At 37.7% G+C, this 71,331-nt stretch overlaps 5 protein-coding genes and 1 long non-coding RNA gene across 12 annotated transcripts in view; 4 read left to right on the top strand and 2 right to left on the bottom strand.

Moving 5' to 3' along the window:
* The window catches only part of apobb.1 (apolipoprotein Bb, tandem duplicate 1), a 15,665-nt gene extending 4,075 nt beyond the window's left edge, over positions 1 to 11,590 (top strand). Inside the window, exons 15-28 of the mRNA XM_060866361.1 lie at positions 1 to 201; positions 656 to 823; positions 918 to 1,123; positions 1,343 to 1,522; positions 1,651 to 1,760; positions 1,874 to 2,081; positions 2,180 to 2,352; positions 2,600 to 2,763; positions 3,348 to 3,451; positions 3,597 to 3,970; positions 4,095 to 9,815; positions 9,993 to 10,098; positions 10,188 to 10,374; positions 10,463 to 11,590. The exon at positions 1 to 201 is cut by the window's left edge and continues 3 nt beyond it. Coding sequence (XP_060722344.1) covers positions 1 to 201; positions 656 to 823; positions 918 to 1,123; positions 1,343 to 1,522; positions 1,651 to 1,760; positions 1,874 to 2,081; positions 2,180 to 2,352; positions 2,600 to 2,763; positions 3,348 to 3,451; positions 3,597 to 3,970; positions 4,095 to 9,815; positions 9,993 to 10,098; positions 10,188 to 10,374; positions 10,463 to 11,407 — 8,847 coding nt within the window. The 3' untranslated portion in view covers positions 11,408 to 11,590. The remainder of the gene's footprint in view (positions 202 to 655; positions 824 to 917; positions 1,124 to 1,342; positions 1,523 to 1,650; positions 1,761 to 1,873; positions 2,082 to 2,179; positions 2,353 to 2,599; positions 2,764 to 3,347; positions 3,452 to 3,596; positions 3,971 to 4,094; positions 9,816 to 9,992; positions 10,099 to 10,187; positions 10,375 to 10,462) is intronic.
* Positions 11,591 to 20,570: 8,980 nt separating this feature from the next.
* Positions 20,571 to 31,657, top strand: bub1ba (BUB1 mitotic checkpoint serine/threonine kinase Ba). Its single transcript, XM_060866360.1, has 16 exons — positions 20,571 to 20,825; positions 22,154 to 22,338; positions 22,993 to 23,087; positions 23,920 to 24,041; positions 24,119 to 24,153; positions 24,859 to 24,961; positions 25,267 to 25,354; positions 25,487 to 25,737; positions 26,595 to 26,749; positions 28,900 to 29,031; positions 29,115 to 29,200; positions 30,044 to 30,202; positions 30,308 to 30,444; positions 30,850 to 30,994; positions 31,095 to 31,231; positions 31,359 to 31,657. Exons 1-16 carry the CDS (start codon positions 20,788 to 20,790, stop codon positions 31,501 to 31,503), a joined length of 2,013 nt encoding a protein of 670 aa, XP_060722343.1. The 5' UTR covers positions 20,571 to 20,787; the 3' UTR covers positions 31,504 to 31,657.
* On the bottom strand, positions 26,257 to 28,082 carry LOC132843201 (uncharacterized). The gene is made up of 3 exons (XR_009648105.1): positions 27,954 to 28,082; positions 27,800 to 27,844; positions 26,257 to 26,760 (listed from the first exon to the last, which is right to left on the bottom strand). It is a non-coding gene; the product is annotated as an uncharacterized LOC132843201 (long non-coding RNA).
* A 641-nt stretch (positions 31,658 to 32,298) lies between the features above and the next one.
* pak6b (p21 protein (Cdc42/Rac)-activated kinase 6b) lies at positions 32,299 to 43,804 on the top strand. Of its 7 annotated transcripts, none has more exons than XM_060866358.1 (12): positions 32,309 to 32,418; positions 32,686 to 32,802; positions 33,137 to 33,237; positions 35,689 to 35,790; positions 37,041 to 37,256; positions 38,834 to 39,466; positions 39,610 to 40,077; positions 40,264 to 40,397; positions 41,291 to 41,417; positions 41,570 to 41,695; positions 42,174 to 42,308; positions 42,672 to 43,804. In XM_060866358.1, exons 5-12 carry the CDS (start codon positions 37,050 to 37,052, stop codon positions 42,837 to 42,839), a joined length of 1,998 nt encoding a protein of 665 aa, XP_060722341.1. In that variant the 5' UTR covers positions 32,309 to 32,418; positions 32,686 to 32,802; positions 33,137 to 33,237; positions 35,689 to 35,790; positions 37,041 to 37,049; the 3' UTR covers positions 42,840 to 43,804. The 7 variants fall into 7 exon arrangements, with proteins under 7 accessions (XP_060722337.1, XP_060722341.1, XP_060722340.1 ...); XM_060866357.1 differs by having other exon boundaries at positions 33,137 to 33,300; XM_060866355.1 differs by lacking the exon at positions 35,689 to 35,790 and having other exon boundaries at positions 33,137 to 33,300.
* A 911-nt stretch (positions 43,805 to 44,715) lies between these two features.
* On the top strand, positions 44,716 to 50,845 carry myh6 (myosin, heavy chain 6, cardiac muscle, alpha). Its single transcript, XM_060866351.1, has one exon. The coding sequence runs from the start codon at positions 44,716 to 44,718 to the stop codon at positions 50,518 to 50,520; it is 5,805 nt and encodes a 1,934-aa protein (XP_060722334.1). The 3' UTR covers positions 50,521 to 50,845.
* slc25a29 (solute carrier family 25 member 29) lies at positions 50,793 to 62,328 on the bottom strand. Its single transcript, XM_060866352.1, has 4 exons — positions 61,981 to 62,328; positions 57,468 to 57,511; positions 54,250 to 54,333; positions 50,793 to 53,910 (listed from the first exon to the last, which is right to left on the bottom strand). The coding sequence occupies exons 1-4, from the start codon at positions 62,009 to 62,011 to the stop codon at positions 53,218 to 53,220; spliced, it is 852 nt and encodes a 283-aa protein (XP_060722335.1). The 5' UTR covers positions 62,012 to 62,328; the 3' UTR covers positions 50,793 to 53,217.
* Between the last annotated feature and the right edge of the window lie 9,003 nt (positions 62,329 to 71,331).

Raw genomic sequence — 71,331 nt, 5'->3', positions numbered from 1 at the left:
CCAAAAAATATTATCAGAGAAATCGGTAAAAATGTTGACAAGCTAATCAAGAACCTGAAGTCCCAAGATGGCCCTGAAGCCATGCTCTACCTAAGGTTGCTGGGTGCTGAGCTTGGCTATCTTAAAACCAATGATTTGGAGGAAATGGCCTCCAGTGTGACTAAAGTGGCTGAAAATCTCTTGAAGATGTTCCCTAAAGATGTGAGTACTGTTTTCAGACTATGATTTTGTAAATGGGTGAAGTAACTAGAGAACATAAATACAAAATAATGTGAATATGGAAAATGCAATTATCTAAGAAGAAAGGTAATAGTTTCCATAAAAACAGCTATTGAATTACTAAATGACCGCAAATCACAAAAAGAATGGTCATGTAACTCACATTATGAATATATAGATATCCAATGAATTTTATCTACCAAGCTTATTTACACTGCATCACCTGTGAACCTGTGAGGTGTGTAATGGTTTATCACAGTAGCTAGGGGATAGACAGCAAGACCATGTCAAATATAAACACTAGAAGATTAATGTACCCATTAAATAATATCAGCATTCAACTTGATTAAAAGATAGTTTTCTTTATTGACAGATATATTTATGTAACAGAATTAATGACTGAAAAAAACCAAGTACTCTTTTTCTTGTGATTTAGTTTGTCAAGAGCTTGTTCTCAAGTACAGACAATGAGCTTTTCCTTCATTACATCTTCATGGACAATGAGTTCTACCTGCCTACTGGTCCTGGTCTTCCACTGAGGGTGGCCTTGTCTGGTACCTTTACATCTGGTGTTAAAGGAGGACTCAGAATTGCTCCAGATATGGTATCTATTACATTTTGTGAGGCATATAAATAATGTTTTATCAATGTTGTAACATTTAGTAAACGTTTTGCCATTTATATTTTATAATCCACAGAGTGAGATTGAATTCATGCCATCTGCTGGTGTTGAGTTTGTGACTGAAATTGGAGCTCACTTCCCAGACTATGTTCACGCTGGCCTGGAGATGCACACCAACATCTACCATGAGAGTGGTATGAGAGCTAAAGTTGCAATGACTCGCAAACAGATCAAGCTGACCATCCCTATTCCTGAAAATCCAGTGAAGGTTCTCAGTGTGAGGTAAAACTTTCTTTATAACACTTTCTCTCTCCACCGGGACTTCTATGAAGCTCTTTGGTGACCATGTCTATGTAATGTATTTGAAATTAATCATAAGCAAAAAGATAAAACCTGAATAGTGGGGTAATTATAGTATTATAAGTACAGTATAATATATATGCAGAATTATATGATTATATTATTTATGAAGTATTTTGTCTTGTTTTGCAATCTATACAGCAACTCTATGGTGTCTGTCACTGGTGATAAAACTACAACCATTCCTGCTATGATGGATCAAATTGATGTGAACAAATGCACACCTTTCTTCCCTGGTGTGAAATATTGCAGTGCCCTTCAGTACTCAGATGCTATGTTCAATGATGCCTCCCCATACTTCCCACTTTCTGGTGACAGCAAGTAAGCAACTCACTTGCTCTCTCATGCTCCCATTTTCTCTTTCTCACTCTCTCTGCCTGTATTTAGATTTGCTATTGAGCCTCTCGAAGTGTATATGTGAATCCTGAAATAGTTCTTCCTGTATTTAGATTTGCTATTGAGCTGTACCCCACAGCTGATGTCTCTGAGTACACAGCCACTATTAATTATGATTATGAGGAGAACACTGACAAAGTCACATTTGATATAAAAGCTGAAGGTATGATACATGAACAACATATATTTTAAAGATGCAGAAATCTTAAAAAAAAAAAAAAAAGCCTAAATCTCTAAAAATAAAAAAAAATGAATGTTTACCTCCACTAATCACAGGTACAGCCTTTGAGGCCACCTCCAAGTTCATGTTCAACAGAAAGGAATATACTGTTTCTGCTGAACTCCAAATCCCTGACTATGACATTGAGGCTGGAATTCGAATTGGCACTGCTGACCCAAACACTAAGGTCAAAGGCACACATTCCATCCAGATTGACCTCATCAACAAGAACATCCCTAAGGCATCTCTGACTGGCCTGGCAAAGTATGTATTTATACAAGTGTATATGTGTAAGCAATTTATATTTCGTCATCCTTAAGACATATTTACACTGTGGAACACTTACATATTCTGTCTTCTAGGATTGAAGCGATGAAAGAGGCAATGTTGCAGGTTCAATTGCTTGTCCCAGATCTTGAGGTTGACGGAAAACTAACTGCCAGTCTGAAGCGTGATGAGGAATTAGAAGTTGAGCTTAAAAGTGACCTCAAATTAACTGACACATCCTTTGTGCAGAAACTCGTCCTAAAATATGGTAAATTTCCACAAACTATTATTATTATTATTATTATTATTATTATTATTATTATTATTATTATTATTATTATTATTATTATTATTATAAGAAGAATAGATCAATGCTATGCTTGACTGAATAGATCAATCATTTAATACAGTATATACTATTATATATTAAATTTCCACTGTGGAACCAGGATATGTTCTGATTATATATGTATGTGTGTATAGAAGAATATAGTGTTATGTTTGTTATGTTTTAGACCACGAGAGAATTGAAGCTCAGATGAAGTCAGATGTCAACTATAAAACAGAGAACATTGTTGTTGAACTTGACATATTCAAGGCGTACATCAATGACCTGTTGGATCAGACTTTTGGACAGGATAGGACAAAGGTCTGTGATATTTTAGCCTCGTCAATTGAGGTAAGATAAAAAAGCATTGCTTCTCATTAATAACCAAAGAGTTGTGAAACATTATTTTGTGAGGTTTGTGTGGTACTCTTTGATAATTAGTAAACTACTACAAGAAAACGATTTGGTTAAAACAGTCAATTTGTGATGCCATTATTCAATACTCATACAGAGCATATTATTTTTTTTTAATCCAAGCACCAGTTTAATTTAATTAAAAAGCTTTTATCAAAATTTGAAGAAGGGGAACAGGGCATTTATTAAGTAACTAAAGCTCATGGATTCATAGATTATGGGTTCAGGTATCAAATTATAGTTAATAAAATTGTGCCCCAGTTTGTCAGGTGTCTCCCATTTACATTTTATTTCTTAAAAATATACTCCAATCTGATAGAACAGTAATCACATTTAATGTGAAAATGTGACAAACTTGTTGAAATCTCATAAGTTTGAACTAATTCTGTTTGTGAAGTGTCAATTATGTGATAAGGGGATTTTATTTATAAAACTTGAATTAAATAAATTCATAAATTGAGGAAATAATTTATGTGTAAAATATAAATTGTACAGCCCAGTCACATACTGTTATTTTGCAGGCCACAAATTCCTATATTGAAGCTTCAAAGATCCCATATGTGGAAAACCTAAGGGTTCCTTCCCTACATGAACTTGAGTTGCCTGAGATGCTGTTTTTAAATACGTGAGTGAACCCCATTTAAACTTTGTCCTACAAAACTAACAAATATCAATAGTAAATAAGTTTAAAAAAATTAAAAATTATTAATATTACATGCTTATATTTGTGAGGGCCTATTGTACTAGTAACATGGGTTTTCTATTAACAGTGAGGCAGATGCAAAGTACCACTTTGGGAAACATTACTACACCATCACCCTGCCAATGCCTCTTGGTGGCAAATCATTCAAGGATCTAAACTTCCCTCATGCTCTTACCACACCAAAGTTGGATGTGCCTCAACTTGGCCTAAATATTGGTCCTGTTGCAGTCCATTTGCCTGAGGTTTTTGTTCCTAAGACCATTACTTTGTCTCTACCCACCTTTGGAAAGGCAGAACTGGCTGGGAAGCTACACAGCAACCTCTACGATCTGGAGGCAACTCTGTCTGCTGGCAAAGATTCTGATGAAAATCAAAGCTACTCTGCTAAAGTTGGTGTAACTGGTTCTGGCCCTGTGGATCTCCTCTCCGTTAGAATTGAAGGTAGGTACCACTATATAGTTGTTATTTTCTAGATAGCAGTATGAGTTATGTGTTATTTAATGAGCTGGAAACATTTATACGAAAAACAGAACATAACTAATAAAGAAATATGGCTTTTGCATAGGATCAGCCTTGATCACTGGAATGATGACTGATACTCTAAGGGCAGAGCTGAACACTGCTCTCAATCACAAGCTCATGGATGCTAGATTCAACATTTCTGAAGAAATACAACTGATGGAGAAAATCAGCATAAAATCAAGCACCAAACTAGACGTCAACAGCCCCTTCAATGTAAAGTTTTCTCTGGAACATGCAGGACAAATGGGAGTCGATATAGAAGAGATCTCTGGAGATAACCACTTAAAAGGATCCTTTGTGACTGGTCCTATTGTCGGCGATGTCACCCTCACACAGTCAGTTGCTCTCTTCCCATTTAAGCCAGAGGCAAGAATTGATTCAACAATAGAAGTTAGTTCAACTAATTTCCAGGTGCAGAACAAAATTGTAGCAAGCTTTGTTAATGGAGAGCTATCAGTTGTATCAAACTCAGCTGCATTTGAGGATATGCTAACACACAATGCTGAAGTTACTCTCATGAGATCAAAGTGTGCTATTAAATCAGATACTAAGGCATCAGCTCTGGGGCTGAATATCCACAATGTTGCTGAAGCAAACATTGGGGTTGAAGAAATCAGCATTAGGATTGAAACAACCAGCAGTCATTCTGAAGACCATATTAACTCCATAATGGTTGCAGCTCTGAATAGTAATGGTCTGGTTATTAACAGTGATGCTTCTGCGAAGCTAGATAAACACACAGCTACTCACAAAGCCAGTGTGACTCTGGACAAAAATGGCCTAACAACCAGTGGCACCACCTCAGTGAACAGCCTGTTTACTCTTCAGAATACTTTCAGTGGCATCCTTCATTCTTCTAAATTTTCTCTATCAGCTGAGACAAAAGGAACATTTAAAAGCATGTCTATTGATAATATCAACTCCATATCTGTATCAATGCCTTTTGTAGCTTTATCTTCTAAGTCTCGAGTTGGCCTTTCCCCGGACATATGGTACATATATGATATGTCATTACAGGCAGAAACGTACACTGTAACTGCTAGTGTGACAAGTCATTCGAAGCTTGCCTCAGAGGCAGAGCTGAAAAACACCTGTGAAATCAAGCTTGCAGATCTGACTGGAAATGCTAAATGCAGTACCTCTGGAAAACTCATGGGAGCTCACATGAACCATGACATTGAAATGGAGATTGTTGGACTTGGTGTAAGAATAAACAACAATGCCCACTTTACATCCCATCTTGGTCAATTCTCCACTAATCTTCAGGCCACTCTTGCTCCATTCACATTAAATGTGCATGCTATTGCTAATGGTGATGGAGAATTGCATCTTTTTGGAAAACATAGTGCCCAGATGTACACCAAATTCCTTCTCAAAGCAGAGCCACTTGCTTTTGCCCATTCCCATGAATGTAGGTTCTCAACTACACATGAGTTGTACAATGAAGTCATTTTCGAGGCCAACTTTGATAAGAAGGTTGACACCCAACTGTCATTTTTGGAGCAATCAGCAAAAATAACAGTAAAATCTAATATAAACAACATTGTATTCAACCAAGAATTTAGTGCTTATAACAACCATGAGAAGATTGGACTGGAAGTGTCTGGCGGAGCCACATTTAGAGAAAGCCAAGATGTCTCTATCTCAGCTTTAATCCAGTATGATAAGAACTCAGAGAATCATGTTATTAACTTGCCGATTCTGGAAAGTCTGCCTGCAATCCTGGAGAACCTCAAAATCACATCTGTGACTCTTGCTGAGGCATTACAGGATTACATAAAAAGAGAGGAGTTTATTGTCAAGATTCAGATCCTTCTACAGCACTTGACTGATACTGTAACTGAGTTTAATCTTGAAAAAAGGGTTGAGCAGTTTAAATGGAGTCTGGTTAGTTTTCTGGAGAATTGTCCAATTTCTACAGTGGAGCTTGAGGCTGCTGTGCATAATCTGAAAATTACCACATTGTTGGTCCTGGCTGAGGTAGGCAGTCGTGTCCATGAAGTACAGGAACAAATTTTGAGTGGTGCTCTGTCTGACACAGTTATGCAGAAGATAACTTTACTCAATGAAGAATATGACATCAAAGGTATGCTCCTTGTTATTATAGGAGCCATTGAAAATGTGATTAAACAGATTGATATGACTAAACTGAAGGACAGCAGCATTCCTCTAGTCTATGATGCTGAAAAACTAAATGTCATTAAATTGCATCTACAACAGTATCTGGCAGACCTGAAGTCTGTGATCACAGATTTTGATAAGGATCGCTTTGTGGACCAAATGCAAAACATCATTAAAACAACTGAAATGTACACAGAGAATCTAATTGCCAAATTTCCCAGAAAAGATATCATCAAGATTGTTGATATGCTAAAGGAGATAATCAACCAACTGGACATCTTTGGCAAGTGTAAAGTTATCTACAACAACTTTAGAGAAGTTGTCATGAAATATGAGCTTCACAAAAGGACTGAAAAATTTTTGGACAAGCTTCTGGAACTCATCAAACAGTTCAAAATTGATAAAACAATTAACGAAATTGAAAAAACTCTTAAATCAATTCAGATTCCTTTCCCACAAATGCTGCATGGTGCCCTCACCTACCTGAAGTCAACTGACATAAAGCAGATTATTGATGATTTGAACAAATTAATTGAGGCTTGGGTTCATTCAGTGAAGTCGTTTGAATATAATACATTTGTAGATGAGGTTAATCAAAAACTTAGTGAGCTTACAGCGGATCTTAACAAAATCATTATGTCACTTGAGCTTCCCCAGAAACTTGAGGCAACCACAGAATTCATTAACTATGCCCTGTCATCTATGTCTGCTTTCTTTGAACAGCTAGGATCATCCACTGTCTCAGATGTCATAAAAATAGTGACAAATCTCATTGACACTCTCGTCCTGAATGACATTAAAACAATTGCGAAGAATTTCAAGCAGAACATTATTAATCTGGACATCAGAGGAGAATTGCACCAGGCTTTGCAGCAAGTGAGTGATATCTATAGCAAGGTTTGGTCTGTCCTCACTAATGCATTTAATTACTATGTTGAGTTGGTCACAAATGTCCTTGGTGATCAGCAAATTGTCACTGAGCTGAAGCAAATCATTGACAATGTTGTCAAGGCCCTACAGAACTCTGAAGTTGAGATACCCTCCTTCACTTTCCCATTGACTGACCTGGTCCTTCCATCAAGGAAATTCAGTTTGCAGCAACTCCAAAAGGCCGAGCTACCAGTACAGTTTAACCTTCCAGAATTCACTATTCTGGGATCCTACACTGTCCCAGCAATCACCATCACATATGATGATATCAAGCAATTACTCCTAGAACTTGCTGAGTTCATAATCAATGTTAATACTGAGACAATATTTAATAATGTTTACATTGAAAAACTCACAGTAAACTTCCCTGACCTCTCTACTGTCACACTGCCAGTGGTTACTTTACCACACATTTCCTTGCCTGCCATTCCTAAATTAAATAGCAAGCACATTCTTGACATTCCTTTTCAGATTCCTGAGATCAAGCTGCCAAAAATCCCAAATTCACTGATTTTGCCTGCACTTGGAAAGCTCCATGGCAAGATCAGGGTCAACAGCCCCATTTACACCCTAAACACCATTGTTGAATTTAAAAATTCCACAGACAATGAACAAAAGCAGCACTTTATTGCACTTATTAATTCTGTAGGGGAATCCTCAATTTTTAAGATTCTAGACTATAATCTAGATGCCACATTGCGTTTTGCTCTACCAAAAATGCGCCGTTTGATTATTGCAGATACTTTAAAGTTAATACATAGTGCCCTTACTGTTGAACATAAGGGCTCAGTAACATTATATGGCCTCTCTGCCCAGGCCACTGCCCAAACAAATGTGAGGGTAACAACCACACCCTACACAGCAGATATCATTAACAGTGCATCCTTTGCAGTGGAAGGTGGAATGTCAGCATATATTGAAACAAGCTACAAGCACCAAGTGAACATGCCCCTCTTATCACTGACCAGTGAGGCTACCCTGACCCAGTCAGCATTTGTTTCGCAGAAGGGTGCCACCATTCAACTGAGAGCTGAAAATTTAGGCAAGGGCACATTTGCTCTTTCTGGCTACTCTGATGAGGGGACCCACAAGAGTGACCTGGTCTGCAATATTGCTCCAACAAGTGTTAAATTGACCTTTACTGGTGACACAAGGCTTAAGGGAATTGTAAGTGGTACTCTAATCAATGCTGTTAACATCATGGTCCAACCTTTTGAAATCGCTGTTGATATCAAGAACAAGGGCAATGGCAAAGTTAGTCTTCAAGAGTCACTTTCCACCAAATTTGACATTCAGAATGAATATGCCTTAATTTTTAACCGCTTGAAACAGCATATTAACAATGCAGCACTTTTGCGCTTTGCCCAGAACAAATACAGCTATAACTTCACACTTCACAACAACATTGCTGAAACAGGGATTTATGCTGCCATAAATGGTGAGACTGATCTGGAGTTTCTAACTGTTCCTTTTAGCATTCCAGAAACTGTTATACCTGTCATTGATGTAACAATCACAGGTATCAGTGATGTCAACTTGCATGACATTTTTGGCCTTAAGTACCTTTCGACCAAGCCAGCCTTTGATGTAAATGCAAAAATTGTCTTCCAAAAGAACAAATCGTTGGGACAAATCATCAATCTTGGTTTTACCAGTGTTCCTGCTGTAGGCAACTTAATATCTGAGATGTCTTTCAAGTCTTCTGTTTTCAACCTAATTACAAATGCTGGATTATATGGAGATAATGACCTTGTCATTCGCATTGGTGCTATTTCTACCTCTGTGTTTGAAGAACTGAATGCCAAACTTGAGGGTACAAGCAGTCTCACCCTAAAGAGAGGTCTGAAACTGGCTAATGCTTTATCTCTGAAGTATCCTTACTTTGAAGGAAGTCACAACAGCACCTTCACAGTAAACACAGAACATTTGGAAGCTGCAGTAGCAATGACTACAGTTGCAAACCTGAATCTGCCTGTCCTTACCATCGAAGTTTACCACAAGCTCCTTGCAGACACCAAAACCCATCCAAATGCAGCATCTACACTAACAATCAAAGAAAAATGTGATCTTCCTATTATCATGGCTGTTGGCAGTGGTGAAGCTGAGCATATTTTGAAGGTAGATGCAACTGCTTCCTATATTTCTGTGGAGTCCACCACAAAGGGGATGATTGATGGATCTTTCCTGGAAACTGGCATTGTTAAGGGAGCTTTGGATAATGAGGCAACCATGCACATGACTGTTGAAGTAGTACGTTCCAAATTGAAGACTACTGGTAATGTAAATGTTAATTATCAAGATCTCAAAGTAGAGTTTGATGTCAATGCAAACTCTGACATGGAGTCAACACTTAATCGTGTGTACACTGTGATGGATATTGTTTCTAATAATGAAGTTAACATTGCTCCCTTCAACACCAAGGGTAAGCATGTTGCCAAAGCCACTCTTGACTTGGCTCCAGTGAGATCGCTTGTTGCCAATGTAGAATTTGACATGTCTCAGCCAACCACTTTTGGTGATTTTACCATCTATGAGAAGACAGCTGTTGACTTGACTCTCTTCAAGCAGAAGATTTCCTATATTACAAAAATGGCTTCTCCAGTATATACCACAACTATTATTGCTGAGATGGAAGGTGATGCCCCAATCCTCAAAGTTGTTTTCAAGTCTTCAGCCAAATCTCCAGTTGTACTCCTGGAATATGAGCTTGACAGTGAGTATTTACTATCTATTAATGATAACAATGCACCTTCAATTTCAAAGTATTTTCAAAATAAAAGTATTTCCTGTTCCTTTTTGAGAAGAGGAAACAATGTTTTCTAAAAATATTTGCAAGTTGAAAGAAATTTTATTATCTATAATCTATAATTTGTGCTTTGATCTACAATAGGTTATCTCAATACTATTGTGGAAAATAAAGTCCTGAATTCAAGAGCTAAGGCTTTTCTTGAACATAGAGATTTCACCATAGACTTCAACAGTAGTTTTACATCAAGGTACAGTATTGTTTAACTGCATTTTTCATAGGTACACAATAAGTAATATTTATAAGGAATTTTACCATATATTATCAATTGTATTTCAGTGATCCCAGGCATACCATGAATATTGACATCATCAGCCCAACTTTATCTCATGCAAACCTTCGTTATACTGCTCAGAGAGAAGGAGTGACTGCCTCAATTTCCTCACCATTGGTTGGCTTTCTTGGTTTTGAGCTTCAGGGCAAGCTTCCATCTCAGCTGACTTCACGCGTCTATAGCCATTATGCAGTTAGTACCTTTTTAAAGTCTCCCTACAGTTTATTTCATAGTGCATATTTTATTTTTTAATAATTGTTGATTTTTTTTTTTTTTACAGTCTGCACCTGAAAATGACATTGACATCCTGAAAGTAAACATTGCTGCAGGTGGAGATAAAAAAATACATTTCCATGCTGACTTGAATCTGCAAACTCCCAAAGAGATGGTACTGGGGCTGAAGAGGAGATTGCATGCCATCTCTTCTGCTATTTCCAATTTTGCTGAAAAATATGACATTACTGGTACCTTCAACAGTCTGAAGACAGCTCTTGTCAATGCTCTAAATGATGCCTACACTATTTCATACAATCATGCTCCTGATCTCAGCCAGCTTTCTATTTTATTTAGAAATGTTATTGTTCAGTACCATAAGGTCATTCAGCAATTACTTAATGCTGCCGTCACCTTCCTGAGGGAGACCCAGATTAAGCTGCCGGGTATGGAGGAAACTACACTGCCTGAGATCTGTCATAAAATCAGAAGCAGCATTGCTGCAGTGTTTGAAAAAGTTATTAATGCAATCATTGACAACTTAAAACCTCACCTCTCTACTGTTAAGACCTTCAGGATAGTTCTGCCCAATGGAAATTACTTAACTAAAGATGAGATCTTTAGTAATATGGAAAATGCCCTGACCTACAGTGTGGATATGATAAATCAGATAGAGTGCCTTGATGGGATTCTTGAGAAGCTGGGTCAAGCCCTCCAAGAGGTTGTTGATATGGCCCAGTTTTCTGTTGACATGATCCAATCTGATTTTCTTGATAATGTTGCTGCAGAAATCAACACATTCTACACTAAAGAGATTCAATTAGTTAGGGACTATTTGATTGATATCATTAATAATTTGAACATTAATGTATTGACTGGCTTTGTTGGTGTGTGCATGGACTTGGTCTTAATCATTCTGAACGAGATAAAACATAATGTTTCTACAGTGTTTTCAACAGATTTTGACAATGGAAGGCTAAAAATGGACATTTATTTTCCCTTCTATCAGTAAACAGTCAGAACTGAATAAACTTTTGAAACATATGAAATACTACCAACTGCTATAGAGACTGAATTAAATCCAGTATGTATTTCTAGCAGCCAGAACTCTAATACACATTATTATTATTCCTTTGCGTTATTATTTTTATGCAAACAAGCAATTCTATCAAATAAACAAAAAGCAATAAAACTATGCAATGTGCTGTTTTTTTGATGTGTTACAGTTACCATAATGTGAGCAACATACAAATCATGTAAAATACTTAAAAAAATTTTAAAAATTAAAAAAATTAAAAATAAATAACAATTATGGAACTATATACATGTAACATAAAACATGAAAGCGGCACAACTGTTAAGTATTACCATCACTTTACATCTGGGCTATTCAATTGTCATTTCAATTGGCAAGGTATTTTGTTCTGGCCCTTCAAGTAGCCTCGTGTGAAAAAAAACATCTCTATAATAAATTTAGTTCAGTCGGGCAACAGACCATGCAGTTTTGAAGTGACGTGCGTCTGTTCCTTTGACTGTTCCATTGTTCCGTTGAACAAAAACTAAAACTAGAGCATGGACTTTTCTGAATTTTTCTGCACAACACCCATTACCTCAGACAGAATTTTCACAGCCACAGAACATATCACATATATTGCACAAAAAATGCACACCATTGTACACATCTGCACTTCTTGCATAATATATTTTTTCCTTTGCTACTGTTTAGGTCATTCTATTTCTATTTTTCTAATAATTCTACTCTTTTGACACAGACAGCATATAGCATTTCACTACATGTTGTAATGTGTATGTTTGTGAAGGTGACAGATAAAATTTAAATGCTGAAAATAATTCATTTTGACTAATACATATATACTATATGACCTTTGCATTCATTCTTAAAAGACCTTTAGCCCCAGAAAATAAAGAACTCTCTAAATGATTATAATTATTAATCATAATAAGTAATTGGATTTTTACTGACATATTATTTCATTGGTTTGACAGCACTATGTAGCAGCTGTGGTTAAAAAGTAAGTATTCTTCGTCGGGTCACGGGGAGCCTGTGCCTATCTCAGGCGTCATTGGGCATCAAGGCAGGATACACCCTGGACGGAGTGCCAACCTATCGCAGGGCACACACACTCTCATTCACTCACGCAATCACACACTACGGACAATTTTCCAGAGATGCCAATCAACCTACCATGCATGTCTTTGGACCAGGGGAGGAAACCGGAGTACCCGGAGGAAACCCCCGAGGCACGGGGAGAACATGCAAACTCCACACACACAAGGCAGAGGCGGGAATCGAACCCCCAAAGCCCTTTGGTAAGTGAGGTTAGCACAGATTAGCTGATTTCCTCATTTTGTCAATGGTAGTTTTTCATAAGGATAGTGAGACAAAAACATAAACATGTATAGAAAGAAATTAAGAACATTCTTCCTCTTATGATTATTTATATTACCATTTTGTTATTTTTATTTTTTGCTTTTTTTATTTCATAATGTTATTTAACTTTAAATAATTTAACTTATTGTTATACAAATTGTGTAAAATAATGTACTATCCTTAACAGTAATAAATAACAGTATTATATAATAACAGTATAAATAGCACTTGATTTTATTCCTCTTGATAAACAATTATATTAAACATTCAAACTATTAATTGCACATCTGTATGTGTCCTAGGTTTGTGGGATATAAAGTACATTCTGTCAAATTTCAACAATGTTGCTTATCGCCCTCTAGTGGCTAAAAGGTACAAGAGATTTCACTAGTATGAGTACCTCTATGAATCCTAAATGGAGCTATCAATGGACCCAAAATCAGCTGCACGGTACAAAAAAACTCATTGTTTAGACCAGATTCATCCAAAATTCACTTTTCACAAGATTGAGGTTAATGGCACATGCCACTTTTTTAGACTTTGATCTTTATTAGAAGAGGCCAACATGAGTCAAGTCACATCAAGTCAAGTCAAGAAGCCTTTATTGTCATTTCAACCATATATAGCTGTTGCAGTACACAGTGAAATGAGTACCCTGGTATTACATACAGTACAAAACAGACAGAGCTGAGGACTTACTGTAAGTAAGTTAGTCCTAGCCAAATAAAGTGCATCTGTGCAGCCTGGTGCAATTTCAAGACAAGACAAAAAGACAGTGCAGGACAAAAGACAGTGCAAACAAAAAACACTAGACATTACACAAAAGACAATACACAGAAGACAATACACAAAAACAGTACCGATCAGTGAAAATACTGTATGTCCAATCAATATTGCGTGTGCAGAAATACTGGAATGAAAACATTAGATATTATAGCAGCAGTTGCATGAGGTATTGTAAAGTATTGTGCAAAACAGCATTCAACTGAAATGTGAGACAGCATGTGCAAAGAGCAAAAACAGTGTGCAAAACAGCATGTAAACTTGTATATTTTAAGAGTGTGTATTTGGTGTAGGTCTGTGCAGTCCATACAGTTGATGTGCGTTTGTGTTGTGCTCAGTACAGTTCAGTTCAGTTATTAAGGAGTCTGATGGCTTCTGGAAAGAAACTGTTACACAGTCTCGTCCTGAGGGATCATCCACAATGCTATCAGCTTTGTGATGCAGATGCTCAGAATGCTCTCAATGGTCCGTCTGTAAAAAGTAGTCAGGATGGGGGAGGGAGATGGGCTTTTCAAAGCCTTCGTAAGAAGTAGAGACACTGCTGGGCTTTCTTAGTGTTGGAGCTGGTGTTGAGTGACCAGGTGAAATTCTCTGCTAGATGAAAAAAAAATCTCAAATATTATAAAATTTAACTTGTCAAATTTTCAACATATAAGGCCTTTTCTTACTGTTGAGTCAGCAAAGGCTTATACAGTATGCATGCAATGATATTTACTCACATAACTTACTGTTATACAACATGGTCTCATACAACCGAGAGCATCTTAAAACCCCTCAAGTCTCTCTTCAAGAAAACATTGAAAATTCTAGACAGGAAGCCTATACATTTTCATCACTATAATATTCTAAGCAAATATAATTTTTAGATCTTGACAGTTATCAGATGTTTTTGGATGTCTGTCTCATTTTTAAAGTTTTGAATGGGCTTGCCCTGTCACCATTAAGAGACTTTATACAAAAAAAACTAACATTAAAGTAAACAATAGAGCATTAACCAGAGGAGACTCTAATGTACAATTACACAGAACTAAATTTAGCCTCATGGTGGTGTCTATCAGAGGCACACAGTCATGGAATACCAGCTCAAGTTAGGAATTGTGACAATTACTTAACCTTTAAAAAAAAAACCTTAAACAATGGCTGAAATCAAACCAGCGATGTACCCATATGTAAATCATTTTCTCATTGGATGTCTGTTCATTTTCTGTCTTGTTATTTTCTATGTGACTGCTGTTTACTGTACTTAGTCTTTGTTGTTCTGTGTAATTTGTCTGTATGCATGTTGTTATGTTTGTAAGTAATTTGTGTTTTATGTTTTATGATACCTGCCTTAGGACAACGGATGAAATTTAGCTATTGTGCTAATTCTGGCATATTTACACTGATGCTCATTGTTGATTTGTTGATCAATGTGCACTGTCCTAATTCAAATAAAAAACAAAATAAAATAAATAAATAAATGAACATCAAGAAATTTGGCACAAAACAATTTATACACAACATTTGCAGATGAGGCTAAGTTTACAGCAGATCTTAACAAAATGTACACTGACACTCTTGTCCTGAATAGCATTAAAACAATTGCTGAGAATATCATGCAGAACATTATTAATCTTCTAGAGGAAGTCTGTTCCAGGCTTTGCTGCAACTGAGTGATATCTATAGCAAGGTTTCATCTGTCCTTACTAATGCATTTAATTACTATGTTGAGTTGGCCACAAATTTGTTGATCAGAAAATTGTCACTGAGCTGCAGCAAATCATTGTTTTCAAGGCCCTGAAGTTGAGATAACCTCCTTCAATGTCCCACTAACTAACCTGGTACTTCCAGGAAATTCAGTTTGCAGCAACTTCAGGAGGCTTACAGGAGTACAGTTAAACCTTTTACAATTAACTATTCTGGAATAGAACTGTTGCAGCAATCCGCTTTACTTATGATTTGCAAAGATCATGCTGAGTTTATCATCAGCTATAATGTTGAGATGAATGTTCACAATGAACTATTTGTGACCTCTTTATCATCACACTGACAGAGATTATTTTACCACATATATCCTTCCCTCCCTTCCAAAATCAAATGATAAGCACATTCTTGACATCCCACTTCAGATTCCTGAGATCAAGCTGCCAAAAGTTGAGATGCCTGCATTTGGAAAGTTCTACAGTGGGATAAAGTTCAATAGCTACACACACCCTAAGCACCTTTGTCCACAGACAGTAAACAAATGCATAATTTTATAAACCGTTTTACATCCATGGGTGAATCTTTGACTATGTTATTAAACTATCATCTAAATGCCACTGAAGGGATTGTTGTTCCACAAATGAGCCGTGTGATTAATACAGGGACCGTAAAGTTTATACATACTGTACTGTTCTAATTGCTGAACATCAGGCCTCTGTACTGTTATATGGCCTCTCTCCCCAGGCCACTGCCTAAATAACTATGAGGGTAACTACCACACTCTACACAGCAGATATCATTAACAAAGCATTCTTTGTAGTGAAAGGTGGAATATCATCATCTTTTGATACAAGCTACAAGCACCAAATGAACATTCTTTTCCCATCACTGACATGCAGCAGATCGACACTGTGGCAATTTTGCGCTTCAGCTAGAACAAATGCACGTATAACTTCACAGTTGACAAAAACATTTTTGACACAGGAATTTATGCAGCTGTAAATTGTGAGACTGATCTGGATTTCCTAACTGTTCCTATTAGCATTACAGAAATTGTTATAACAGAAGCTAATTCATCAATCTCATCCATCAATGACATCAATTTGTATGAGCTTAGTGGCCTTAAATACCTTCATACAAAGAAGCCAACCACTGATGTAAATGCAAAAAATGTCTATCAGAAGAGCCAGTTTGCAACAATCATTGATTTATAAATGTTCCTGCTATAGGCAACTTAATCTCTGAGATGTCTTTCAAGTCTTATTTTCTATAGTGATATATGGAGATAATGACCTTGTCATTTGCATTGTTGCTAATACTACCTCTGTGTTTGAAGAACTTGAGGGTGCTGGCAGCTTCACCTTAAAGAAAGGACTGAAACTAGCTAATGCTTTTTCTCTATAGAATGCTTACATTGAAGAAACCTATAACAGCACCTTTACAGTGAACGCAGAACATTTGGAAGCTGCAGTAGCTGTGAGTACAGTTGTAAACATGAATCTTCCTATCCTTAGCATTGAAGTTAACCACAAGGGGTGGTCCTTGCAGACACCAAAACCCATCCAAATGCAGCCTCTACACTAACAATTATACGAAAATGTGACCCTCCCCATTATCATAGCTGTTGGCAGTGGTGAAGCTGAACACATTTTTAGGTAGATGCAGCTGCTTCCTATATTTCTGTGAAATCCACCACAAAGGGGATGATTAATGGATCTTTTGTGAAAACTAGCATTTTGAAACATGCTTTGGATAATGAGGCATCCATGTAGGTACAGTAGCAGTTAATTGTGTTTACACTGTAATGAATATTGTTTCCAATAATGAAGTCTGCATGGCCCTCTTCAACACAACAGGTAAGCATGCTGTCAAAGCCACTGTCTACATGTCGGAGTGCTGTCAGAGTGCATGGAGTTGATCTCATCTAATATAAATAATTTGGACTCTTCAAGCCCAGGGCCTGACATTCCTTTTCCTTCCATATGTAAGACAATCAATAATAAAAAAAAATGTCAGATAAAAAAGATGTCAACACTGTTCAAATTAATGAAAAGTCACTTGGCTCAAGGAACATCTAAGCATTTATTTAGAGTAGTTAATATACTGTACATTGTTTTAATATCACAGTATTATGTTCTAATAGCACAAACAAGGACTAATATACTGTATAATAAACCAAACACAATAATACATTAATTGTGCAGTGCTTTGACTGTTCCAATCTTAACACATTTCTTCAGCTATACAGACTCAATATAATACCCATGTTCTTGTCAATCACTGCATAACAGTTATCCCCATTTACAGATTAGTCAAATAATTGAAGAAATTGTATAAGCAAATATAATTGGTATATTTACAATTGACATTGTCTCAAAGCAGCTTTACAGAATATAAACATAGAACAAAAGGTTATTATAAAGAATAATATAACGATTAATATAATACAAAAATTCAAGAATTAATATTAGATATATTTAAATGTGTTTGTATTTATCCCCAGTGAGCAAGTCTGAGGTGACTCAGGTGATTGTGGGGAGGAAAAACTCCCTTGAATGGTAAAGGAAGAAACCTTGAGAGGAACCAGACTGAAAGTGGAACCTCATCCTCATATGGGTGACACTGGAGGGTGTGATTATAAATATACAGTCCGACAAATGTTGTATTGATGAGGAGATTGTTGTCAAAGGCCACATGGAGTTGGCATATACTCTTTAGTATAGCAGAGTCTAACTGGAGCTGGTAAATCTCTAGATGCCTTAGGATCCTCACATGGTTGGTCTCATCTCAGTGGAGGTCCAAAATCTTCTTTGCAAGGAAGACAATACTGATACAAAACAATACTGAGTGCTGATACATTCATCTCATCTTCTACCTCTTATCCAAACTACCTCGGGTCACGGGGAGCCTGTGCCTATCTCATGTGTCATTGGGCATCAAGGCAGGATACACCCTGGACGGAGTGCCAACCCATCGCAGGGTACACACACACTCATTCATTCACTCACGCAATCACACACTGGGGACAATTTTCCAGAGATGCCAATCAACCTACCATCCATGCATGTCTTTGGACCAGGGGAGGAAACCGGAGTACACGGAGGAAACCCCCGAGGCACAGGGAGAACATGCAAACTCCACACACAAGGTGGAGGCGGGAATCGAACCCCGACCCTGGAGGTGTGAGGCGAACATGCTCCCGGTGCTGATACAATAATATATAATTTGTAAAACAAGAAAATAAGAACATTAACATACCTGACTAATAAAAATTAAAGTTGAGAATCATAGGAAATACAGGCCCTTTTTTATTGACTGCTTCGGTACACAGGTGTTTCAATATAAATTTATAATTTTTTCCAGGACATTAAAATGGACATAGCATAATTAATCATAAACAAACAAACAAATTAATAAATAAATAAAAACCGTTTTGGTTTAAAAGTAATCAAATATCTACAAAGGAGAACCTGCACCTGTGTCTCTTATTTGTGTATCCGAAAGCTAGATTTTTAACACAAAACAACGTTTTGTGTCTCATGGGATTGTTGTAGATGGAGCTGCCTGGAGACTGTCATGCCTTCTTTGAACCAATGTTGTGTTAGTCAGCTGTATGGTCTGGTCTTTATCAGCAATCGGGTCTGTACTGAACTCAGAGTTTACGATGACCTCGGGTGCACTATTATAAACTGTTGTAGAAAGGACATTATTTACATTTACATTATTTCCTGTCCAGTGTCACCCAAATGAGGATAAGGTTCCCTTCTGAGTCTGGTTCCTCTCAAGGTTTCTTCCTCATATCCTCTCAGGGAGTTTTTCCTTGCCGCCGTTGCCTCTGGCTTGCTCATTAGGGATTTGTCCCCCAAACGTCCCTCTGATGTACTCTTCCTAATCCTAGTATTATAAATTTTAAGTTAATATTCTTTAAATTAATTTTAAACTTTAATTGTATATATTCATTTATTTATTTTTCTTATTATTATTATTATATATATATTTTTTTCTCTCTCTCTCTCTTCCGTTTTGCTTTGAGACAGTTGTTAAAAGCGCTTTACAAATAAATTGAATTGAATTGAACAACCTAGCAGCTCTTAAATCTTGTTTACACCATTGATACACTGGTCCAATCTCTCATGCCCAGTCATAGAAAGTGGCATTGATATAAACACCTAGATGTCGCCTTGGGGTCCTAAAAATGCGTCAAAATTGCCGCCATCTTGGAACAAGGGTGTTGTACTTTGAATTTATGAACGATGCCGGACTTTTGTGCTACATTTGGTTGTTCAAATGAACGAAATCTAAAAACCAAACAGCAAGGGATTACATTTCACAAGTGATAGTGTTTTATGATATTGAATGTTACGAAATTATATTTCTGGTTACGTTGGTTTGTTTCAGTCCTTGGTTAACGACCGCAACTAATCCATGCTAGTTACCCATTAGTTTTGACAGTTAGGAAAACCGACAATGCTTTTTTGCTTAAAGGTGAAGTCCCAACTTTATGTATGTTTTGTAAGATTCCCTAATCTGTCAAACATATTTTATTAGATTGTCCTGGACTTAACACAAGCAGAATCCTCTTTTATGAAGTTACTTCACTTAAAGACTTATTTAATGACATGAAAATGTTTTGGATTTTTTTATCGTATGTTAATTTAAAAAAAATGTTTATATTTGTTTTGTTTTTATTGTATTTATATGATATTTGTGTTTTTGTAATTGAATTTTTGCCATGAAAATAGCTTTGAATGCTGACATGGCATTAAATAAAATAATCTGAAGATTCCCAAGTGATAAACAGAGACGTCAGTCATGGACAATAGCACTCAGGAAAGAGGGCTTCGAGCCAAAACACCGCACCTTAATGTGCAGCTGTCATTTTCGGCCCGAAGATATACTACCACTATGCATTATATTTTGAAAAAGTAGATGATATTAAGATAATCTACTTTTTCAAAATATAATGCATAGTGCTAGAACAAAAAAAAAAAAAAAACTAGAAAATCGCATTCATGACGATTTATGGTGATTTTATTTCCCGTTAGACCTTTGCCTACATTGACGCTGACGCATTAAAGAGGAGGGGCTCCCCTGTTCCAAGATGGCGACGCTATTGACGCATTCGTTCCAAAGAACTGCCGTACCCAAGGCGACATCTAGTGTAGATATCTATGGGTGTAGTAGGTAGTAGTGGGCGTGTAGCAGGAATCAGGAAACGTTCCCGCCGAGGAGTTTCATTGGCCAGTCAGGAAGCGCTCTCCTCATGAATATTAATATCTGTCACGTGTCAACGACGTAGTCACCACGTGACACAGTTCAAAATCAGGCCGGTTGAAAACACCTTTGAATTCTGGGCAGTTGGAAACGTTTCTGTTTGTAGGAGATGTCAGTAAGCTACTCTGAGCGTTATTTAGCGTGTTTTACCTGAATTTCAGCAAATAGATGTAGCTGTTTGTTGTATCTCTGATTATAAAATAGCCAGATTCCTTAAAGTAAGAGAACAGAAAGTTTTTAAAGCACAAAAACAACAGATCATGGAAAAGGCTGTGTTCAGTAAAGAACAAACCAGCATGTGAGTAAATCATCTAATTCTGAATAAATAACAAAACCTTTGTGTAAAGCAAGTGAATTGTGAGTTGTGCTGTTTACTGTGTATTGATTAAACCGGCTGTCTTGCTTTACATGCATGTCTTCAGCTCTCCATAGTAAAGATGTGGACCAGCTGATGTCTCAGGACTACCTGATTTCTTTATTTATTTGTTTATTTATATATTGATTTATTTGCCTTTTCACTATAATGTGTATGATCTTTTAAAACGAGCATCTGGGAAGTTGATTTGTGTGTAAACAAGATGATAATAAGTACCTGGAAATACACTTTTTCTCTTCACCAGAATTTTCTACCCTAGACCACAGTTGAAATAAGTATTTTTGCTATCCATTTGTTTAATGTTTGGTCACTGTTGATTTTGTTATTTTGCTTGTATAAAAATGAACAAGATTAATTAGATGAACTGATGCACTGAAGTTCACAACTGTCATCAAACACGTCTTAGCTAATAAAGGGTGAATGAGAGAAACTGGTGACTGAGAGCAGATCACTATAGCAGGGCTGATATATCACTATATGTACAGTATGTACAGCAATATCCTCTAGAATTAGACCATGTTTTAGGCCAATTTTATTCAGTGTATATGCAACAAAAATAAGGTCATCTTCACCTAAACCTCACACTTTATTTTGAGTCATGCTACAGACTGGGAACACTTTAGTTTGTACATTTGAACCTAGATTCTCCAAAAAAAAAAAGAGGAAAGGATCTCATCTTTGGAGAAACCATGAAACAACATAACTGTATGAAAACAGCAAAATGCATTTTGGGTTTGACCTTTTTATAAAGGTCCTCCAAAAATGACACTCACTAAGACGCACCTGTGCAATAATCATGCTGTGAGTTGTGACCCAGCGCTATAACCAATTGATACTGTTAATATTAATATTTGAGCTGCATCTGAAGTCATAGGAGTAAACTGGACCTGCAATTACAGACTATTTAGTAGCTATACTTTAATTTTTGTTTTTATATTGCTTGTTCATGATTCATATAATGTGGTACATTTATATCTATCTACATAATGTGTTCAGTAAATCTTTCATTTTCTTTATACTGTAATGCAACTAGATTGTATGTGTGTTTTAGAAGAAATTCTTGATATTGTTATGACAAAAGAAAGGTGGAAGCATACAATTATTAATAATAAATGATTTTTTTTTTTTTTTTATCGATATTTAATATCACTGTCCACTAACACAGTACTGGCCTAAGCCTTTTTGATGATTGACATGCCGTCCGTTTGTCTAATTAAAAGTATCTTTGTCTCTGTCATGCTGTGTCACAGTTGTCCCACAGAAGGTGGGATTCCATCTTCATGGAGTGGAACCCAGGAAGAAGACTGTGTTAGCCAGAATAAACTGCAGCCTGACAAAGTACAGATCATGTACTGTAAGGAGCAGGTGCTTAATGGTGACCAAGAGTTTTCATTTGAAGAGCTGCGTGCCCAGCGCTATTATCAAAAGCTCAATGGTATGTCTCAAAAACACTTGGTCTAAACTATACTCTAATTTGAGCTGATAGTTAAGTTGTGAACTTAAAATATGCATAAAAATATACCATAATATTCACATGGTTAACTGATTAATTTTTCCAGTGGTAAGTGACAACGTTTACAAAGTAGGGAGGCCAAAAACTGATATGACAAATTAATGTTCACAAGAAACCATATAAAAAATATCATAACAAAATACCAAACATTTGCTTATCTTTTGAACATTTTCTGCAAGACCAATGTTGACTTGAGAGTGTATTGTTCCTCAAAAGCGAACAAGGCGAGCTTGAGCATTAGGTAAAAAAAACAGTTAAATAGGTAGGACTATAATATTGAAAAAGTTGTGAATGTATTGTTTAACTCCTTGAGCCCACCTCTACATTGACCCATGTTAGAGTTAGCATGCTAACTATAGTTACCTTAAAATGTTAATTGACCTGGCCTACTAGTCAACCTCTTATCTGAATAACAGAATGTGTATTTTTGGTATTAAATCATCTTTAAGTATTTCTCTATCAACTCTAAACTAAATATAGGCCTAGATAATCAGAGCATGTAAAAGTTATCGATACAGTCCAATACATCACTTAATATTAATGATCTTAAAATATGAAAATACATTTTCTTTTCAGAAAAAGTAATGAACTTGCACAAAGTCAAAGAAAAGTTGCAGTTACAGATTGAGCAAAAACAAGAACTTATTAAAGGGAGATCTAATACCATCCAGGTAAGTAATTCAGACCTTATCTAATCTAACATGGGTACATTTGAAAATGCTGTTTTATGTTTTAACATTTTCAGATGGCATTGTCCATGAACATATATCTGCTCTCATGCACACCACAGTGTTTTTTATTAACAATAAAAAAATACTTAATACAGAAAACACCATTCCATTGGATTCTGTCAGATAGCATGATGGTCATTTGTACCATAGAGGAAAGACTTTTATGTAGACTTCAATATAAACTGCTGGTTAGAAAATGCAGTTTTAGTCTGGATGGAAAGGTAAATCAGATTATATAAATTGTACTTTTAAATTGACTTAGGATGGTGTGGACAAGGCCTGCCTTTAAAATGTATATTTACTTTAGTATTATTTTCACACTTATGCAGACGTTCCTGGGTTTTAAGCAGCTAAGCATGTTGCCCTTTTCTGCTACTGTCATGACTACACAGAAAAGAGCATCTCCACAGATGTTTGTGGTGTTTGCTTCACTTTGAGCTGTCTCAATGCAGTGCCCCAGGAGGATAATACATAATGACCAGTTCTACCTGTTGGGTTTTCTTTTTATATCACTATTTGTATTAAGTTGGAGATGGTGCAATCAGGGTACAATTAGGGCCTGGCATAAGATACAGCTTGGCATGTTGTCCCAGAAAAAAAGAGTTTAAGAAAATTCAAAAGTTATTTTTAGGACGCAGTCAACTATTTGCAAAATTAGGACAAGAAAGTAAGAAATTAGAACCCTCTTTAACAGTCTTAATTTTTTGTGATTTCTTTCTAACATTTCCTTTTGCACATTCTCTGTGTCTGTGATGTTCTTTATGATTTACAGCAACTTGATGCACCACAGTGTTCCCACCAGCCTGCTGAGGTGAGCTCTGCTTCTGTTCCCAGTGAGGCTGCTCCATTGAAAATTTATTGTGAGCCAGAAATTTCTAGAAGCTATAACATGAGGTAACGGTTTATACCAAGAATTTACGTTTTTCAATTTACATTTGATTTTAAGATTTCTTTATATATTCCTTAATCAGAAACCGCATAATGAACCATGAAGATATGGGACAAGGTAAGTTGTATTCTTTTTTTTTTTTTTTTTTTTTTTTTGGCGCCACTTGTGCGCTGAACATTACTGCGACTTGTCATCATAATTAAGTGATTGGAAAGTCAGAAAAAAACAAACACATAATAGTCCTGATTTAGATTGCTGAAAGAGAGAATATGGGGTGAATACTTATCAAGTAAATAATGTTAGGATTTTTTTATTTTATTTAATTTAAAAGGAGCAAAACTTCAAATTGCAATACAGCGAAATGTGACATAGTAAGTGTGAGGAGGTTTTCTGTGATATCATTTTCACACTCAATAATCTCCTAGAGCTTATACAGAATGGTGCAAAAAAAAACAAAAAAGTGATCCGGTGAGTGGCAGTTCAGAGGGCTCAGATGAGAAAGGCCAGACTAATTTGAACTGACAGGAAGTCTAGGTTTCTGAAATACACGCTCTTTGCAATTAAATCTTTGCACTGGAAAAGAAGTGCATCTCATTTAAAACAAAGCTACAAATATACTGCCTTCCAGTGCTTTACATTCCATGTACATGACATTTTCTTTAAACATTTGACCTCACAGCACTCCTCTTTTCAATATGCTGGTTAATAATATGTAAAGGTTAACAGAATGAAAGTCCTGCTATTTTAGCAGATATTTTCTCTCTAACTTTTGTAGCTTTTCATTTATTGCAGGACTTTACTCATTTTTTCTTCAATGTACAGGTACAACTGATGTTAAACAGAGGTGTTCACAGGTATTGAAACCTTTCTCTACATATGGTGAGCCTGTTTTCCCTGGGAAGCATATTGAGAAGCCAAATACAAGGTTGGTATTTGTATGTATACATACATCTCAGTGTATCTGTGTGTATGCGAATATGCATGTTATAGACAATATATTTATTTTATTTCTGTAGTTTTTAACTGAAATGAGGTTCATTTCTCCTTGCCATTATTTTGTGTGTTTGTTGTAATCCGGATGTGTGTGATTTATATATTTTTATAACCTTTTCTTAGGTTAGAAGTTAAAATCTTATTTTTTTCTTAATCAGGGTCTTGTTTAATTTTACTTTATTTCTAAAAGAGATTCTACTATGCAAAAAATAGTTTTGTTTTTTTTTTTTTTTTTAGATCATCTGCTGTAAACCATAAATCTTTGAAGCTCCCCACACCCATTTTGAAATCCAGGCAGCCTGCATCAGTGTGTTCCATTGAAAAAGTAATTTTATTTATTTTTTTAATTACTTTTTTTATTATTTACTAGTAGAGGTGTTTACCTTGGGTTTCATTTGTCTCCTTGCTGTATATTGTGGTTTCAGTTTTTAACTTTTTTTTTTTTTCCTCTCTTTAGGATGCCTCTCTTTCACGCTCTGAGGAGGCCATTGTCAATGCGCACTGGAATAAGACACTCTGCCGAAGCCCAGATGACACTTGTGATTTTGTACGTGCTGCTCAGTTGGCCTCCACACCATTCGGGGGACCAGGGAGGCAAAACCCCCCCGAAAGTGAGCAGATGGAAGAGCATGAATCCCTCAACAAAACTGGACCTGTTATTTTCAAAGAGCCAACCTCTGAGTCCAGAGCTGTAACAAATAAACTAAGGTACTTTTTAGATTAATCATATTTTTATTTATAATTGTGTAGAGAATTAGAAGAATAATTAACATGGCATTTACAATTTTTCTAAGTGACTGGACATAAATTCACATTTACAATTCACAATTAAGCATCATAACTAAACCTGAATTTAGAAACGTGCTTTTGCTTAAGACTGCTGTCCATAAAGCAGCACTTCTTTATATATAGATGGCATTGTCTCTTTTCTACACCATAATAGAAAATGTTTCAAGATAAAACGTTTAAGCAATTCATCGTACAAGACGTGTTTGGTGTCTGAAATTTGCTTTTGCTTTCAGGCTAATGCGAGTAACAAATAATGGAAGCTGCAGCTTATACTGTATCATCACATACTTACTTCAGAAGACCTCATTTGTCAAAAGTACATCAGCATAAGCAAATCAGAATCAAACAAACTTTTGGCTACTAGCTTTGGAACCTGAAAGCTATATCTCCTACCTGAGACTCTTGCTTATGTATTGTCATACTAAATTATATGTCGGGAATAATGTATATTGTATTAATGTCTTTAAATATCAGAATAAGGTCCTCTCCTAATCAATGGAACACAATCTTAAGTAAAGTGATTCAGTTGCACGGTAGCTGTAGTCTTTCCTTCAGTTAGCAACATTAGCCTTACTGTTAATTACAGTTTAAAAAAAACAAAAAACACTTAAGTACAATGTAATCTGGAAATTGTGTTAATTTGTTCTCATCTGTTATGCCATATTAAATCAGTTCTCCAGTCACAGTGTTTGAATTTATCCAATAAGATCTGCAATAATTTAGCAAAATTATATGAGTTAAATTAAACGTTTCAAGTGTGTATTTTTCATACGCAGCCCAATCCAGGAGATTAGTCATGAGTGGGGTTATAACTCCTTGGCTTCCACACATCATCTGCAGTCAGAATCACAAAAAAAGGCCACAGCTCAGTCAGGAATTCCAGAGGTCATTCAGCCTACCACGGAACAAACAGTGTGTGCTCCTACACTCGGTGAGTCAATCCTGTGTGAAAGGGTGGAACAAAAACAACTGAACTCTTTAGCTGTAGCAGATGACAATATGGTAGATACCTGTATGGGGGAACCATGTCTGCTTGTGGTAGCAAATAATGTCACATTGACACTTTTTTTTTTTTTTTTGTTCTATTTAATTTCTTTCTGTTCAGTAGGGATTGTGGGCTTGTTATTGCAGTATTACACCATCAGGTGGCCCAAGACACTCATTTTCTGAACCAAAATCTTGCATACTGCTTAGTGGTGTGCTCTAAGTAAGCATGCAGCTTCATTCAGAAACCAAATACATGGGGTCAGTTGGTAATATATAATTGTTAGATAGATTTGTCACCATTTTTACCTAGTTCTGTCATTCTCTCTGTCACTCCTTTCAGTATCAAAATTAATAGCATTGTGGAAGTTATTGGATCGGACATATTCTGCAGCCTTTATGTGGATGATTTGAGCATCTGTTATAGAGGGAGAAATATGAGTATGATCGAAAGACATTTGCAATTATGTATTAACAAACTTAGCCAGTGGACCATTGAAAATGGTTTTAAGTTTTCCAAAAAACCAAAACTGTTTGTATTCATTCCTGCCTTCAGCGAACTCTGCATCATGACCCAGAACTTTTTATCAAGGGAGATCAGATTGAAGTTGTTAAGGAAATTAAGTTTTTAGGTCTTCTTCTTGATAACAAAATGACTTTTATCCCGCATTTAAAATTGTTAAAAATCAAGTGCCTGAAAGCTATGAATATTATCAAAGTCTTGGCCAAAACAAAATGGGGTGCAGATTACATCGTTCTTCTGAGACTGTATAGAGTTCTCAATCGATCTCGTTTGGACTATGGCAGTATAATTTATGACTCTGCCAGGAAGTCATAAAAACAAATAATTGATGCAGTGCATCATCAAGCCAGCATACTCTGCAGTTTTTAACCCCCAGTTTGATCAATTATGAGAGCAAACCAAGATCCATCAAACCTTTTGGCGTTCGTATGAATCCGCACTTACGACATTTGAACGTAAATTTGGACAACTTACCTCAAACACACTTCAGTTCCTTGCCTCCTTGGATATTAAAGAAGCCTGTAATCAACATGGTTTTAGGACATCAGAGAAAAGGTGTGACTCATCCAAATGTTTATAGACAGCAATATATGGACATGAAGTCAATACCCCTTACACTTACACTTACCAATATTCACGGATGGATCAAAGGCGTAAAATGGCGTAGCTGCAGCGATGGTGACTGGACATCAACAGTATGGATCTAGAATTCCAAAAGAATGCTCAATTTTCACAGCTGAAGCCTGTGCTCTGCTCTTAGCTTTGGAACACATTGATAATTTCCAACTGACGAACACTAATTTTTACGGATTCTAAATCGTGCATTTGGAGCATAACCATCCGTTGATTGATACTATTTTAACCAAAGTTGATCATCTGCAGAATCAATCCTATAATGTAAATTTTTGTTGGATTCCAGGACATGTTGCACTTCCAGGAAATGAGCGAGCTGATACACTGCTAAGAAAGCTTTAATGCAGACTGTGACTGGATGCCAAATTCCTCCCTCGGAATATAGACCCATTATCAATGGCTATGTACTAAATAAGTGGCAAGAGGAATGGAATACATGGTCGAATAACAAACTGTTTGAAATACACCCTGAAATTACTAACAGGTCTCTAATACCTATGAAATCAAGACTCGATCAGGTGATCTTAACCAGATGTAAATTCGGGCATACAAGACTGACATATGAATACTTGCTGAAAGAAGACCCCATTCAGTGCATGTACTGCAGCATTCCCCTTACTGTCAAGCATATTTTGTTGGACTGTCCTGCGCATAATGGCCACAGAAGGTTATTTTATGAGGCCAATTCATTTAAAGAGCTATTTTACAAGGTCTCATCAGAAAAAGTTTGAGTTTCTGTCATATATTAATGTCAAAAATTCCATTTAAGTTGTCTATATTTGTCTATATTTATTTCTTTGTGATTTTAGGCTATTTTAGTTCTTATTAACCGTTCTTGCCATGAAGATAGCCTCAGTAGCTGACATGGCAGTAAATTATAGCAACTAACTAACCTAGTTCTGTAATGAGTTGTGCATGTGCCCTGTAAATCTTTGTTTTAGGAGAGATTGAGACAGTGAATCCATGCAGTCTGGATGTCAGAAAAGCACTGCTTGATAATGTGGACCTGGGGTCTATTTCTAACTTCAGCAAGAAAGTTGGACCACTACCTGACCCTGATGATCTGCAGCTTGGTACACTATTACATGTACAGTATATTATCTTTACATTTATTTAATTCAATTGACTTCTGCCTGAATATTATTTATCATTCCAGATGATAAAACACTGTTCTTCCTCAAAAAGATGGGTGATCAGGGAACGTGCCTATATTTTTCGAATGGCGGTTGTGTGCTGGTTAAGGTATGTCTTGCATGATTAACTTGATTAAATTTCAATTGAGATCCTGCACAAAATACATGTGAAAATTGGGTTGGATAATGTTTTTACATGTTGTTGGTGCTGTCTTGTTCCCATCATATTTATATCTCTTACACATGTTTATAAGGAAGTAATAAGGAAATAAAAATATTTAATACTTTAATGATTGAGACAAACAGAATATACAGAACACAACAGCAGCATTTTACACTTCACACAGCAGTTTAGGATGCAGCTTTATAGAATGGTTTCATTCCTAGTCCATACTACCCAGCGGGCAGGAAAATTTCAGCAGGTGCTGCCAGTGTCGTTTAAATCAAATCCCTACTGTCTTATACCAACAAGATAGGACAGGAAATATGATGCAATTTGAAGTTTTTCATGAATTTTCTTTTCTTTCTTTCCTTTTTTTTTTAAATTGGTATACATGATTATTTCCCCAGGCCATGTAACTCTTTAAGGCTCTGTTGTTTAAACTTTAAAGTGAAAATAGTGAAACTAATGAATTATTAGAGAAACTTTCAGTTCGTGTTCATGCAGAGGGGTGGGAACTTTTAGGACCTCTTGTATTGGTGTTCTTGTAGGTTTGCTTTGTTGTTGGAAAGATGTGATGAACAGTTTCGTGTTTTTTCTTGTAAAACAGAATTTTTCTTGTAAAATTGTCACAATTATTTCTTACTTCATTAAGTTTTGCAATCATATCATGAAAGTTATATGATTCTGTTTTCCACATATGTTTGGTTATGTTAAGAGAGAAAATGTTTTTACATGTAAAGTATCTAAGTTGGAAACCAGTCTAGTGTTGTATCTTTCTGGATTGCGCAGATGGATGAATCTACAGTACCTTGGGATTTTTATATTAACTCTCAGCTGAGGGCCAGACTGCCTGCTGATCAACAGCACTGTCATGCTCAGAGCACCTGTTATCTCTATGAAAATGGATCTTTCACCTTGCTCCAGGTTCCTCAAGGGCAAAGTATTCAAGTATGAATCGTGCATTTTTATCTTTTTATTGAAATAATGATGCTGAGTAAAATGTCTACTACTGTGTTTATTATTAACAAAAAAATATTATCCTTCTCTGAATAGGAGTTATTAGAGGACCATGTGGATAGACGACACGTTCCACTTTTGGCCATTCGGTTATTGGAGATGGTGAAACGGATGCACTCATGTCAACTTGTTCACGGGGCTTTACAACCTGAAACACTAATAGTGTGCCACAGGTACAAGGACACTGAATCTTACTGAAACTATTAGTGTGTTGCTTTGCTGTTATAAAATGAAGGGATGCCTCACATCAATATCTGAACTCAAGGAGCTTATGATGTTAACTCTGATTTTAACTCACATTTCTCGCTCTTCAAAACACCTTTTACTGTGGACAATATGTATAGGTCTTATAACCTATTATAGTCTGTTATTGTAGTATTATAGTCTGTTATATAGCCTGTTATCGTAGTCTTTTTCTGTGTGGTATTGTGATACTTGTGATGCCTAGTAGAAGGTTAGCCAGTTATGTTTATTTAAAAAAATTAATGATTTGAATTTCATAATTTGATATTAAAATTTTATGTTAAAAGCCTCACATACTTGTTTGCCTGCATGCTATATAACGATTATTTTCCCAGCTGTAAAGACCAAGTTATCTGTATGGATTTCTCAAATTCATTGGACTTGGAGCTGCAGACTGATGTGAAGACGGTGCAGTATCTTCCTTCAGCTCAGGACTATATTAAGCAAGGCTTATTGTTGCCTTCTGCCTCTCCTTACCAAGTACATCTTATATCCAGATTTCCTATATGACCATATTTTCTGAGATGAAATGTATAGCATAAAACAAAATAACTGGTCTTCTCATCTTGCCTCTTGACAGCTGGACCTCTGTGGCATTGCAGAAATAGTGCACTTGCTACTGTTTGGAAAAAACATGAAGATAATTAAGGAGACATCTTACTGGACATTGGCAGATGACTGTGGGCCACTGGACTGGCAGAGGGCTCTTGACCCCAGGTGAGGGTATATAAAATTAGGTTATTATAACAGCGATTTTTACTTTAATCCTAATAAATTATGATTTGACTGATTGCTGAGTAGACAATGTATTTTGTGTTTAACCTGTTTGGTCTTTCATTTCTAGCAACCTGTCTGATCCATTGTGGCAAGATTTGTTTCACAAACTTTTGAATCCAGAGGACAACTCAACAGAGTTTATATTGACTGACCTAATCAACAACTTAAAGAACACTTTCTTTGAAGACTTGGAGTGTCCAATTTCTCTATAAAGTATTGTCAGTTTTCAGTGTATACTGTCAGTCTTTTTTCTGTGTTTTTGTAAAGGCTTCACTTTCCTGATTGTAGTTATTGTCTGTTCATTTCACACTTTTTTTCTTTTTTTTTATGTTGGTTCAGATAATCGAATAAAGGCTTCATCCATTATCTTATCCTGTACTAGTGCTTTCATCCTCCATTAAACATGTCACATTAAAGATCTTTTTTTATATATATATATATATATATATAATTTTTTATAATATATATATATATATATTATAAAAAATTATATATATAATTTTTTTTTATTTATTTTTTTTTTTTAATTTTTGATTTCTAATAAAACTGAAATGCCTGAAAAACAGTCTAGTTGTAAATCAAAGATTTTTTTTTTTTTTTTTTTAACATTAAAGCGCATTTCAGTATTATTAAACCTAAACAGATTGTTTTATTATTGTCGTTAAATGGAGATTGCACTTAGGTTTTCTTTGTGTTATTTTGTCAAAGCAAGCCTGTAGGCAAACTTTCTACAACAGAAACACCCAAAACCCGAATACTTTGAAGTTTTCTTTACTCACTTAAAGTTATAGGACGAGTGGTCTTTCTCAGTAGCTGATCTGTTTGCATTTGAAGTGCTAGTAGGACGCCACCACCATAATCTACCAACATAAATCATAATCTCTCACCTTTCATTTATTGTGAACCTGGAGGCAGTTGAGTCTGCAGGTGTTGGTTGTTTGTTTGCTGGGGGGGAGTGACTCCTCATTTGCTATTTAAATAGCTGTGCAATGAAGCATTTCCTGGGATATGATCACTGAGTGAGCAAATAGCCATTCCCTCTTACTCTACCTCAATGATCTGGAATGTCTGTCTGAACTCAGGGGATAGGAACACCTATGAATAGAAATGGATTTGGGCTTAGACCTGTAAGTGAAACTCCTCATTATTTAGGTGTTCTGTTCATATAAAGGATATATAATTTATTTATTTTTCTTTGTGAAAATAAAACTAGGCAGGTGGAACTGGATGCTAGGCAGCCTGAGCACCAATACTGCACCTGGTTGTGTTAACTGTATCATGTGTGTACTTGTCTGTACACATAGTTGGCTTAACCAAGTGTGACGTACCTCCAGGGTGTGGCAAGCAAATTATTTTTTCTTAATATACAATGTATTACTGCTGTTTGTTTTAAGGACCAAAAGATGAAAGAAGCTACAGTAATCAGAATTAATGTGTGGATTAAGGAGACACCTCAATCACCACCAATTTGTGCATCATTATAATATTGGCAAATGTAACAACTTCCCAAGGTAGGTTAGGAAATTAAAGAAAATCTTTTGCTGCTTTAACTTGAACATAAACCAACACTTTTCAATTTTTTATGAGTGTATTGTATGTCCTGTTCAGTAACCTGCAGAGGCTTTGCCCTTTTAGGCAGACACAATGCTGTTCAAAATGGCTTTGTCCTTCTATTTAAAGTCCAGCAACCCATAATAATTTTCAGTAAGCATAGCAACTCTTAATACTTCTGGGTTTTTTTTATCGGATCTAGAAGCAATTAAAACAAGCATATGGAAATTCAGTTATGGTAACAAATAAGCCCTAACAGGGACCATTTTAACCAGCCTCACACCTCCTCCACAGAGGAACGCACCCAACTCATCCCAACATGTGCTGGCCTGTGTGCTGCATGTTGACAGGAGCAGCTACCACGGCTGTGTGTGCAGAGACAGACAGTCTGTGAGGTATTGTGTGTGTGTGTCTTGTCGAGTTATCTTGAAGCACATTTTCCGCTTCTAGACAGAAAGGTAAGGCGTTTCTCTTCTTTGCTCTCTTGGATCTATTCTTCTAAGGACAGAGTTAGAAGGCAGAGGGAAAGGGCGGCAAAAAAAAGACCTTGAACAAAAGGTAGTAAGACAAAATATTCAAGTGGGAAGGTCATGTGACTGAACTTAATGGGAAGAACGAGATACAGGAAGGGTAGTGACTCAGCAGGCAATCTTTTCTTTGTTCAACTTTCATTTATGCTTTTATTATTTTGTTGTTTGAAATGCAGACTAGACATGAGGAAAAAAAGGTTTGTGTTTTAATATCAGAAGATGTGCTTGTATTCATTTTGGTCTCACTTACCAGGATTCAGGATGCAGATATGTATGGCACTTTTGGAACTTGGTTAGGTGGGACAGAGACAGAAAGATGTGACTTGAACTGATCCAGTGGAATGTCTGTCCAGGAACGTTCACATAATTGTCCTTGAGCTGTCTTAATGGAGAAGTAACTCTTAATGACAGGTAGTGGTTAGCTCTTCTGCAGGACTTAATTAGATGTGCAGGAATCTTGCCTCTATTAAGATACTACTTTTGAGTCAGTAAGTTAGTGGACAGGATGTGAGCACCAGCTAAGAGACTGTAAATTAGGACATGATGAATGTGTTCAGTGATTCAACATCAGCGACTGCTTTAGGAAAATTGGTCAAGCTTACAGATTTCAGATTACAGCTTTCAGATTTATTTGCATCATTCATAAAAGCTTGTGATTTGAACTATTTGAACATATGGGGAACATTATACATGTGTTTTCAATAAGTGCATACTTTTCTGCAAAAAGCTGGATTTAAAATTGTTGCCACCATCTACTACCAATTACTATTAGTTAAAGCCTCTTTTGGAGAAAATAACATCACTGATCCTTTTCCTTTTTGTCTAAAAGCTTCGAAACAAGACAGCAAATGTGTGTGTCTCCAACCATTCCTTCATGTAGAACATTTCAAGTTTATATGTTGTATTTTGTTCATATGGACTTTTCTCATCAGTTCAGACCAGAGGATTTCAGTAGAGTTCACATCAGGAGAGAGAGACATTGATCTATAAAATCTTTTTGTACATAAAGTGAATCTGAACCAGTTTGTCTGCTGCAGCACAAATTCATCAGGAGTCTCAACGGCTGGGTGATGCGCAATATTCATTTTCTGCCTGAGTGCTCAAACTGACTTATTATAGTAAAACATAGGAGGAACCTGTCAAGTAAACTGGTGAAACTCACAAGTTTAGCGTTATTGCTTTGAAGTGGCATGTGTAAATATTAATGTATGGTTGTAATCTAAAAGAAAAAAAAAAGACTTTACTGTCACATATACATATCAGCACACTGAAATTCTTATTTAAAATATCCATGCTTGTAAGGAAGTAGTGGTCAGAGCATTGGGCAGTCATAATATGGCACCCTAGATCAAAAGATGGCTCAAGGGTCCAGCAATGGCACCTTGGCAGTTATGGGGTTAAACCCCCAATCTTCTGATCTGTAACAACTATGGCTTAATTGTTGTTGACAAGGTGTGAATCTGTATGGAAATGTATGATTATATATGTATCTGTATCTATGTACATAGTGGCCTACAATGGACTGGCAACTTTTTAAAACTCTATTTTGCCTCATGTCCAGTGCATCTAGATGACAGCCATCAGGTCAACAAATGCATAAAAAGTGCACTGGACAGTCCGCTGTAGGAGAAAATGTTTCATCACACTGATCTCTCAGAGCTCTGTTTGTGCATGCATGCAGTGTAATTTAACTCACTAGAGGCGACTCTGAATTCTAGCTGGCTAGCTTTAACTATCTGGCTAAAAGACGATGTGAAGAACAACATTCCCACGCTTGTACAATTCTAATCTGTTGCTTTCTCATGACTATTTGTGAAGCTGTGCTACTTTTCAAAAAGTATGATGTGTCCAAAAAGGCCAATCAAATTTGACTATTCCAGAGGGACTCCTTACACTAACTAATCATTTTTAATGTATTTTGTATTTTTAACAAGAAGGTACTAGATTAGTAGTCCTATCTGCATTTGAGTAGTCCTATCTGCATTTTTTTCTTGCTGGCTAGAAAAAAATTAATAAACAAATGTTACTAGAGTTGCTCAAAGGTTGTATAATTTATTGAGGCATTATCTCAGCTTGTGCACTAGACTTCAAATAAATAAATCATCACATAAATTCTAAAGAAATACTTTATAATAAACCTTATAAATGCATGCATGTATCTTCAACATATGGTCAGAAAAACTTTTGAACATTTAAAAACATTTAAAACTTTAAAATGTCTGCAAATAATCAATCATATAAGTAAATGTCTATTAATCATGCTATTATTTGATGATATTTGTCAATAATTATTCAACATGCACCTTTGCCTTATAGATGACTGTGATCAGTTTGCACCAAGAATAACAGCTTGATTATGTGACCAAAATGAAAGACTTCCATCACTAAAAGTAACCTCTGGCTGACAGGAACATTGAGGTTATAAATGAATATATACCTACTGAATATATGTATATATTATATATTATATATATATATATATATATATATATATAATTAAACATATGAAGAGTTTACAATATATTTGCAATTTTATATATTAGAATTATGTATTAGATGTGGCATTAGAAGTATACAATATATCTCTAGTAGCTCTATTTGGGTCTATTGTTCAGGCTTCTGTAAACTCTTCACTAGTCACTGTGTAGCTTTATTGCATGATCATTCTGCTCTATTTGATGTTCACTTGTGAGTAAATATTGACTGCCCTACTTAAACAAGGATATAGCCTGTAGATATTATTCAGGTATGAACATAGTATATCAACATGTTATACTCCACTGTGAAACGTCTAAAGCACATGACATATCTTTAAATGACATTACATTATATAAATAGGCTTCCCAACCCAAAAGATTTCTCAATATTATTAAACAAAGATGCACTTTAGTGTGCATTCTAACAGCTTATAAACATAGACCTTACAATGTTATTAATTAATTCTATAATCAGTTAATGATAATACCCATAGCTTCATATGTTCAATTTGTTCTCACCCTTATTTGTGTTTATGTGTGCATTTCTGTTGCTTTGTGACAATGTCTGCTGTTAAATATGCCAAGCCTTTATTCTGGGTTGGGATTAGAACACAGAGGCAAGGCACACAAGCAGATGTAACAAATCAGGAATGTAATCAGTCAGGCATTGACACTGTAACTCCTGTAATTCCTGTTGCAGGCATGTGGTTGAGGAATTGATCAATTTTTGAGTGGAAAAATTGAGGACAGCTTCCTTTTTTATTGTTATTCAAGGTCATGGTACACTTAACTCCATTAGTGGTAGTGTTAACAGCGGTGTGGTGAAAGGGAACTGCAAACAAGGAGGCATGTGCTTTGGCCAATATAACCCAGCCCGAAACATAACTCATTGATGCTGTTTATTTTATAGACTACAGACCTTTGCATGGAGGGGAGTGTTTTCTTTTGGGTGTGTAGCAATTTTCTCTCCACCTACTCCTCACTCAAGAGAATTCAAGGACTCACTGCTGACCTGTGACGCATTGTTTGTATTGTGCTCTGATTTTTTTTTTTTTTTTACTCTGACGGAAGTAGATGTGGTGAGGTGTTGTCAGTTGTCGGTGTCAAGCTGATGTGGTTTCCCAGAGTCTTTCTGTGTTGGGGAAGATGAAGAAAACAAGACAAAATAGACTTTACTTTTATTTTCCCCAGGTTTTTAAAATGTTCCAGAGGAAAAAGAAGAAGAGGAAGATAGAGATCTCTGCACCCAAGAACTTTGAGCACCGGGTACACACTTCTTATGATGCTGCTCGGGACTGTTTTTTAGGACTACCACCACAATGGCAAAGTGTAATAGAAACACTAAAGAGACCGAAGCCGTTGGTGGATCCTTCCAACATCACATCTGTGCAGCATAAGAAAGAGAAGGTACACGATTTGTTCTCTATTTGTCATAAAGAAAGAATGCAGAAATGACTGTGTGTGTGTGTGTGTGTGTGTGTGTGTGTGTGTGCAAGAATAGTTGTGGTGTGTAAAATGATTATTCATTTTCTGTGCTTGTTTATGGGAAATATACTATATCAGACAGTGTTACTGTAGGTACTACAAGTTCAACTAAACATTTAAAAAAAATTGTATATAAATATACAGTGTAAAGTGTTTGATACCAAAATACAATAATAGTTACAGTAAATGTTTGACTCTATTCTACTCTGTCACTCACCCACCTGTGAAATTCATTTGTAAGTAGTGCTCATTTTATGAAAACGATTTTCATTCATCCATTTAATGAAAAATGAAGGAAAATGCAAACATGATAGGCAACTTCCCTTGTCTCTATGAGTAAGAACAATCTTAAAACACAAACATGGCTACAAGTCTGCGAGGAAATTAAATAGTTTTGTTGTTTTGACACATGACATAGCTTGTATTTCCTGGACAAGCTTGCCTCCAGGTGTTGTATTAGTTACACTTTTACAAAATGTGCTTTGTATTCTTGTATTTCAGTGAATACGTTTTAGCAGAAATGAGCTTGTAGGCAGAAAATATAAAGCATTCCATGAAGGCACACACACACCAGCCCCCAAACACACACACACACACACACACGCTCTGGGAGACAGTAACAATATAATAGATGATAGCCTTAGCAAATAGCCTATAACTACTGTAAAGCAGAGCTCAACATGAAACGTCTGGCCGTTTCTGCTGTATCTAAATGATCAGCTGGTGAAATATGGAATATAGATGGGGAGTAATGCTACCACTAATCAGCATATATATGTAAACGATTCAACTATTTACAGGTTGTAATTTACATTAAAAATGCATGCAAGCTAGCAGCTACAGTACATGAAGCAGTTAAACAATAATTAGAATCTCTTGCTGCAGCAATTTGTTAATATTGTTTGGCTAGTTGTTACAAGCAAATAAGCTACTCTTCATGCAGAAATTTGTGTAAAGGTTTTAGATCGTTCTGTTCTGTAAAACAGTATAAAACTATACTGTTGTCAGATACTAAGTCTGCCGACGAGGCGGCCTATCTATATGGATGTATCAATGTAGTTTAATAGATATATAATAATGAGAAAAAATATGTTTTTTATAATCTTTGTCTGTATATGGAAGCTTCAACTTGGTCTGAATACAGCAGCCTGCAGCCTTACCTGTTAAGTCCTGCATTTACTTGCTTATGATATGTTATATAAATCCCCAAATGGATTGGATTTTTAATATCTTATGTAAGTTAACTTACAGTAACTGTTACTGTTTAAGTAAAGGAAGTTGCATTATAATGTAAATATTGGCACTGCATTTACATCCCAATTTTAGGTGACATTCCATTAGCACTAGTAATGAAAATAGAACAGTCAATATATACAGAAAGTGAAGTGAGTTTTCTACATGCATACTGAAGTTGTATATTTTTAAAGATCGTTCAATATATTATGTTTACAATTACTCACAATTTTAAAGCTTCTATGCATTGTGCTTTCTTAACCCAGAACATTGTGCGGGGCAGTTTTATAGGACATGGAGACTACATTGCATCAGCAATTGCTGAAATGTCTAGGCTTTCTGTTACCAGCTCCAACTCACTCAGGAGGACTAGTGTGTCTCTTCGAAAACGAGCCAAGTCCTTGGGACGCCTGGGTGACCTGGTTGAGGGGGAAACATATCAGTATCAGGAACTCAATGAAAAGAAACATCAATATAGCCAGTCTGTGTTAGGTTGGCATGATTGGACACGGCAAGTCTATAGTGAAAGCGGAAGCCCACAACCCGGGGCCAAAAAGAGTGCCACTCTCCAACCTAATGGGCTACCCCCAAGAGCCAAGTCTATTATTGAAGTCAGTACGGCATCTACAGCAACACCGCCGCTTATGCCAAGGGACATTTTAGGTTTACAAGGAGCAGGTCATGAAAGCAACTATGCCCACAGTGAGAAACTAGGACTGTATAATCCCAGCATGGTTCAGAGAAGCAGTAAAGCCAACCAAAGGCCTGTGTCCTGCCTCTACAATACTCCCACCTTAAGTCAAGGGTCAAAGGTCACCCCAAGGGTGCCTCCAATCACAGAACCTGCCTTGGTGTCTGTGGAGACCTCAAGGAGGCCATATTCCACTTATGACCTAAAGGTAATATCAAAAATTACAGCCACATGTTAAAAGTAGTAATATGTGAATCACAAGGCATTTATTAGATTTTTTTTTTACTTAATCTTTGTTATAGGTCATTGATAGTTATATCAAGCCGTCACTTATCTTTTGTTCTATTACAGACAAACTCAAGGGGGTTCCCAGCCATCTCAAAACCAAATGGTACCAGCAGTCCAAAACTGGAGTATAGCACCCAATCTCACTCACAGTCCTCCAGCAATGCAACAATCAGATCTCCTAATAATGCCTCAGTACCCCCTATACAGGACAGTCCAACTCAGCCTCGGCCATCGCCTACAGGTTCCCCCTCCACTAACATTTCTGGGGCTTACTCTCCCTGTCTAAGGACTGCTGAGCCAGCCACTACCATATGTGAGCAGCCTGGAGTCACTCATGCACAGTTCAAGGCTGCTCTGCAAATGGTAGTGGACAAAGGGGACCCTCGCACCTATCTAGAAAACTTTGTGAAGATTGGTGAAGGCTCAACAGGAGTTGTCTGTATTGCACGGGAGAAACATAGTGGGAAACAGGTAGCCGTAAAAATGATGGATCTGAGGAAACAGCAAAGAAGAGAGCTGCTCTTTAATGAAGTATGTCGTGTTGTACTCACTTTAATATGAAAGATCTGTAGTTAATATTGATTAGTTGCAAATGAATTCTTCATATTCTTATTTTATTACTGTCTTCACCATCTTTGCTTCTGAATATGTAATTATTATATCACAGATAATAACTGTGAATTTGATTTTAGCGTGTTTAAAAATCGTATTTTTTAGGTGGTTATCATGAGAGACTACAGGCACAAGAATGTGGTTGAGATGTACAAGAGTGCTCTAGTGGAGGAGGAGCTTTGGGTCATAATGGAGTACTTGCAGGGCGGCGCTTTAACCAACATAGTATCCGAAACTAGGTGAGCAACAAATAAAACAATAAATCATGTTTTAAGCCCAGTGGTCCCATATAGACCTACATTCATTGGCCATTTTAACAGAAATACCTACCATATAGAACCATGTGTTTTGGGTTGTGGTCCATTTCTGGCCCAACGGTACAGCTGATGTAAATAGTGAGTTTCTGGTACAGTTCTATCTCGCCCATCAATGTTAATGGTTTTTTTTTTAACCAAACAAAAAATATCCAGCCAGCAGCATCCATGGATCTAAAACTGACACTTCTACATAAATTCACAATTTTTGCATGGACAGCAATTGTTTAGGGAGAAAAGCAAGCTGTGAATTGAACTGAAATAATATCTGGTCAGGGGTGTAGCAGATGGGATACAGTCATCAATTTCACCTGAATGCTAGGTTCACCTCATAAAATATTAAAATGCATCTCCAGTGAGGTAGCTAACATAATAGATGAGTTTTAATCGCCATACTAAAGAGGAGCTTGGTGGAGAATGGAGATAAACACATTTTACTTGGATCTTGATATAGATCAAATCATATTATTGGTTAAAAAGAAGAGGCATAATTGTTTTAAAGGCTGTGTGAAGTATTGTTTTAACTATATGTTATTGGCTTCACAAAGACTGCCACTGAAACCTTTGCTTCTCAAACAGGACTAAGCAGAAAAACAAGATTATGTTTACAGTTGAATACATAGATTAACTCAGCTACTCACACCCATTCATCTTCATATGACTTAAACTCTCCCAAGGCTAAGATCAGGGAAGATTTTTGAATATAATAATTGATTTAGCTGTTGTAGGAAATAAATCTCCTGATCACTATACATTCTCTCTGTGTGTGTCTGTGTGTGTCTGTGTGTGTCTGTGTGTGTGTGTACATGCACAATCAGGTTGACAGAGGAGCAGATAGCTACAGTGTGTGACGCTGTGCTACAGGCTCTAGCCTATCTCCATGCACAAGGTGTCATCCACAGAGACATCAAGAGTGACTCAATATTACTAACGCTGGATGGGAGAGTAAGTGCAGCTTCTAATGGAAGTCACTGTGATGTTTGTATATATCAGTGTTTCAAATATATCAATAACTATTCAATTAACCAGTATTTCTTACATAGTATGCTTAATACACAGGAGAATAAACAAATATGGATATGTTCTCTTTTTTCAAGATAAAGCTGTCAGACTTTGGATTCTGTGCTCAGATCAGCAAAGACATTCCAAAGAGGAAGTCATTAGTTGGAACACCATACTGGATGGCTCCAGAGGTTATCTCCAAAACCCCGTATGGAACAGAGGTAAAGAAATTGTGTGATCCAAAAGTGAAAAAAATGTAAAATGTTTGTTTAGACTGTGTATAATGCTCAGTATCAGCTTTTTGGGTAAATATACTGAACATAAGTTTTTCCTTTTTTCCTTTTTGTTATCATGTCATGTTATCAGTAACATTTCCGTCACTGACTATTATTAAACCACAATCTGGAATCTATATTTTGACACTGACAGTTAATACCTATCTCTTATCACCTGAGTTATTTTCTACTCTTGGATTAAGAGCTGTGGTTTTGAGGGTGTGGATGAAGGGGTTGTGGTCACTGACATTTGCTAGAATCTCTCCCCTTTTCACAGGAATACAATCCTTGACACATTCTAGCTTACAAACTTTCAATTATTTGGAAAACCGCAATTTTCCACAGATCATAGAACGATGATGATCTGAGAGAAATGCATACCTATTAATTCCTACAGATAAGAAGATTTAATTTGTTTGTGTAGGTGGATGTGTGGTCTCTGGGCATTATGGTGGTGGAGATGGTTGATGGAGAGCCTCCATATTTCAGTGAGACACCAGTAGCTGCTATGAAGAGATTGAGAGATGAAGCAGCACCTTCTGTCAGAAATACACACAAGGCAAGACTGTAATTATATAAATGAAACTGGTAAACTGTTGAAATCAGTGATTGTCTGTAGATTTATAATAATTAGCTACACAACCTTGGGCCTGGTGTGCAAAGCACTGGAAAGTTTATTTTCTCTCCATTGCTAGAGTTTCACTTCTGCCATGTACAACATTTTTGAAAATGATTCATCAAAATACTACCTCATATGTGGTTCATGCTGAAATAAATATGAAATATTTTCACATATACACAAATGCTAATTAAAGCATGCGTATAATATATGGTATACATAACACTTCAGTTTGCACAAATAGAAACTAGTATTTCAATTTAATTGCTGGACTTTTTATGAACGTTTTCCCTTCTTCAGCAGATGTCACCAGTGCTGAGGGACTTTTTGGAATCCATGTTGACAAAGGACCCTCTGGAGAGATCGAGTGCTACTGATCTACTCAAGCACCCTTTCCTGCTGCAAAGTGGTTCTCCTCGATGTCTGGTGCCTCTTGTGGAACAGTATCGGAAACGCATGTCTCGCTGTTGAACAGTGCTACAGAACTGTATAAGCCGAATACAGAAACTCTAAAATACAATTCGTGAATGTGAACTACTTATGCCCATCAGTGATCTGACTGCCATCAGTGATCTGACCTCCATGGTCAGTATTTTCAAAAGGAGTACTTTTGAATACATTTACATTTTTTTTTTTATCTACCCTAGATAAATGGCCACTAGCGCTGTTGACTCTCATGAAGTATATAAATTCCACAAGTTCACTTCACTATAGAAAAACTTCACTATAGCAAGTACATCTCAGTATTACTCATTAAATAACAGAAATTTATTAAAAGATTTTGCAAAGTCTAAATTTTTACTTTTATATTAATGTGTAGTATTTCCCTAATTGTCAGTTCCTAAATTTCATTGCATCATTAAAAATACCTAGTGTATTGCTGATAAATTAAATGATAATGGAATGTATTTATTTGATATTGGCACTAATCATCTTGAAAAAATGAATGCATAATTTCCATTATAATGTGTCTTTCGGAAGTGATGGCCCTAATTGAGTAGGTAGGTTAGTCTGCTCAACTAAATCTATTTTATATTAAAGCACTTATTCCTAACATTTGAGCAAACTATTTTTTTAATTCATTATTGTTATATATTGTTAAATCAGTTGCATTTCAAAGTGAAATGTTCCACATGATTTTTCCCCTCAGATTTAAAGAATTTAATTCAGTGTTAATTCCACATACTGTAAATCCATTCTGAATCACTTTACGGTTCTTGTTAACAGCGTTATTCTGGAGTCATGATTCATGGTATACTATTCAAACATATGAAATGATGATTCTGTGCACGCATATGTCAATAATGAGCAGCACACAGGACCGGGATATATAATCCAGAGTTTTTTAGAAGGCAGTTCTGGAGTTAGTATTGTGTGTGCTATTCATTAAATGATTCAATGAAAAAAATGTATTTTTTTTTAACAAACTCAATACTGCAGAGATAAGAAGTTTTTAATAAAATGTTCAAGTTTCTACATTTCAAGCATATCTCATTTACCATCTTGTTATCATAAAGGCATTTGTGTAACTGTGAAAAAAGGTGTTCTACATTATTACATGCATACTTGTTCACACATTTAACACATTCAATCTGCCAATTAAACAACAAACTCACCACCCTTTCTGCATAGCTTGTATATACTGTAGTATCATCAGGAAATTCTTATGCATTGATTTTCACACCAGAGGAACAACAGAGTAAGGAGCATAAGAAATATGGGCTGACATTTATCCATCAGTGCTATTTTGGGGCTGGTGTTAAACAGGGATGGGGCAAGACAGCCTGTTCCATGATAGCTAAAAGAGGTGTCAGTGGAATCTATCAGTGAAACCTTTGATAAAGAAAGTGGTTTGCTGGCATGTGAAGATAAATTGTACTCAAATCTCAGACTCAAGTTGTATTAAAATGCAAAACTGATCTCCTTATTAGGTAAATGCTTTTGCAATGTAAATGGCAAACTACAATTTAATATTTTAGACATACAAACATATATGGTCTATAAAGGCAATCAAACTGCAGTGCAAAAATGAATAGTAATAGAATAACCAGTTGAACTGACAAGTGCCAGACCAGATGAGACTGGAATGGAATAGGTGACAGCTCTCCTAATAAGGACAGTACCACCTAAAGGTCTTTTTCCTGACCCCCCCTCCAACACACCACTTAAAGTCTTGATAAACATGTTCTTTGTTGATGAGGTTTGTCTAAGAAGCCTGCAGGCATATCCATATTTGGAACTTAGTCATCATATATAAAGCGAGTGCAGAACCAGTGTACTACAGTTCCTGATCCCAACCAACACTGTCCACTGATTCCCCAGCACCTGTGGAATTCAAGAGATCACAATGGGTGATGCTATCATGGCAGAATTTGGTAAAGCAGCTCCTTTCCTGAGGAAGTCGGACAAAGAAAGGCTTGAAGCTCAAACTAGACAATTTGACATCAAAACTGAATGTTTTGTAGTGGATGACAAAGTGGAATTTGTTAAAGGACAAATAATCAGCAAGGAAGAAGGGAAGGCAACTGTTAAGACAGAGGATGGAAGGACAGTAACTGTTAAAGACACAGATGTTCATCCCCAGAACCCACCCAAGTTCGATAAAATCGAAGATATGGCAATGTTCACTTTCCTACACGAGCCTGCAGTGCTGTTTAACCTCAAAGATCGCTATGCAGCATGGATGATTTATACCTATTCAGGACTGTTTTGTGTGACAGTCAACCCTTATAAATGGCTGCCTGTGTATGATGCAGAAGTAGTTGCTGCCTACCGAGGTAAGAAAAGATCTGAAGCTCCTCCGCATATCTTTTCCATCTCAGATAATGCTTATCAATACATGCTAACGGACAGAGAAAATCAGTCTATCCTCATCACTGGAGAATCTGGTGCTGGTAAGACTGTTAACACGAAGAGAGTAATCCAGTATTTTGCAAGTATTGCAGCTGCTGGTGGAGCAAGTGGGGGTAAGAAGGACTCTAACAAAGGGACACTTGAAGATCAAATCATTCAGGCCAACCCTGCACTAGAGTCTTTTGGCAATGCCAAAACACTGAGAAATGACAACTCATCTCGCTTTGGAAAGTTCATTCGCATTCATTTTGGAACAAGTGGTAAACTTTCTTCAGCTGACATTGAAACATACCTGCTGGAAAAATCAAGAGTGACCTTTCAGCTAAAGGCAGAAAGGAACTATCACATCTTTTACCAGATATTGACCAATGCAAAGCCTGAGCTGCTGGATATGCTGCTGATTACAAATAATCCATATGATTACTCTTACATCTCCCAAGGAGAAGTAAGTGTTGCATCCATCAATGATAGTGAGGAGTTAATGGCCACTGACAATGCCTTTGATGTGCTTGGCTTCACCCCAGATGAGAAGATGGGGGTCTACAAACTAACAGGGGCCATCATGCATTATGGCAACATGAAATTCAAGCAGAAACAACGAGAAGAACAGGCAGAACCAGATGGTACAGAAGCTGCTGACAAGTCAGCCTATTTAATGGGGCTGAACTCTGCTGATCTCCTTAAAGGACTCTGTCATCCAAGGGTTAAGGTAGGCAATGAATATGTCACAAAAGGCCAAGGTGTTGACCAAGTATACTACTCAATTGGTGCTCTGGCAAAGTCAGTGTATGAAAAGATGTTCAACTGGATGGTTGTAAGAATCAACCAGTCCTTAGACACAAAGCAGCATCGACAACATTTCATTGGTGTGTTGGATATAGCTGGATTTGAAATATTCGATTTTAACACATTCGAGCAGCTCTGCATTAATTTCACAAATGAAAAACTGCAACAGTTTTTTAATCACCACATGTTTGTCTTGGAACAAGAGGAGTACAAAAAAGAAGGAATAGAATGGGAATTCATTGACTTTGGGATGGACTTGCAAGCCTGTATTGATCTAATTGAAAAGCCTCTCGGAATTATGTCTATTCTTGAGGAAGAGTGCATGTTTCCAAAGGCCAGCGACCAGACTTTCAAGGCAAAGCTTTATGATAACCACCTGGGCAAATCAAGCATGTTCCAAAAGCCCAGAGCTGTCAAAGGCAAGCCAGAAGCACACTTTGCATTGGTTCACTATGCTGGCACTGTTGATTACAATATTGCCGGCTGGCTTGTTAAAAACAAAGATCCACTAAATGAAACAGTGGTTGGACTGTATCAAAAATCATCTGTCAAGCTTCTAAGCAATCTTTTTTCCAGCTATGCAGCAGCAGCTGAATCAGGTGGAAAAGGAGGTAAAAAGAAGGGGTCATCATTTCAGACTGTATCGGCCCTCCACAGAGAAAACCTTAACAAACTGATGACAAATCTCAAAACTACTCATCCACATTTTGTTCGTTGTTTGATTCCCAATGAGAACAAGACTCCTGGAGTTATGGACAACTGCCTTGTTATGCACCAGCTTCGCTGCAATGGTGTACTGGAAGGTATCAGAATTTGCAGGAAAGGTTTTCCCAACAGGGTACTCTATGGTGACTTCAAACAGAGGTACAGAATTCTGAATGCATCTGCTATCCCAGAAGGCCAGTTTATTGAAAACAGGAAAAGTGCTGAAAAGCTACTGGGATCACTTGACATTGACCATACACAGTACAAGTTTGGTCACACAAAAGTTTTCTTCAAAGCTGGTCTGCTGGGTTTACTGGAAGAAATGAGAGATGGGCAACTTTCCCGTATCATCACCAGGATACAAGCTAATGCTCGAGCTTTGCTAATGAGAGCTGAATATCAAAAATTAGTAGAACGCAGGGATGCACTAATGGTTATTCAGTGGAACCTTCGCTCCTTCCTAAGTGTGAAAAACTGGCCTTGGATGAAATTGTTCTTTAAAATAAAGCCTCTTCTCAAGAGTGCCGAGGCTGAGAAGGAGATGGCCAATATGAAAGATGAATTCAACAAAATAAAAGAGGCTTTTGATAAATCTGAAAACCGAAGAAAAGAGCTGGAGGAGAAAATGGTTGCGCTACTTCAAGAAAAGAATGATTTACTTCTCCAGGTGCAGTCAGAGCAGGATACATTGACAGATGCTGAAGAGCGTTGTGAACAGTTGATAAAGAGCAAAATCCAACTGGAAGCTAAAGTTAAAGAGATGACTGAGCGGATTGAAGATGAAGAAGAGATAAATGCTGAACTCACAGCTAAAAAACGTAAGCTGGAAGATGAATGTTCTGAGCTAAAGAAAGACATTGATGACCTTGAGCTAACTTTAGCCAAGGTTGAGAAAGAAAAACATGCTATTGAGAATAAAGTGAAGAACCTCACTGAGGAAATGTCCTCTCAAGATGAGATTATAATGAAGCTCACAAAAGAGAAAAAAGCTCTACAGGAGGCTCAGCAGCAGATACTTGATGATCTGCAAAGTGAAGAAGATAAAGCAAACACACTGGCAAAAACTAAAGCTAAGCTTGAACAGCAGGTGGATGACCTTGAAGGGACGCTAGAACAAGAAAAAAAGGTTAGGATGGATCTTGAACGTGCCAAGAGAAAATTGGAAGGAGATCTCAAATTGATTCAAGAGAATGTAATGGATTTAGAGAATGATAAGCAGCAGGGAGAAGAGAAACTGAAGAAGAAAGATTTTGAAATCAATCAATTGAATGGAAGGATTGAGGATGAGCAAATTGCTGTAGTGCAACTACAAAAAAAATTAAAAGAGAACCAAGCTCGTATAGAGGAACTGGAGGAAGAGTTAGATGCTGAACGTGCAGCCCGAGCTAAGGTCGAAAAACAGCGAAGTGATCTCTCTCGTGAATTAGAAGACATTAGTGAACGGCTCGAGGAGGCAGGTGGAGCCACATCTGCCCAGGTGGAGCTCAACAAGAAAAGGGAAGCTGAGTTTCAGAAGTTACGCAGGGATCTTGAAGAATCTACACTGCAGCACGAAGCCACTTCTGCCGCCCTGAGAAAAAAACATGCAGATAGTGTGGCTGAGCTTGGTGAACAAATTGACAATCTCCAACGAGTCAAGCAAAAGTTAGAGAAAGAAAAGACAGAGCTGAAGTTGGAAATGGATGATTTGGCCTCAAACATGGAAAGTATTGTGAAAGCAAAGGTGAATCTTGAAAAGATGTGCCGTTCCTTAGAGGATCAGATGAATGAACATAGGTCCAAGTCTGAAGAGGCTCAGAAGGCACTAAACGATTTCTCCACTCAAAGAGCTAAACTGCTAACGGAAAATGGGGAACTTGGACGGCAGCTGGAGGAAAAAGAATGCCTTATCTCTCAACTCACAAGAGGAAAAAGTTCCTACACCCAACAATTAGAGGACCTGAGAAGGCAATTTGAAGAAGAAGTCAAAGCAAAGAATGCACTCGCTCATGCAGTGCAGTCATCTCGACATGACTGTGATTTGCTGAGGGAGCAGATTGAGGAGGAGCAGGAGGCAAAAGCAGAGCTTCAGAGGGCACTGTCCAAGGCAAACTCTGAAGTTGCAACATGGAGGGCCAAGTATGAGACAGATGGCATTCAGAGAACAGAGGAACTAGAAGAGGCCAAGAAAAAACTTGTTCAAAGGCTACAAGAAGCAGAGGAGGCAGTAGAAGCAGTTAATGCAAAGTGTTCCTCTCTTGAAAAAACTAAACATCGTCTGCAAAATGAGATTGAAGATCTTATGCTTGATCTGGAACGCTCAAATGCTGCATCCGCTGCTCTGGACAAGAAACAACGTGCCTTTGATAAGGTCATAGCGGAGTGCAAGCAGAAGTATGAAGAATCACAGTGTGAGTTGGAAGCATCACAGAAGGAAGCACGAAACCTGAGTACTGAACTCTTCAAACTTAAAAATGCTTATGAAGAATCTCTTGATCAACTTGAGACTACCAAAAGGGAGAACAAGAATCTGCAAGAAGAAATATCAGACCTGACAGATCAGCTTGGTGAAGGAGGTAAAAGTGTTCATGAGCTGGAGAAACTTAGAAAACAATTAGAACAAGAGAAAGCAGAGCTGCAGTCTGCCCTGGAGGAAGCCGAGGCCGCTGTAGAACACAAGGAAAGCAAGACCCTACGTGCCCAACTTGAGTTTAATCAGGTGAAGGCAGACATTGAAAGAAAGATGGCAGAGAAAGATGAGGAGATGGATCAGGCAAAGAGGAACTACCAACGAATGGTTGAAACGTTACAGAGTTCTCTTGAGTCAGAAACAAGAAGCCGCAATGAAGCACTAAGAGTTAAGAAAAAGATGGAGGGAGACTTAAATGAGATGGAAATTCAGCTAAGTCAAGCCAACAGGCAGGCAGCTGATGCACAGAAACAACTGAAGATGATCCAGTCATATTTGAAGGACACTCAGCTTCAACTGGATGATTCGGTTCATAATAGTGAAGATCTCAAAGAAAACAGTGCCCTGTTAGAAAGGAGAAATAACCTTATCCAAGCAGAACTTGAGGAGCTAAGAGCAATGTTGGAGCAAACTGAGAGGGGGCGTAAGCTGGCTGAGCAAGAACTTATCGATGCAACAGAGAGGATGCAGCTACTGCATTCTCAAAACACTAGTCTGATCAATCAAAAGAAAAAGCATGAGGCTGATTTGCTACAGCTACAAGGAGAGATGGAAGAGTTGGTACAAGAGAACCGCAATGCTGAAGAGAAAGCAAAAAAAGCAATAACTGATGCAGCTATGATGGCAGAGGAGCTGAAGAAAGAGCAAGACACCAGTGCTCATCTTGAGAGAATGAAAAAAAACATGGAGCAAACGATCAAAGACTTGCAGCACCGGCTAGATGAAGCTGAACAAATTGCTATGAAGGGTGGAAAGAAACAGCTTCAGAAACTGGAAGCTCGCATCCGTGAACTTGAGAATGAATTGGATGCAGAACAAAAGCGAGGTACAGAATCTGTAAAGGGAATTCGCAAGTATGAACGTCGCATCAAGGAACTCACCTATCAGACTGAAGAAGATCGGAAGAATATGGCAAGACTCCAGGATTTGGTTGACAAGCTACAGCTTAAAGTGAAGTCCTACAAGCGCTCAGCTGAGGAAGCAGAAGAGCAAGCAAATTCCAACTTGGCCAAGTTAAGAAAACTACAGCATGAGCTTGAAGAGGCAGAGGAGCGTGCGGATATTGCCGAATCCCAAGTGAACAAGCTGCGTGCAAAAACTAGGGATGGTGTAACCGGTAAAAAATCCCAAGATGAGTAAGAGCAACACTGTGTAGTGTTGCTAGTTTAGATTTCCTAGTTTAGTTTAAACTCAATCATCTGAAATTATGAATTATACTTTAAACATTTTGATTGTTATGTTTAATAACAATATATTCTATTTAACAATTTAGTATTTGTTCAAAATTGCTTTTCAGAAACTGCATGCATTTTCTAATTAAACACAATTAAACATTTTTATTATAGCCAATGAATTATCAATATTAATTACATTTTTCATTAAATAAATAAAAAAATTAATTTTCAAATCTGCCAATATGCTTTAATAGTTTTGCAAAAATAGAAATAAACATTACATTGTCCCATTTCAGTGTCACTTGATTTATTTCTAGTTTCGTGATGACACAATATAAAGCATAACCTACCTACACTACCGGGGTCAGGTTCTCTTCCACTCAGCACACTCAGCAAACATGCCTAGTAAAAAGCACTTATTTATCACCAGATTAGGTCAATAAAATAAAAAACAAATCTAGATATAATCTTCTGTAAGCAACCCACTTCTTGAAATCTTCTAAAATCTCTTTTAACAGCAACTAGTACAAAGAAATGGTTCAATAAAATCAAATATTTTAACAACAACCAAATACTATAACCATTTGACTTCTTATGAAGATTTTTTTTCATAAAATGTCTGATAGCTAAAGTAAAACTGATCTTTACTTTTTAAAGCTCAAGATTTAATGGAATACATAGATTGTAAATGATGTACAGTATACAGGGTATGACCTAATGAATGAGTTTACACCTAACAATAGACTATACTGATAACCCATCTTAATGCAGGTTCCACTAACTGCTATAATTGAGTTTAAATACAAACATAATCAGAAGAAAATGTTACACACAGTTCCAACCGCATTGGATAGACTTTGTAATGTACATACAATGTAAGAAATAAAAGAATTTTATTCTAAGGCAATTAATAGAATTAAGGCAATATTTGCTTGTAACAAAGCATCATAATTCTGTACTGATTGGGGAAAAAAAACATGCTGTTACCATTTTATCAAGAAAAATAAAAACAACAGCATTCTTTTTTAATGGTAAAGGCAGTCAATTTATTGCATGGAACTAAAGATATGGATTCTTAATTTTACAAATGCTTTAAAAATCCTTCTCTTTAACATGCAGGAAATAACAGAACTATGTTGATAATGAGTTTCAAATTTTTTACAATCACTTCAGTATATGATACCTAAATTCTAGGAAACCAGCCCAGGTAGAATTTTACCTTTTAACTAGAATTTCAAATTTTAACTAATCTAACAATATTTTCCAATTCTCATTAGTATCAGTGCTTATGAATTAGCAAGAATTCTACAGTAAGTACAGTACACAGAATGCTGCCTTGGGAAAATGTCTTAGCACAGTGCTTCCCAAAGTGTGGGCCCTGTCCCCCTGGTGAGCCACAGAGGCATTGCGGAAGTTTGGAATATATCAAAACTGATTTTATTATTATTTTTTATATAGTATGGTCAGAAACCTTGCTTATTTCTAACTGTATTGTTAAGATTTCAGTGTCTGTCAGTCTGCAGTTAATTATCAGCCTATTCCAAATGGACCCGACAGCACTAGAGACTCACAAAAAAAGTCGCAAGTACTGTACAGAGATGAATGAGTTCTTTTTAATGAACCACTGAAACTATGCAAGATACTATGCAGAGCATCCTATTAGAAGAACTTTTGTTTTCCCTTTTGTATTCCTCTCTGATTCCTAATTTGAATTTGCAGCCCATGTCTGTGATTTTGACTGGCTTTGCGAACTGGCCTATACTTGGTAGGCATTGGATGGACTCAATCTGGCAGGGAAAATAGTAACAATATTTCATGTCCAAAACAATATAGGATTCAGAGAGAATGAAGCGAATCATCTTACGTTCACCAGAATACGATGTGTAAATTGTTATGGTAGCGCACATAACGTCAATGGAACCTTCGCTACTGTATGATGAAAATGATGATATGATACTGAAATGATGCCATTTCGTGCAAAGAGACAATCTAATTGATTATACATATTTATCTACATTTTATCAATCTATATAAAAAAATAGATGAGCCATGCAGCTTTTGCTGATTTCTGGAGGGAGCTTTATGCCTTTAAAGTTTGGGAAGCTGTGTATTAGCAATTTAAATTATGGAAATGACAGACATGGCTTTTTTACATGCCCATGTTCTACAGTCAGTTAAAAAAACCTAAAGTGCACTTTTCCATCTGTATTTCACATTTGTTTATAAACTACTTGACCTCAGGAAGTAGTTTTTACATTTTTAATTCATTACAATTTAACAGGTAATGAATGGTGGCGTAACAGGATGTGAATTTCTTTCACTGCAGCAGTTGCTGCCTTTTTGTTGCTGTGTACAATACCAGCAGTAGCAGCAGTAGTCATGCAAGAGTGGTTCTAGACAGTAATATTAGACCTACCATCTGGTGCACATACAGTAGTAGTAAGAAAAAATATTTCAATAGGAACACGCAATCAAAATCCCTTTGTTATATAAATATTTCTCCAGATTTCCAGAATGGTTGGTGGGTACATCACCAACAGAGGGCAGACTCAACTTATCCCTAGCTTACACATTGAAAACTGAGGCTTTGCATGTTGGTAGGCTGTGCTTGCTGCTCTAATGCAGCATGGTGCTGTGGGTCAGCTTCGCAATCTTTGGGAGCTTAATCTCCCCGTACATACATGAGGAAGAGTGTTACAGTAGCGAAAGTAGCTGCATTGACGGGAAAAGCTCGGAGCAGAGTGGATGTGAGGCCTCTTGTAAACACACGCCAGCCCTCTTTCTCTATGCTCTTGCGTGTGCAATCCATGATGCCATTGTATTGGAACTTTCCTCCAACACCATCTGCTTGTAGCCGAGACTTAATCACATCCACAGGATATGTAGAAAGCCACGAGGCAATGCCTGACATACCACCAGCAAACATCAGTTTAGGGATCATGTATGAGTCATGTGGCTCACAGCCTAGTGAACGTGTTAACACATCATAGACTAGGAAGTACACTCCAAAGGCAGGCGTCTCACGAATGAGGGTGGTCACCATGCCCCTGTTGACACCCCGCACGCCCTCACGCTGGTATATCCGGGCCAGGCAGTCCAACGAGTTTTTGTACACCTTGCGAGTGGACGTCTTCTTTTCACCAGTACCTTGCAACTGCATGCGTGTCTTGGCCAGTTCCATTGGGCAACAAATAACACACTGGATGGCTCCAGCAGCTGCTCCTGCTAGGAATTGGTTTGTGGGAGTGTCTTTTTGCAGAAGACGCATTGTGTTGCCTTGCACACCAAAGACAATGGCATTGATGAATGTCAGGCCCATCATAGGAGAACCAATGCCTTTGTACAGACCAAATAACTGTAGGGAACAATAGCTGTTAGTACATAACATCATCATCGTTTTCATTGGTTATGGCTACCTAGGATAAAAATTTAGATTTAATGTAACTAAAACATTATTTTAAAACAACATCTATTTATACATTTTCCTCCAGAAAATTGGTTAATCAGGATGTATCAACATCAAATGCATCAATGTGAAATGATGACAGACATGAAACTGGCTGGGGCTTGAGCTACCTAATCATTTACTACTGACCCATGCGTTTACAATCCAATTTCTTTCACTGATTTTAATTAATACCATTAAAACCAATACTAAATCTAAGCAAATGAAAACAAAGAAACAGGTACTGACTGATTCTTGCCGTATGATGGACTGGAAACAGTGAAATGTTCCCCTGTACAATGGCTTGTGCATATCTTGAACTTGAAGCCTGACCTGTGAAAGACAAAGCATGGTTCAACACAAATCTGAGGATGCATACATGACTCTGCAAAAAATTAAAGAGATGTGTAAAGGGTGTGTTCACCAACAAATGTGGAACTATGGAAATGGGCAGAGGCATGGTGGGCAACTGGTGCACTATTAATTTTTTTCTTTATAGTTACAATTATTTAGTAACACCGTAATATATGTTTTTGTAATAAAACTAGATGTAATAATAACATTTTTAAATTTGTCTTTACATTACATTTGTTTCAAAATTCTATGCTTTGTTTCCTCTTAGAGAAATTAACTATGAACTACATCCTAAACAAAAATTTATGGCTAATTATAGCAGTTTTACAAATTTCATTTACAAGTATCACAAATCAACTGGACAGACAAAACAATATGTAGTTCTGATTAGACAAGAAATGGTTTATTTGTCCAGTTTATGAGGCCTAAACATTCTCATATTTGCCAGTGTTTGTTCATTACAGGTGTAAGGACTCTGCCCGACTCTGGCCACGTGCATCTGTTTATGTTTCTCGTCACGTGTCTGCCCCGCCTTCGTCTGCTCCTCCCTTTCATCACACCTGATCCTTATTGTGTCATTGTCTTTTTGTATTTAACTGTGCCGCGTTGCTTTGTGCAGCGCGGCATCTACTGTGATTTGTCCTGTCTAGTCTGCGTCCTGTTTCATGTTTTAAGTTATTAAACCCTATTTTGATTTATGCTATCCTGCGTTTGGGTCCGCTCTGTTTCGCGTTCGTGACAGAAGATGCCGCCACATGAGGACCCAGTGGGATAGCAGCTACTTGGACCGGCTGACTGGAAGTACTTTTTTTTTGTGTCTGTGTTTTTTTTTTTTCCCCCTCTGGACTTGGCGCGTTTGGCGACATGGGTCCGCATTTTTTCGGTGAGGGGCGCCGCCTCGCTTTTGGTTTTTTCGCGGGGGGCTCCGCCTCACTTCCTGGTTGCGGACCATGTCGCCAGCCCAAGGTTTGTTCTGTTTTTCAGTGTCCTGTGACATCGCCCCGCACTTTCCGGTGGGGGGCGTCGCTTCACTTTTGGTTTCCGTGGAGGACGTCGCCCCACTTCCTGTCCGCGGGGGGTGTCGCAGGCCTGTGTTTTTTCCTGTTTTTGGACTTCCCTGTTTTGTGGAGGATTTATTTTTTTTTCCCTCCCGCCCTCCCTTTCCTGGACTTTGGGGGTGGATCTGGCCGGGGTGCGTCAGGGGTTGTGCTCGGCCCTTCAGCTCGGCTGTGGACGTCGCTCGGCCCTTCAGCTCGGCTGTGGACGTCGCTCGGCCCTTCAGCTCGGCTGTGGACGTCGCTCGGCCCTTCAGCTCGGCTGTGGACGTCGCTCGGCCCTTCAGCTCGGCTGTGGACGTCGCTCGGCCCTCTCTGGCTGCGCCGCCGTGTGCCTTGCTCCCCCCACCTGCCTCGCCGTGTGCCTTGCTCCCCCCACCTGCCTCGCCGTGTGCCTTGCTCCCCCCACCTGCCTCGCCGTGTGCCTTGCTCCCCCGACCTGCCTCGCCGTGTGCCTTGCTCGCCCTACCTGCCTTGCCGTGTGCCTTGCTCCCCCCACCTGCCTCGCCATGTGCCTTGCTCCCCCCTCCCGGACCCTCCGGGACTGCCTAGACGGATTGGCGCGTCGGGAGCCGCGTCTTGGGGGGGGCTCTGTAAGGACTCTGCCCGGACTCTGGCCACATGCGTTTGTTTACGTTTCTCGTCACGTGTCTGCCCCGCCTTCGTCTGCTCCTCCCTGTCATCACACCTGATCCTTATTGTGTCATTGTCTTTTTGTATTTAACTGTGCCGCGTTGCTTCGTGCAGCGCGGCATCTACTGTGATTTGTCCTGTCTAGTCTGCGTCCTGTTTCATGTTTTAAGTTATTAAACCCTATTTTGATTTATGCTATCCTGCGTTTGGGTCCGCTCTGTTTCGCGTTCGTGACAGAAGATGCCGCCACATGAGGACCCAGTGGGATAGCAGCTACTTGGACCGGCTGACTGGAAGTACTTTTTTTTTGTGTCTGTGTTTTTTTTTTTTCCCCCTCTGGACTTGGCGCGTTTGGCGACATGGGTCCGCATTTTTTCGGTGAGGGGCGCCGCCTCGCTTTTGGTTTTTTCGCGGGGGGCTCCGCCTCACTTCCTGGTTGCGGACCATGTCGCCAGCCCAAGGTTTGTTCTGTTTTTCAGTGTCCTGTGACATCGCCCCGCACTTTCCGGTGGGGGGCGTCGCTTCACTTTTGGTTTCCGTGGAGGACGTCGCCCCACTTCCTGTCCGCGGGGGGTGTCGCAGGCCTGTGTTTTTTCCTGTTTTTGGACTTCCCTGTTTTGTGGAGGATTTATTTTTTTTTCCCTCCCGCCCTCCCTTTCCTGGACTTTGGGGGTGGATCTGGCCGGGGTGCGTCAGGGGTTGTGCTCGGCCCTTCAGCTCGGCTGTGGACGTCGCTCGGCCCTTCAGCTCGGCTGTGGACGTCGCTCGGCCCTTCAGCTCGGCTGTGGACGTCGCTCGGCCCTTCAGCTCGGCTGTGGACGTCGCTCGGCCCTCTCTGGCTGCGCCGCCGTGTGCCTTGCTCCCCCCACCTGCCTCGACGTGTGCCTTGCTCCCCCCACCTGCCTCGCCGTGTGCCTTGCTCCCCCCACCTGCCTCGCCGTGTGCCTTGCTCCCCCCACCTGCCTCGCCGTGTGCCTTGCTCCCCCCTCCCGGGCCCGTCGGGACTGCCTGGACGGATTGGCGCGTCGGGAGCCGCGCCTTGGGGGGGGCTCTGTAAGGACTCTGCCCGGACTCTGGCCACGTGCATCTGTTTATGTTTCTCGTCACGTGTCTGCCCCGCCTTCGTCTGCTCCTCCCTGTCATCACACCTGATCCTTATTGTGTCATTGTCTTTTTGTATTTAACTGTGCCGCGTTGCTTCGTGCAGCGCGGCATCTACTGTGATTTGTCCTGTCTAGTCTGCGTCCTGTTTCATGTTTTAAGTTATTAAACCCTATTTTGATTTATGCTATCATGCGTTTGGGTCCGCTCTGTTTCGCGTTCGTGACAACAGGCTAAAAAGCAAATAAAGATTCACAAAGGTACATAAATAAACAAACAAACAAACAAACAAACAAACAAACAAAACTTGATTCATGTACTTACTTTTACAGTGTCAAAAGGATGTCCTACTAGAACTCCAGCAGCACCTAAAGAGTAGAAATGCAATCTGGTATAATTAGACCCATCTACAGAAATATGCAAAGTTTCACTGCAAGTTAAAAAAATATTCTCACTATACTATACTATATATTATATCTGACAATGTCTCTCGCTGTCTATTTTTCAACTTCCCTCATCCCCTCCAGCCCGTGGGCCCAAAACAAACCCAAGGGCTGTCACAAAGCTGCAATGAAAGCAATTATACAGTATATATTACACACCAGTGTAGAAATACATCTTCAAGCATTCTATTCACAACAAATTGTATAATAATCTCATTAAAACCAATTCAAACCTAGGTGCGTGCTTTATGCGACACTATATTTTTTTCAGAGCTGCCTGACATCGGCAGAAACCATAGTGGGCTAAAACTTCAAGTGTCTTGTTGCAGCCGGATCTACAATCAGCTCCCTTAAAGCTCAAAACAGTCAGTTGCTGGAGCGTCTGGATGTGCCTGAGGTGAACAAGAATAGCAAAAACACTGTATTTGTTTCAGAACTGCTAGCTGAAGCAATAGCTGAGTCCACCACTGCTAGACAGAATGTATTGTGTTACTGTAGTGGGTAAGACTGCACGAGAATTGTGATTAGAGAATTAGCCCAGATTTCAGGCTGTAAAATAAACTGGACTAAGTCAGAATCAATGCCTTTATGTTCAATATATGAGAACATAGGGTCCATTTCTTACTGTGACTGAGAAAGTATTACAAAAAAACAAAAAAACAAAAGAGGTACTTTAAGATCTTAATAAGCTTCCAATTTTTTCTTTCTTTCTTTCTTTCTTTCTTTCTTTCTTTCTTTCTTTCTTTCTTTATAATTGTCTTATTTTTTAGTTGGTTTAATTTATTTATTTTACTTTACTGTTAGTGGATGTTGTTCATGTTGGAATAAAGTAAAAAAATGAGGTGCCTTTAGGACCGTGTGCACATATTTACAAGGCTTGAGTTTGAGTCAGCTAAAGAGTTTGAGTCAGATAAAGGCTGATTTATACTTATAAGTACATTATGTATGTAGATGCAAGATGGGTGATACGTATATCCTGCAGTCATTCAGTAAGGCAGCTTTAATATCAGCCTACATGTCAGGACTCTGCCTGGACTTTGGCCATGTGCCTTTTGTTTATGTTTCATGTTCACGTGTCTGCCCCGCCCTTGTCTTTTCCGCCCCGCCTCTGCACACCTGTCCCTTGTGTTTAATGATTATTTGTATTATTTAATTGAGCCGCGTTGCTTCGTGCAGCGCGGAATCCTATTGTCTTCTGTTCTTGTCTTCATGTCTGCTGTCGCCCTTGTCCTGTTTTGTGTATTTCAGTTATTAAATCCCTGTTTTCTGTTAAGCTGTCCTGTGTTTGGGTCCGTTTTTTATCCCGCGTACACTGACAGAAGGATTCCGCCAGATCAGGACCCAGCAGGACAGCTTCAGCCTGGACCGGCCGCTTGGGAGCATTTTTTTTTTTTATTGGATTTTTTTTTTTCCCCTGGACTTTGCGGGTTTTGGTGACATCGGTCCGCATTTTTCCGGTGGGGGACGCCACTCCGCTTCCGGCTTTTCTGTGGAGGACGCCGCCCCACTTCCTGTCCGCGGGGGGTGTTGCAGGCCCGTTTTACCCCCTGGATTTTTTTTTTTCTGTTTTGTGGTGGATTTTTTTTCCCTGCCCTCCCTCCCCTTTTCCTGGTTCCCGAGAGGTGGGTTTGGCTGCGGTGCGTCGGGGGCTGTGCTCGGGCCCTCCTGTTCGGCTGTGGACGTCGCTCGGCCCTCCTGTTCGGCTGTGGACGTCGCTCGGCCCGCCTGTTCGGCTGTGGACGTCGCTCGGCCCTCCTGTTCGGCTGTGGACGTCGCTCGGCGACTGTGTCACCACGAGGGACACAGTCGAATGCCTTCTCCAGATCCACAAAGCACATGTGGACTGGTTGGGCAAACTCCCATGAACCCTCCAGCAACCTGGTGAGGGTATAGAGATGGTCCAGTGTTCCACGACCGGGACAAAACCCGCATTGTTCCTCCTGAATCCGAGGTTCGACTATCGGCCGAATTCTCCTCTCCAGTACCCTGGCATAGACTTTTCCGGGGAGGCTGAGGAGTGTGATCCCCCTGTAGTTGGAACACACCCTCCGGTCCCCCTTCTTAAACAGAGTCTGCCAGTCTTAAACCACCCCAGTCTGCCAGTCCAGAGGCACTGTCCCCAGCCGCCACGCGATGTTGCAGAGGCGTGTCAACCAAGACAGCCCCACAACATCCAGAGACTTGAGGTACTCAGGGCGGATCTCATCCACCCCCGGTGCCTTGCCACTGAGGAGCTTCTCAACCACCTCAGTGACCTCAGCTTGGGGGATCGATGAGTCCTCAACTGAGCCCTCTGCCTCTGCTTCCTCAGTGGAAGACATGTCGGTGGGGTTGAGGAGATCCTCGAAGTACTCCTTCCACCGTCCGAGAATGTCCCCAGTCGAAGTCAGCAGATTCCCACTCTCACTGTAAACAGTGTGAGCAGGGCACTGCTTCCCCTGGAAGTATGTTTATGGTCATAATTTTGAATCATGTGATCAAAATTTTAAAAGCCAGACATCTCTGGATTCCTTGGATCTAAGAAAATTCAACGCATGTTTAACACCAGTATCATGTCAATTTAAGCTTAATTATATTGTCCACCATCTTTTTCACTACTCCTCCTATAAATTTTGTACAGTATTTTCAGAGTAAGCCTCGCAAAAGTTACAAAAGAATTCTGAAGACTCCAAACAGTTTGCCATTAATGTGTCAACAAATCTGACAGCAAAGCCACCAAACAAGAGGTGAGGCCAAATCTGGTGAAGATTAGACAAAATTTGAAAGAGGGGTAGCATTAATGGCAGATAGATGTAGGTATTTGTAGGACTGTTGTGAATTCACTTCCTGTGATGGTGATAAAAATCATAGTATGCCTCTTCTGGACAATGGACAGGCAAAAATGCCAAAAATGCTGTGATATATTTGTTACTCTTCTTGAGTTTAATGAACTGTAGATGAACTAAAATGACTTCTATTTTAAATTCATAAATTCACATTTTCCTATAATTCCCTAGATATGCTGAAGTGAAAATACACCAACATTTGTTACTCAAGAGTACTTCCTGTTGACCATGATTTTGTCACAAAGGATTTTTTTTCATTACTTCTCCAACAAATTACAGCCAGTCAACACTAAATATGACATCCATCATCTTCAGACCAACCTGGACCAAAGTTATGAAAAGGATTTTGAATACAAACAGTTTGCCCAACAAATCCGACATCAAAACCATCACAGGAAGTGAATTCACAACATTCACAGGAAGTGAATTTGTACCTCAGCAACAACTTTGCACACTGACCTACTGGGTAAACGTTACAATAACGTCCTACAAATGCTTACATCTATCTGCCATTAATGCTACTCCTCTTTACAATTTTGTCTAATCTTCACCAGATTTGGCTCACAGCATCTTGGCGCCACTTCCTGCTTCGAATTTGTTTATCTGGTCCTTTTCTACTACAATCAGAAAATTCCACAACTGTCACTGTAAAAACATACACATCATTAGAGAAACTACAAATTACTAATGAATCCCTTTGCCTAGTTATAGTTCTGCTTTCCTGTAATTACTTGGGCAATAACTATAGCAGCTCAGACAGTCTGGGTTTTTGGCCCACAAAAAAAAGGAGAAGAAGAAGAAGAAGAATTATTGTTAGATAATTATTAATAAAGAATTATTATATTTTTATTTTATTATTATTATTATTATATTGTTGTTATAATAATAAGAAGAATAATTATTATTATTATATTACAGAATTAATAAATATTCATTCATTCATTCATTCATTCATTCATTCATTCATTCATCTTCTACCGCTTATCCGAACTACCTCGGGTCACGGGGAGCCTGTGCCTATCTCAGGCGTCATCGGGCATCAAGGCAGGATACACCCTGGACGGAGTGCCAACCCATCGCAGGACAGAATTAATAAATAAAGAATTATTATTATTATTATTACTATTATATTGTTGTTATAATAATAATAATAATAATAATAAGAAGAAGAAGAAGAAGAAGAAGAAGAAGAAGAAGAATTAATATTATTATTATATTAAAGACTTAATAAATAAAGAACTATTATTATAATTTTATTATCATTGCTATTATATTGTTGTTAAAATAAGAATAATAACAATATTATTATTATTATTGTTGTTGTTATTGTTATTATTGTTGTTATTATTATTATTATTATCAGCATAATTATTATTATCATTATTATTACTGTTGTTGTTATTGTTATTATTGTTGTTATTATTATTATTATTATTATAAGAACAACTTTAGCTAACCTGTTAACTAGCCTCTCAAATGAGCTCGCGTGCTTACTAGTAGGCACGCGCTAATTTGTGACAGGACGATACAAGGAAGTCGTTTTATGGCGCGCGCTAATTCACCACCTACCTCCAAGGCAACCGGCAGCGAAATCCATCATTGTTCCTCACAAGAAGTCTTCACGCGTTGGCAGCACGAACGTCTTCGATGTTAAATATTCAAAATAAAAATTGTATGAAAATAACAATCCGAGCGGAAAGATATTAGCCTGTTAGCTCGCTAAGTGTCCTTCTAGCTATGTAGCTTCCACTCTCAGACATTCGGCTTTAAAACTGGATGAAGATTTAGAATTTACACAATTCCTTGAACATTGACGAAGATAAAACACCTCAAACACTTGTATGGATGACTGACTCCTGTGTTGTAGTGGAAAAATCCGACCCTCAGCCTCCCCGCTGCCGGTTGGGTTTCTAACTGTCAGAGCAGGAGGTGTGTGCTTACGTCACACACGATAAACCAGATTCAGCCAATAGCGACGTCCAGAAAATAAACAATCCTTCAGGACACGCCCTCCTCTTCAGCTCGTGCTCCGACTTTTCCTGGGTTGCGTCAGTTTCTTTGGGTGCGTCTCAAATCGATCCAACTACATATGCATGGCAATGAAGTAACGTGAGGTTTCATTACACTGCATATGCACTGCAATGAAATGTCGTTTCTTACTAACGCATTGATAACGCATAACAACATAGTAATAAGGTGCAAGTGCAAATATAGAAGTAAGGGCAAAATAAACAATACATATGCAGATAAATAGACAGGACAATAGAATATAATATATATATATATATATATATATATATATATATATATATATATATATATATATATATATATATATATATATATATATACCCAGCTGTTTAGTTATATATTATATTATTATAGTATATAATAATTTATTATAATATCAATATTAATGATATTAATGTATTTATTATTATATTTTATAATTTGTCTCAAAACTTTAAATTAAATTGTAAACAAAACGTTTTTTTATATTTTTAAAATACCCATATTAAGTATTAAAGTTTTTTATTTTTATTTTTCATTTTATTGTCAAATTGGTATATACGACATTTAAGAGTATAAACATTTATTTCCATGATGAATTTATTAACAGTAATAATAATGATTAATGATTCATGACAAAAGCTATTAACATGGACCAGCAAGTACCAGATTCACTTGAAGGTGTACACCATTTATAATATTTTTTTTTTCTTTTAGTCATGCTGCAGCATCACTGAATATGTGCAGGAAAGAGAGGGTAAACAACCATACATCCTTGCAGTTGGCAGAACCCAGAAGACGATTGATACCTTCTACATCGCCGTTGACAAACAGCTCATCCTCTGCCAAGCCACCAGCTCATTGGGTGCTTTTGATGAACTGAAACTTGTTTTATGATGAGTCCCTGGTCCATTTCTACACTTTTCTGCAGACAACTGTCTACAACATTGATGTTACCACAACAGATGACTCTCCAAGAGTTCGTGAGTTGCAGACAAAACTTTTGAATGACATATGTGGGGGGATGTGGTAGCTCAGTGGTTAAGGTGTTGGGCTACTGATTGGAAGGTCAAGGGTTCGAACCCCAGGTCCACCAAGCAGCCACTGCTGGGCCCCTGAGCAAGGCCCTTAACCCTCAGTTGCTCAGTTGTAAGTCACTCTGGATAAGGGTGTCTGCTAAATGCCATAAATGTAAATGTTCATTCATTCATTTTCTACCGCTTATCCGAACTACCTCGGGTCACGGGGAGCCTGTGCCTATCTCAGGCGTCATCGGGCATCAAGGCAGGATACACCCTGGACGGAGTGCCAACCCATCGCAGGGCACACACACACTCATTCACTCACGCAATCACACACTAGGGACAATTTTCCAGAGATGCCAATCAACCTACCATGCATGTCTTTGGACCGGGAGAGGAAACCGGATGACATGCAAACTCCACACACACAAGGCGGAGGCGGAAATTGAACCCCCAACCCTGGAGGTGTGAGGCGAACGTGCTAACCACTAAACCACCGTGCCCCCTGAATATAAATGTAAATATAAATATATTCAAATGTTTCATTTGTCAAGCAGTGCATGCTACCAGCCAGGGCCTAATAACTCATTTGCGAATTGGCCACAGTTTCTATCCAGGCACCAAGTTTAAGTTAATTTGTGCATAAGATCATTGTAGGCGTCAGTTTTCAACATTTTCAGGTTTAAAAAACCATTTAGTTAGTGTGCATGATAAGGGTTATTGTCAAAGTGGTGATGCAGAAACCTCAGAGTCATTTCAAGCTGATTTTCACAGTTTACGAAATAGTACAGAAGTTGCAGGAACAAGTGTTGTGCAGAGCCCTGATGCTGGGTATTTTGACAACAATGGATCTGGTCAAAGTATCACAGAAAATACAAAAGATATCTGTGCTACAATTATTGCCAAACTCCATGGTAATGGTATGGAAAATATTGTAGTTTCATCAATTGTTAGTGATTTGGAAGAACTTGTTGGTGGACTGCACTCCCAAGTAAAGCAAGAAATACTGTCCGCTGTGCCAAAAGATAACTCTGTAAGATCTACATTGGAAAAGGGTTTTGAGAATTTTGAAAACCCATTTGTGAGTTTTAATACTGAAACAAAAAGAATGAAGTATTTCAACAAGAAATGGGGGATTGTGGAGCCAGTGGAAAAAAATTTAGGAGTTCTATTTGATACAAGGCGTAATAAAAATACAGGTACTTATGATCAGGTCCCAGTGAAAGACACTTTTGTTTACATTCCAATTTTGGAAACCATTAAATTTATCTGCCGCAATTCTTATATTTGTGAACTACTTGCAAAACCATGTGTATCAAAAGACAGATATGAAGACTTTTGTGATGGAAGTTATTTTAAGTCACATCCATTGTTCTCAAAAACACAGACTTCTTTACAAATTCAGCTTTTCTATGATGACTTTGAGACTGCTAACCCACTGGGTTCAAAACGTGGTGTTCACAAAGTTGGTGCTCTCTATTTTGTCCTCCGAAATCTGCCTCCAAAGTTAAACTCTGTATTGATGAACATTCATTTGGTTGCATCGTTTCACACAGAAGATGTGAAAAACTATGGCTTTGATCCTATTTTACAGCCTCTGACTGATGACATCAAAATATTGGAGAGTCATGGCATTGATTTGCCTTTCTCATCTGAAAAGGTCTATGGCACTATATGTCAGATAATTGGGGACAACTTGGGGATGCATGGAATAATGGGTTTTGCAGAGTCTTTCAGTGGACGTCACTTTTGTCGTTTGTGTTTGATTGAAAAAGATGATTCTCAGAATGTTTACAAAGAGGATGACCCAAAGATAATTTTGCGTGGAAAAGAGCTTTTTGAAATGCACTGCAGCGAGTTGCAATCAAATCCACAAAAGCTATGTGTGTTTGGTCTAAAGAAGAATTCTCTTAACAGCCTACAGTAACTCTTAACAGCCTACAGTACTTTCATGTTTGCTACAACTTTTCTTTGGACATAATGCATGACATACTTGAAGGGGTGGCTCAGTATGAGATAAAGTTACTGTTTGAATATCTCTCTGAAAATTTTTTGTCAAAACCTGGTCTTTTGTCACGAATCTATGCTTTTGACTATGGCTACTTGGAGCGCAAAAATCGTCCGACAAGGGTCAACTTGGACAGTATAGGCAATAATATAGGACTCAACTCTATTCAGACTCTTTGTCTGGTAAGAAACATTCCTTTGATTTTTAGTGACATTGTGCCAGAAGGAAACCAGAACTGGACTTCGCTGTTGCTCTTACTGCAGATAATTAACATCATATTCTCTCCATCTGTTACACTAGGCATGACTGTGCATTTGAAGCATTTAATAATGGAACATCATGACTTGTTCAAACACTTGTATCCAGGTAGAAACCTGATTCCTAAACATCATTTTATGTTACATTACCCGTCTTGTATTCGAAAAATTGGACCGTTAATACATATGTGGAGTATGAGATTTGAGGCAAAACACAGGGTTTTCAAAAGCACACTTAAAAACTTCAAGAATATCACAGTATCACTTGCCAAAAAACATCAAATGTCCAATTGGGAAACATCTCCTTTGAACCATGTTGAGTATGGACCTTTGAAAACATTTAATGTGGACAATGAGGAAAATGGTGAAATGTTTGCCCAAGCCCTGCCCGATGTAGCAAAAGACATCTTCTCTACTAACTGGGTAAAGATCAGTGGGGTAGAGTACAGAGTTACATTTTTAACACTATTATGGAGTTAAAATATTAACATTATCCAAAGTGTTACTTTAACTCTGAACTGGTGTCGATTATATAAACTCTGGGAAAGTGTTAAATTTAACACTATGGGAGTTGAAATAACACGTTTTTGCTGTGTACCCAGTATCTGCAACCCTGTTACTGAAAACCAATGACATGACAAACAGTCAAATGACAAACAAGAAGTTTCTTCCTTTTGTTGAGGCCCTTTCTAGAAGCAGGTTCAAGAGAAATGCAAGTCCCCTCGACTGTTTGCTATATTTTTCAAATATTGTCAGCATCACTTGACTTTCTCCAGAAACGAGATTTCTGCTTGAAAAACTATTGAGAGAAAAGGGAGGAACTTTTATTATAGTCTGTGAAATCACTTATTGTTCTTGTCCTCTACAATTAGAAACAACAATGGTAGCATCAAAGCAGTGTTCATTAGCCTTCCCTATGCTACGCCCATAGTGTTCATGTATACTTCACACAAATCACTGCTGTTTTTTTTTGGCACTGTGACATCTTTAGCACTTAATAGATATATAGTATTTTATATTTTAAGTAAAAAAATTTTTAATTAATTTTAAATATTAATTGTATATATTCATTTATTTATTTTTATCCTTATTTTTTCTTATTGTTATTATATATATTTATTTATTCTCTCTCTCTCTTCTGTTTCCATACTTCTGTAACGCTGCTTTGAGACAATGGGAATTATAAATAAATTGAATTGAATTGAACTTTCATTTGATTGTTTAAAGTTTGTTTGATGGCTGAATGCATATGTGTACTTCAGTATTCAACAAGACCTCATAGATACCAGGATACTCAGACAAGCTTTTACATAAAGCATATAAAATCTAACCTTTTAACCTAATTTTTTTTTTTAGTTAAATTATTACCATAAAAAAGTTATCGTCTAGCCTCAAGGCCAAATCTGTGATGCCTTCACTAATTAAAAGAAGTGGGGAATTCTGAAATTATTGCAGTGTATATTATTTGTGATTATCAGCTATTTCTGAATAATACTTTAGACACATTACGTATACGTTAATGTAATATTTACTTCTCCTTGAATGTTGTTCAAGCTGCTACAAGATGGGAAGAAAGATTTAGTAGGATTAAAAGTCCTACTGTATCTGGGCCATGCAGAAATTTTATGCACTGGAGATAACACAGTAGCAGCACTCTGGGATCATTGTGTAAGTCAAACATTTTACACAGTTGAGGTTTTTCGCAGAAAGATGCACATACGTTTCTAGCATGTGTCCTAATTCACTTTCCTATCATTTTCACTTTCTGTACACGAAATCATGACCATAATCATGTGCTCACGATATTAGTAGCCACCTGGTAGTAAGGTGTTCGATTTCCAGCAAAATGCTGTTTCACCTTCAACTCAGAAGAGTACTCTGTAGTTTTATCAAGCACACCTTTCTGCTACTTATCTATGGTCTCTTTTAAGCATTTTGTAAGCTGAGTGCCCAAGTTGCTTTTACCCTCAGAGTTTTGTCATTGAGGAATGTACGACAGTCAGATGACAGTATTAATTGACTCACTGAATAGATTTCCCAGAAACTCCCATCTAACTTTTTTGTAATCTTATGACTGGTATTGCAATTTGTCTTCCCTCTGAAAGCTTCTAACCTACTGAAGTTCCTCTATATACAACACATGCTATTAAAGCCTGAAAACTGAAGAATGCAGGTTACAAATTGGTTTCAATTTGCCGTATTCGCTCTGCTGACTTCCTGTAAATTCCTACATTGGATTTAAAACCCTGATGCATGCAAAAGCAAAGAAGGTCAAGGTCAAGGCCCCCTCCTATGTGAAGAAATCCCACAACCTCTCCTCTTGTAGCTACAAATACAGCTTAGCCCAAGACTGTTAAATAAAAATAATTCTATATTGGAGCCCAGATGGGGGGATGAATGGGCCCTGGCTGTCTGACCAGCTATCAGATATCTATATATACCAGCTATATATATATATATATATATCTATACCAGCTATCAGATATCAGCTATCAGATATCTACCAGATATCCCTTGCTGTCTATAAAGCTAGATATATGAGTCCTCTTGTTCCAAAATACAAATACATATGTTTATTGATAGCTTATTATTTGTCTACATTACATGTATAAAAAAGCTCTATGTTTTTTTTATTATTAGATTCGTACTCATTATATTTTATATTTAGAATTTGGGATGTAAAGGTTTCAGTTACATTGTTGTTGGAATGAAAATCCAGTATAATCATTTAGGTTGTGCCTCCCCCCTGTGGCAGACATATGACCATTCAAGTCATCTGTCTGATCTGGTAAAGTTCTGCCAAAACAAGCCTAAGATAAAGGAGTGATAGAGTAAAAAGTTGGTGTTCCAAATATAATACATAAGGAATAGCCTACACTACCATATAATTCAATACAAAAGGCAAAAGGCATAAATATTTAAAATATATCTAGAAATTAAATTAAGGTACATCCATTTTCTGTACACAAAGCATGTGCTCTTTCACACTCATTTAAAGAGAAATGCTATGTGGTGATATGCAGCCACAAAATGTGCAGTCTGCCACAGCAATTTGGCAATAATTACAGTTAGTTATTCATTAAAGAGCAGTTTTGACAATTTATCGTTAGATTTGTTGTGGAATGTAAAATAAAAGTTACCTGTTATCAGTTACTATGCTATAACAGGTATAAACAGAGCCTCCTTCATGTAGCTTGTTTCTATTTTCATTTTGATTAGACAAAAAATACAGTTTTTCATGTTAATGATAAAATATAATGTGCAAAGTCCTCTGCTCTAAAGAATTTTCTTATAATGAAAAACTTAAAGGCATAACTTTACCTTCAAAATGCTGACATAGTGGTAAATGTTAAACAAATGTTCTCCTTACATACCTTACCTACAAGGCAACTATAACAACACGTCTTTATTACTCTTTGTTGTATAAGAATCAAATAATCCTATAATAGTTACAACTTTGAGAGGATGCATTACAAGTCTCATTGAATTAAGTACATCAGAAAAATAACACATTTGAATGAGCACGTTGTTATTATGTACCTGCATTTAAAGTGTTTGTGAGCTTCTGTGATAAGTGAATTTTCCCCACTGTGGGATAAATAAAGTTTATCTTATTTATTATTAGTATTATATACTGCTGATTTAAATTATTCTAAATGCAGAACTATGCCCCTGCCATGAATTGTTGAAAGGCAGGTGTAGGTTAACTTTTAATAAAACAATTCAATTCAAGAAGCCATAGGGTCTATTATTGAAAAAAGGGGCAAGGAGGAAGTCTGTCTATTAATTAACAGTCTAAACTAGGAAAGATAGTGTGGATAATCACACTAGACCAAGCAGGAAATCAGAGAGTAAACCCACCCACCCGCTACTCATCCCTGAAGAGCTCACTCCAGGACCTAAATGAAATTCTCATGGGCAACCCCTGGGTCATCGAGCTGGATGATGAGGGCAGCATGTATGCACATCTCATAAGTACAGGACATCATAACCATTCCCATACGATAGAAGGTGTCTCGCTAGGAGATTCTTAGACCATTTGGCTGGATACTATGGGCTTGTGGCGTGAGATGTGGAAACTGGGTCAGCAAAGCAGGAAAATGAATAAGTCACAGGGATTTAGAAATTTAAAAATTCAGTTCACAACCAATAGAGTAGTTGTCAAGCCTTGGGGTTCAGAGCCACAACAAAATCTGTGGCAGGATACAACCTTGAGTATTGTGTGTGGTAATTGGGAGTGGTAATATTTTGCCAGATGGAAGAGTTCTAGGGAGATAATGGCCATGATTTACTAAAATAAATAAAATACGAAATATCATGGCATGACCACTGGGTGACCAATACATAGAGAAATATATTCCTACAGAGGTTTTAGGGAATAAACTGTTTTTTTGAGGGACAATATGGGTCTGTTTGATCTCAGACTTGTGTTATTTTTATAGTCTGAGTCATAGGTTTCGTGTTAGGGATTCTAAGGGCAAATTCTTGATAAATCTGAAACCAGTGCAATACAGTACAATGTAATACCAAAAAGAATTCATCTAAGTCTTGTAAACTGTTGACCATTTTCGTGTGTTCTGCAGATTCTAGTAAATATTAACATTTTTCTAAGGATGATTTATGGCCTTATGGCCTGTATCATAATTTCTTTCTATTGGTTGGAGTTTGTTTGTTTGTTGTTTTAAAGAAAGAAATAGGATGCATTTTGTCATAAATTCATATCCGGTTGTAGTCGCATGGGAGGTTGGGTTTTGTAGATATGAATCTTAATCTTCTAAAGATGATGGGCCATTGAGTAGAAGATACATGATGGTGATCTGACTGAGGCCACAGTTTATAATGGAAGGAATAGGAGGTAGGGAGTCATTTGAACACAGCATTAATCGAATCCTTTTGACTAATTAAATTAGAGACTTCATCAGTGCTGTGGTATAATATTATGTAAATAAATCCTATTTCTAAAGCTACCCTCTAATAGCTTCTAAAGCTATTTCTAAATGCATGCTTCTAAAAGCATTGCTTCTAAATTCTCTAACTTTGTGTAACCATTTGAGGAGATTCTTCCTTTTGAAGGAAACCCATTTGAGCAAAAGTATATGGCAACTGGGTCATGTAGAATGTGCTTTCACGTCAAACACCAGTATCAGAATTATAACACAAAGAGACATCTGGGTCTTTTTTGAAAGGTAGAATTGCAGAGTTACACCAAACAGATTTCATTTTCCACAATTAAAGCCTAAATGTATTTCATCTTTCTAAATTGGGCAATTATCAATAAAAGTAAAACAAGCTTTAAAGACTTATATGCCCTTTACCTACATGTCTCTGTCTGCTACTTTTAAAAATAGCACAATACTCATATATGCATATAAAATCCCCTTACAGGGTCTGGATTCTACACCAGATCAAGCATCAAGGATGTGACTTAGCCTACTTCTCAAAACAAATACATTATGACAGAAATAATTCTCTGTCTTCAGCAGAAGCTTGTAAGTGTATCTATTTTCGTCTCTGTTTTTATGCACCCTGCTGGTGGCAGATGGTAATTTCCAGTCGCCTCACCTGATCTTTCAGCTGCCACTCAAAGCAGTGACTCAGAAGAGAAGCAAAAATAAGAAATAAA

The sequence above is a fragment of the Tachysurus vachellii genome, chromosome 3, assembly GCF_030014155.1.
Source record: "Tachysurus vachellii isolate PV-2020 chromosome 3, HZAU_Pvac_v1, whole genome shotgun sequence".
NCBI classification, from domain to species: Eukaryota; Metazoa; Chordata; class Actinopteri; order Siluriformes; family Bagridae; genus Tachysurus; species Tachysurus vachellii.
This window is presented reverse-complemented; position numbering and strand designations above follow the sequence as displayed.

Excerpts from the sequence above, each read along its gene's own strand:
- myh6 (XM_060866351.1), top strand. The coding sequence starts at position 44,716 with ATGGGTGATGCTATCATGGCAGAATTTGGTAAAGCAGCTCCTTTCCTG.
- pak6b (XM_060866353.1), top strand. The coding sequence starts at position 36,996 with ATGAAGAAAACAAGACAAAATAGACTTTACTTTTATTTTCCCCAGGTT. Across the intron at positions 39,467-39,609 it reads ATTCCACTTATGACCTAAAG|ACAAACTCAAGGGGGTTCCC; the intron begins GTAATATCAAAA and ends GTTCTATTACAG. Across the intron at positions 41,418-41,569 it reads TACTAACGCTGGATGGGAGA|ATAAAGCTGTCAGACTTTGG; the intron begins GTAAGTGCAGCT and ends TCTTTTTTCAAG.
- bub1ba (XM_060866360.1), top strand. The coding sequence starts at position 20,788 with ATGGAAAAGGCTGTGTTCAGTAAAGAACAAACCAGCAT. Across the intron at positions 24,042-24,118 it reads TCTAGAAGCTATAACATGAG|AAACCGCATAATGAACCATG; the intron begins GTAACGGTTTAT and ends TTCCTTAATCAG. Across the intron at positions 24,962-25,266 it reads ATTGAGAAGCCAAATACAAG|ATCATCTGCTGTAAACCATA; the intron begins GTTGGTATTTGT and ends TTTTTTTTTTAG.
- slc25a29 (XM_060866352.1), bottom strand. The coding sequence starts at position 62,011 with ATGATGGATTTCGCTGCCGGTTGCCTTGGAG. Across the intron at positions 54,334-57,467 it reads ATCCTTTTGACACTGTAAAA|GTCAGGCTTCAAGTTCAAGA; the intron begins GTAAGTACATGA and ends TGTCTTTCACAG. Across the intron at positions 53,911-54,249 it reads CCATCATACGGCAAGAATCA|TTATTTGGTCTGTACAAAGG; the intron begins GTCAGTACCTGT and ends TGTTCCCTACAG.